Below are 72089 nucleotides of genomic sequence, written 5' to 3' on the forward strand. Positions count from 1 at the left end.
CCCTTGTTTATTTGTAAAAACCCTCTCTGACAGTGAAAAACCTGATTCTCATAATCTTTGTTTTTGAAAGGTATTTTTTACCAGGTATAGAATTCTAAGCTAACAATAGAGGCATACCTTAGAGATATTGCAGGCTCCATTCCAGACCAAGACAATAAAGCAAGTCACATGGTATTTTTGTTTCCCAGTGTGTATAAAAGTTATGTGAACCTTATACTGTAGTCTACTGAGTGTAAAATAGCATTCTGTCTTAAAAAAACAATGTACATACCTTCATTAAGAAATAATTTATTAAAGCTACAGGTATATCTCAGTGATACAGTCCTTGCCTCACTTGTGTAAGACCCTGGATTTGATTGCTAGCATTGGGAAAAGAAAGGAAGGGAGGGAAAGGAAAGAAATATTTTATTACTAAAATATGCTTATGATCATCTGAGCCTTAATGACAATTCTCAATGTTGATTCCTACTGACTGATCAGCACAGTGGTTGCTGGAGGTTGGAGTGGCTATAGCTATTTCTTAAAATAAGGTCACATTGAATTTTGCCATCTCAATCGACTTTCACAAAAATTTTCTATAGCATAGGACACTCTTAGCATTTTACTTACAATAGACCTTCTATCAAAACTGAAGTGAGTCTTCTCAAACCCTGCCATTGCTTTATCAACCAAATTTGTGAATATTCTAAATCCTTTGTGTCATTTCAACAGTGTACATAGCATCTACCAGTAGTTTCCATTTCAAGAAACTACTGTCTTTGCTCATCATACAAAACAACTATTCATCCATTAAAGTTTTAAATAAATTACAGCAATTCTGCCATACCTTCAGGCTCCACTTATAATTCTAGTTATCTTGCTGTTTTCATCACATCTGCAATCACTTACATCACTGAAGTCTTAAGCCCTCAGAGTCATCCATGAGGATTGAACTACACTTTTTTCAAATGCCTTTTAAACTTGATATTTTGACCTCTTTCCATGTATCGTGAATGTTCTTAGAAGCACCTAGAATGGCAAATCCTTTTGAGAAGTTTTCAGTTTACCCAGATCCATCACTATTGATGGCAACTTTAGTCTTACAAAATTTATTTCTTAAATAATAAAGACTTACCAGGGCACAATGGTACATACACATCTTTAATTCCAGAAACTCAGCTGGCTGAAGCAAGAGGTAGATCACAAGTTCGAGGCCAGTTTGAGCAACTTAGTGAGATCCTGCCTCAAAACAAAACAGAAATTTAAAAGCAAGGGCTGGGGATATCACTAAGAGAACTTCCCTGGGTTCAATCCCTAGTACCACTCAATACATACATATATTTGTACTTAACAGTCAGAATTATTCCTTGATCCATGGGCTACAGAATGAACGCTTTTTTAAACAGGCATGCAAATATTAATCTCATTGTACTTCTGTGTCAGAACTCTGATATGACCAGGTGCATTGTCAATGAGCAGTAATATTTTGAAAAGAAACTTTTTTTTTCCTGAGCAGTAGGTCTCAAGAGTGGGTTTAAAAATATTCAGTAAACCATGTTGTAAACAGATGTGCTATCATCCAGGCTTTGCTGTTCTACTTATAGAATACAGTCAAAGTAGATATAGTGTAATTCCTAGGGTTCCTAGGATTCTCAGAATGGTGAGTACTGACTTCGACATAAATTCACCAGTTGCATAAGCCCTAACAAGTGTCAGCTTGCCTCTGAAGCCATGCATTGACTTCTCTGTAGCTATGAAAAACTCCTAGATGGCACTGTAAGACTGTTTCATCTACATGTAAAATCTGTTTAATGTAGCCACCTTCATCTTCATCAATAATCTTAGATCTTCATACTGCAGCTGCCACCTTGGAATCTGCTTTGATTTTTATATTAGGATATCTTCTTTCCTTAAACCTCATGAGCCCACCTGTGCTAACTTCAACCTTTTCTTACTTCCCTTAGCTTTCATAGAATTGAAAATAGTTAGGGTCTTGCTCTGGACTAGGCTTTTGCTGAAGGGAATATTGTGGCTCATTTAATCTTCTATTCAGACCATTAAATCTTTTTCCATATTCAGCATTAAGGCTATTTTCCTCCTTTATTTACATATTCATGGGAACAACACTAATAATTTCCTTCAAGAACTTTTTCTTTGTGTTCTCATTCTGATAAGAGAAGCCAAAATACTTACAGTGGCCTAGAAGGTCTGTATGATCTAATTACCTGTTTACTTTCTTTTTCCTTTCCCTCACCTTATCCCAACCCAGCTATACTAAGATGCTTGTTATTTCTGAAACCAGCACATACTTAAATACTAGTTGTATTGTCCTGTTTTCTTCGCATAGTCAGTGCTTTCCCTAGATGGCCATAATAGAGATGTGACCAATTACCTTACTTCTCTCACACCCTTTAGCTTCTCAATTACCATCCTGTTTAAAATTTCTGCCACCACATTAACATCTTTCCTCTCCTCCGTTGTCCTTAAAATGCTTATTTCCCTTTTTTTTCTCAATATATGTCCCCTCCTTTACTTATTTATTTGTGAAGTTCATTGTTTAATATGCTCTTTCCTCTCTAGAACTCCAGCACTGCAAGGGTGGAATAATTTTCTATTTTGTTCCCTATAGGTGCTCAGTCTTTAATGTTTTATTATTTTATTGGCTATTTAATAAATCAGTCATTATAACTATTAGTATTTCCTATCTTCTCAAAAATATTCCTTAAGTATTAAAAAATATACTTAACTAAATTTCCTGCTGCCTTCAGTTTTTTTGCCTATCATTAATTGGGATATATCATATTTAGAAGCTTTATATTCATAACAGACTACAGTGTAGTCAAAACTTTCACATTCTAACAATTGTAACAAAAGTTCAAAGTCTTCCTTAAACTGACCAAAACTCTTCAACAGTAAAGTTTTAACTATAATGGGGTTTTGTTGTTGTTGCCTTTAATGAGAAGTACTTGTAATAAAAGTCTCAGGTATAGTTTAATAGAAATAGTATGACTTGGGAAAGAATGGGAATATCTTGGGTGTCAGGATTCCAACAAAGATTTTAATAACTAAATCATGATGAGTAGGGATAGAAGTTCATGTGAAGGTTCATGTACTCACTCAGAAGAACCAATGTGTACTTCCCTTCTGATTCTACATTCAATGATGTGGCTTCAATAGCTTTAGATTACCCATGGTGGAATTGTTCTTATCAAGAAGTCAACAAGTACTACAAGTTAGTGTTTCCCACCACCCCAGCCAGTTGGTACATCTTTGTTAGCATACCACTGTATTTCAGCAGATATCAATATGGGGCTCACATGCCTTCAGAATTGTGAAAAGTTCAAACTCTGCCTCTTTTGAGTTTGACTTCTTTCACTGAAGACTTGTTTTCTTTGTAGAGTAGGATAGTTGTCCCAGTATACCTCCCAAGTTTTATATACAATCTCATACTCTTGACACCATAGAGAAACTCACTTTCTCTGCTGCAGTTTGAAAAATACTGAACAACATCTTCACTCAGATGCCCACCTCTGCACAAGTCAATTTAGGGGTGAGGGTAGGGTGCTGTGAGGGATTGAGGAGATCAATATAAATAAGGATGTCAGAATTTTCACATCTTAAAGTAACTATGTGAATAGGAATCAGTTTACAGGGAAAGAAACAGGACATTGTGAAGCAGATGGTTCCACAATGTTTACTATATTTGGTAAAACAAAATGCAGCTAAATCAGAATCTTAGTTTTTATAATTCTTTAAATAAAACAGTATTTTTAACATAATTTTTTAAAATATGTTTTTTATTTAGGGTTTGAACTACAGTTCCGATTAGGCCCAACTTTGCAGGGTAAAGCAGTTACTGTGTATACAAACTACCCATTTCCTGGAGAAACATTTAATAGAGAAAAATTCCGTTCCTTGGATTGGGAAAATCTGACAGAAAGAGAAGATGATTCTGATAAATATTGTAAACTTAATCTGCAACAATCGTAAGGGTAAGTGAAGTTAGGTGTTCTGTAAACGGGGAAAAAAAGTTAATTCATTGTAAAACTTGAAGTTATGTAATTTATAAAAAGTTATCAACCATGGCAGTATAATTTTTATGTTGCTTTTTGAGATACAAATAGAATATGGCTCCTCAATTTCTATGAGATTATCCAGTCTTTTCCTACAACCTGATTATAGGATGATATTTATTTAAGTGTGCTGGCTATTTCTGATAAATTCTAGTACATTTGTTTTTCATTAAAACAACATTATTAGATATTATGTATATTGTATGTGGAATAATTATATAGTAATTGTGCAATGTAGTATTAACTGTGTAATAATGCAGAATGGGTAAAAAATTGCTTTCCATTAAGTTTTGTTGCAACTTTGTAAATTATTGTATGTGTTAGAAATAATATAATTTTAAATAGGATAGCTCCTTCCAGTTATTCAGATACTAGAAAAATCTCACTTTTTCCTTCTCATTAAATGGAAAGTTTTAATTTTGCTTTTTTTCCTTAGAAATGAGAAAAGTGGTGGAGGTTACATAGTTGTGGACCCTGTTTTACGTGTTGGCAGTGATGATCACGTGTTACCCTTGGACTGTGTTACTCTCCAGACATTCTTAGCCAAGTGTTTAGGACCTTTGGATGAATGGGAAGACAGACTGAGGTTTGCAAAAGAGTCAGGTGATGTCAGCTTGGTTTCTTTTCCTTTTCTTTTTTAAAATAAATGTAATTATCCTCTGAAATACAGATTTCAGAGGTTTTGCTCCTACTTCTAATTTCACCTCTTAATATATTTAGTAATTATATGAACCACATGAAAATAGAACCATATGAAAATTTTTAAAGTTGACCCTTTTTAATCCATAAAAATGTCAAGTTATGTGGTTCAACTTAAGGACATCTATGATAAAATGTGATTATTGTTATTTCTGAGATTTTTTGCTTTGACATATAAAACCAGTAGCAAACTATTAAAATGTAGAGGAAATATATTATTATATAATTTTAATTAATAAATATTGACTTTTCACATGGAAGGCATGAGCTGCCAACAATACTTACAATAAGATAAAACTTATTTTACTCTTACATAAAATAGGAGTAACATTAATTTTCTATTTTCAAGTTAAATGTAGGATGAAGAAAGGAATGAAAAGTTCACTGGCATAACTATGTACTATAATTACTGTGAAACATTAAAATTAGGAGATGAGTATATACTGATATTTTTGTGTATAAATATATCTATTCAACAAATAGAAATTGAATCCCTAATAATAACTAAGCATTGTTTTGTGATTTTTTTAGTACACTATTTTATTACCCTGGTCCTGTATATGAGGACACTAATATTCTGAAAGATATAAGTGGACTTGCTTAAAGTCTCTTTCGGTACAGCTAGAATTTGAACCTAAGTCGTTGACTCCTTTTCCAATAGCATGGTAGCCTTTTTATTTTACTTAAGAAAGTTTACATTGATATTTTTCTTAATTTTAGGTTGGTTTTGTTTGTTTTTTCTTACAGTGGTCTTTGTTGTCTTGCTTTTCAGGTTACAACATGATTCATTTCACCCCACTGCAGACACTCAGACTATCTAGGTCTTGCTACTCCCTGGCTGATCAGTTAGAATTAAATCCTGATTTCTCAAGACCTAATAAAAAGTATACATGGCATGATGTTGGACAGGTCGTGGAAAAACTGAAAAAAGAATGGAATATTCTTTGTATTACAGATGTTGTCTACAATCATACTGGTATGAACTTCATTAATTTTGATGAGAATATTAAATTCTGATTATTTCATTCCTCGATATTTTAAATAACAGTTTGTTTCAGTGATGGGAACTGAACTCAGGGCTTCAAAACTGTTAGGCAAGCATTTCAGCATCAAGCCACATCCTCATTCCTTATATAATGTAAATTTTATAGACATACATGATGATAATGTCATTCAACTTCAAATATCACTGTATATAGTATCACTTTTTTTGTTCTAAGAAAACAGTGCTAGTTGAGGATATAGTCAATATATAATTTGTATGTGATGTTTATAAAAAGAGTCATGATAGAAAGGACCTAATAATCATATTTCAACATAGAGTATTAATACTTTCCAGACTAACAAACATATTCTGTATAGCAAAATATCTGGTACTATAGCATGTATGAAAAGAACTACATGATTTCTACTTAATTATCAGTAAACTCTCAGAAGTTATATCCTTCACGTATTAAAAGAGCTTTAGATCATCTCCAGCACCAAAAAAGATGATTTTTGTTCCCAAGATACCTTAGCTATGTAGAGTTCTATAAAATGTACCAAATTTTCTCAACTGATGATCTTCAAGGAGATAGTTATTCCTCTTACCTGTCGTAGCAACTGAGTCTGGACTGATGATGCCTCTGGGCATGTATTCAGTTTAACCCATTATACCTTACAAAATATTCTGTGGGCCACAATGTTGAAGAGTGTGGAGAGCACTAATTTGCATATATATAGAACAGGAATTCTGGATGGTTCAAAAATTCAAGAAATTTCATGAGGTATTTTCCAAGTAAACATAGAAATTATGAAGATACTTAAAAAATTTATTGATCTATTTCATCAATATAGATGATAATCTCCAACAATAGCAGCAAAATTAGGTTGAAAAAATAGATATATTCTAACATTGGGTGTTTCTTTGTGTTCCTGGAAACCAGGTTTCAAAATCTACAGTGAAGCCATTGTAATCTAAACAACTAAGTATTCATTACTTATAAAATTGACAGTATTGGTAATTACTTAGGCATCTATAATATTATTTATGTCAAATTCATCAAATCATGTGATGGCATTGTATTAGTTACAAATGGTAAAAGTTAGAATATGGCTTAGGTAGCTGTAACACAGAGACAGAAAAAGTGACTTAACATTGAGATTGTATGTAGATTTTACAAAAGATTAGGTAGGCATTTCAGGACTACAGTACTAGCTCAATGTGCAGGGAAAGGAGGCTGTTTCTCTTGTAGCTCTGCTGTCTCCATTGCTTTGCTTACAGCTCTTAATCAAACATGGCTGCTCCAATTTCTGTGTCATATCCCACCCAGAGAAGATGGTAAAGGGAAGCTATGCCTTCTAAGTGCATGGTCTAGTATATGTGTTACTATTGATCATATTGCGAGACAATTACTGTTCTTACATTAGATAAATGCTCTCTATATGCTAAATGTTCACAGGATAATTTTCAGAGACTTTAGATGATTGTATTTTATAATTCTCACTAATTGTTTTGCTGGGGATAGTACTTGCTGAGTTCTATACTACTGCACTCCAGAAGTCTATAGAATGGATTTCTCTTTCATGTAAAATTAGAAAAATACTCACACTACCTAATGTTTAGAATTCTTTCACTTACCACTTGATTTTGTATCAAAATATTGAGAAAATAAATAGAGTTTTAAGATTTTACCCTTCAAAACAATTGGGTAGAATCAGACATGAAGAGGGCCAGCCTCTTAGGAATCTGAGGCAGAAAGATTGTTTGAGCCTACTAATTCAAGACCAGTTAGGGCAACATATCAAAAGAAAAAAAAAATCAGAATATCCTTGTCATTTGTCCTTAACATACATATCTGTGTGTGTGTGTGTGTGTGTGTGTGTGTGTTTGTGTGTGTGTGCGCGCCTCAGAATCAAACCTAGGGCCTTGCTCATGAGACTCTACCACTAGGTTACATCACCAGTAAATGAAAATCCTAATGGGATACAGATATGACTACATTTTGTCTTTTTAACTTGAATTTTAGTGAATGTGATGATAAATCTAGGGGGAAGTATTTTGGTACCAATTTGGAGAACTATCAGTTTAACTATTTATTTATTATTATTTTTTTTGGCAGTACTTGGGCCTTGTGCATTTTTTTAAAATTAATTTTTATTGTTGGTTGTTCAAAACATTACATAGTTCTTGATATATCATATTTCACACTTTGATTCAAGTGGGATATGAACTCCCATTTTTACCCCGTATACAGATTGCAGAATCACATCAGTTACACATCCATTGATTTACATATTGCCATACTAGTATCTGTTGTATTCTGCTGCCTTTCCTATCTTCTACCATTCCCCCTCCCCCCTCCCCTCCCTTCTACTCTCTCTACCCCCTCTACTGTAATTCATTTCTCCCCCTTATATTTTTTTCCCTTTCCCCTCACTTCCTCTTGTATTTAATTTTGTTTACTTCTGAGGGTCTCCTTCCATTTCCATGCAATTTCCCTTCTCTCCCCCTTTCCCTCCCACCTCTCATCCCTGTTTAATGTTAATCTTCTTCTCATGCTCTTCGTCCCTACTCTGTTCTTAGTTACTCTCCTTATATCAAAGAAGACATTTGGCATTTGTTTTTAAGGGATTGGCTAGCTTCACTTAGCATAATCTGCTCTAATGTCATCCATTTCCCTGCAAATTCTATGATTTTGTCATTTTTTAATGCAGAGTAATACTCCATTGTGTATAAATGCCACATTTTCTTTATCCATTCGTCTATTGAAGGGCATCTAGGTTGGTTCCACAGTCTTGCTATTGTGAATTGTGCTGCTATGAACATGGATGTAGCAGTGTCCCTGTAGTATGCTCTTTTTAGGTATTTAGGGAATAGACCGAGAAGGGGAATAGCTGGGTCAAATGGTGGTTCCATTCCCAACTTTCCAAGAAATCTCCATACTGCTTTCGAAATTGGCCGCACCAATTTGCAGTCCCACCAGCAATGTACAAGTGAACACTTTTCCCCACATCCTCGCCAGCACTTGTTGTTGTTTGACTTCTTAATGGTTGCCAATCTTACTGGAGTGAGATGGTATCTTAGCGTTGTTTTGATTTGCATTTCTCTGACTGCTAGAGATGGTGAGCATTTTTTCATGTACTTGTTGATTGATTGTATGTCCTCCTCTGAGAAATGTCTGTTCAGGTCCTTGGCCCATTTGTTTCTTTTACTGAGAAAAAACTTTTTAGTTTGAGTAAGTCCCATTTGTTGATTCTAGTTATTAACTCTTGTGCTATGGGTGTCCTATTAAGGAATTTGGAGCCCGACCCCACAGTATGTAGATCATAGCCAACTTTTTCTTCTATCAGACACCGTGTCTCTGGTTTGATATCAAGTTCCTTGATCCACTTTGAGTTAACTTTTGTGCATGGGGAGAGAAAGGGATTCAGTTTCATTTTGTTGCATATGGATTTCCAGTTTTCCCAGCACCATTTGTTGAAGATGCTATCCTTCCTCCATTGCATGCTTTTAGCCCCTTTATCAAATATAAGATAGTTGTAGTTTTGTGGATTGGTTTCTGTGTCCTCTATTCTGTAACATTGGTCCACCCACCTGTTTTGGTACCAGTACCATGCTGTTTTTGTTACTATTGCTCTGTAGTATAGTTTGAAGTCTGGTATAGCTATACCGCCTGATTCACACTTCCTGCTTAGCATTGTTTTTGCTATTCTGGGTCTTTTATTTTTCCATATGAATTTCATGATTGCTTTCTCTATTTCTACAAGAAATGCCATTGGGATTTTGATTGGCATTGCATTAAACCTATAGAGAACTTTTGGTAATATCGCCATTTTGATGATGTTAGTTCTACCTATCCATGAACAGGGTATATTTTTCCATCTTCTAAGATCTTCTTCTATTTCTTTCTTTAGGGTTCTGTAGTTTTCATTGTATAAGTCTTTCACCTCTTTTGTTAGGTTGATTCCCAAGTATTTTATTTTTTTTGAGGATATTGTGAATGGGGTGGTTGTTCTCATTTCCATTTCAGAGGATTTGTCGCTGATATACAGGAATGCCTTTGATTTATGCATGTTGATTTTATATCCTGCCACTTTGCTGAATTCATTTATTAGCTCTAATAGTTTCTTTGTAGACCCTTTTGGGTCTGCTAGGTATAGAATCATGTCATCTGCAAATAGTGATAATTTAAGTTCTTCTTTTCCTATTTTTATGCCTTTAATTTCTTTCATCTGTCTAATTGTTCTGGCCAGTGACTCGAGAACTATGTTGAACAGAAGTGGTGAGAGAGGGCATCCCTGTGTTGTTCCAGATTTTAGAGGGAATGCCTTCAGTTTTTCTCCATTCAGAATGATGCTAGCCTGAGGCTTAGCATAGATTGCTTTTACAATATTGAGGTATGTTCCTGTTATCCCTAGTTTTTCTAGAGTTTTGAACATAAAGGGATGCTGTACTTTGTCGAATGCTTTTTCTGCATCTATTGAGATGATCATATGGTTCTTAATTTTAAGCCTATTGATGTGGTGAATAACATTTATTGATTTCCGTATATTGAACCAGCCTTGCATCCCAGGGATAAATCCTACCTGATCATGGTGCACAATTTTTTTGATATGTTTTTGTATCCGATTCGCCAGAATTTTATTGAGGATTCTTGCATCTAGGTTCATTAGAGATATTGGTCTGTAGTTTTCCTTCTTTGAAGTGTCTTTGTCTGGTTTAGGAATCAGGGTGACGTTGGCCTCGTAGAATGAATTTGGAAGTTCTCCCTCTTTTTCTATTTCCTGAAATAGCTTCAAAAGTATTGGTATTATTTCCTCTTTAAAGGTTTTGTAAAACTCTACTGTATACCCATCGGTCCTGGGCTTTTCTTAGTTGGTAGTCTTTTGATAGTTTCTTCTATTTCCTCAATTGATATTGGTCTGTTTAGGTTGTCAATATCCTCCTGACTCAATCTGGGCAGATCATATGACTTAAGAAATTTATCGATGCCTTCACTATCTTCTATTTTATTGGAGTATAAGGATTCAAAATAATTTCTGATTATCTTCTGTATTTCTGAAGTGTCTGTTGTGATGTTGCCTTTTTTATCCCATATGCTAGTAATTTGAGTTCTCTCTCTTCTTCTCTTCATTAGCATGGCTAAGGGTCTGTCAATTTTATTTATTTTTTCAAAGAACCAACTTTTAGTTTTGTCAATTTTTTCAATTGTTTCTTTTGTTTCAATTTCATTAATTTCAGCTCTGATTTTAATTATTTCTTGCCTTCTACTTCTTTTGCTGTTGTTTTGCTCTTCTTTTTCTAGGATTTTGAGATGAAGTATTAGATCATTTATTTGTTGGTTTTTTCTTTTTTTAAGGAATGAAGTCCAAGCAATGAATTTTCCTCTTAGAACTGCTTTCAATTTGTCCCATAGATTCCGATATGTTGTGTCTGTGTTTTTATTTATCTCTAAGAATTTTTTAATTTCCTCCTTGATGTCTTCTATAACCCATTGATCATTCAGTAACCTATTGTTCATTCTCCAAGTGATGCATGATTTTTCCTTACTTCTTTTATCGTTGATTTTCAGTTTCATTTCATTATGATCAGATAAGATGCATGGTATAATCTCTACTCCTTTATATTGTCTAAGAGTTGCCCTGTGACATAATATATGATCTATTTTTGAGAAGGATCCATGTGCTGCTGAGAAAAAAGTGTAACTGCTTGATGTTGGGTAGTATATTCTATATATGTCAATTAAGTCTAGGTTATTAATTATGTTATTGAGTTCTATAGTTTCCTTATTCAACTTTTGTTTGGAAGATCTGTCCAGTGGTGAGAGAGGTGTGCTGAAGTCTCCCATGATTATTGTATGGTGGTCTATTAGACTCTTGAACTTGAGAAAAGTTTGTTTGATGAACATAGCTGCACCATTGTTTGGGGCATATATATTTATGATTGTTATGTCTTGTTGGTGTATGGTTCCCTTGAGCAGTATGTAGTGTCCCTCTTTATCCCTTTTGATAAACTTTGGCTTGAAATCTATTTTATTTGATATGAGTATGGACACTCCTGCTTGTTTCCGAAGTCCATATGAGTGATATGATTTTTTCCAACCTTTCACCTTCAGTCTATGTATGTCTTTTCCTATCAAATGCGTCTCCTGAAGGCAGCATATTGTTGGGTCTTGTTTTGTGATCCATTCTACTAGCCTGTGTCTCTTAATTGGTGAGTTTAAGCCATTAACATTTAGGGTTATTATTGAGATATGGGTTGTTCTTCCAGCCATATTTGATTATTTATGTTACTAAACTTGGTTTGTTTTCCTCTTTGATTATCTCCCCCCCCCGCTTTACTGTACTACCTCCTGTTGTTGGTTTTCATTGATATTTTCCATTTCCTCTTCCTGTAATATTTTGCCGAGGATGTTTTGAAGAGATGGTTTTCTAGCTGCAAATTCTTTTAACTTTTGTTTATCGTGAAAGGTTTTAATTTCATCTTCCATCCTGAAGCTTAATTTCGCTGAATACACAATTCTTGGTTGGAACCCATTTTCTTTCAGTGTTTGAAATATGTTATTCCAGGATCTTCTAGCTTTCAGAGTCTGTGTTGAAAGATCAGCTGTTATCCTGATTGGGTTACCCCTAAATGTAATCTGCTTCTTTTCTCTTGTAGCTTTTAAAATTCTCTCCTTGTTCTGTATGTTGGGCATCTTCATTATAATGTGTCTAGGTGTGGATCTCTTATGATTTTGCACATTCGGCTTCCCGTAGGCTTCTAGGATTTGGGATTCTGTCTCATTCTTCAAGTCTGGGAAGTTTTCTCATATTATTTCATTGAATAGATTGCTCATTCCTTTGGTTTGGACCTCTATACCTTCCTGTATCCCAATGACTCTTAAGTTTGGTCTCTTTATGTTATCCCATATTTCTTGGATTTTCTGCTCATGGTTTCTTAACAGTCTTGCTGAGCTGTCTATGTTCTTTTCAAGTTGAAATACTTTGTCTTTATTGTCTGATGTTCTATCTTCTAAGTGTTCTACTCTGCTGGTAGTATTCTCAGTTGAGTTTTTAAGTTGGTTTACTGCTTCCTGCATTTCTAGGATTTCTGTTTGTTTGTTTTTTATAACCTCTATCTCCCTGTATAATTGATCCTTTGCTTCTTGGATTTGTTTATGTAATTCATTGTCGAAGTGGTCGCAGTGGTCTTTCATTGTCTGATTTTGCTGTCTAATGTCTTCCTTGAGACTCCAGATCATCTGAAGCATGTACATCCTGAATTCTTTATCTGACATTCCATCTGCTGCAGCTATTACCTCTTCTAAAGTTGAGTTGACCTGCATTGCTTGTGGTCCTTTCTTTCCTTGTCTTTTCATACTGTTCGCATTTTTTTCTGCTTGGTGAAACTGTTGTGTTATTGATTTTTCCCCCTATATATTTATATTGCTCTTGTATAGTTGCAAAGTCTCCCTCACAGGCGCTGGTAGTGGCTCCGCCCCTCCTCCATTTGGGGCAATGTGTCTACCAAGCCGGCAGGCCGCTGGGCCTGTTCTTTTGGTGGTCGCAGGTCCGCCTACCTTGCAGGCGCGGGCGGCGGCTCTGACCCTCTGCAGGCCGCTGGACCTGTTCTGCCAGTGGGTCGCAGGTCCGCCTACCTTGAAGGCCCGGGCAGCGGCTCTGTCCCTCCACGGGCCGCTAGGCCTGTTCTGTCTGTCGGTTGCAAGTCTGTCTACCTAGCAGGAGCTGGTGGTGACTCTGCCCCTCTCCCAACCGAGGCGATGGCGGGCCACTGGGTCTGTTCTGCCTGTGGGTCGCAGGTCCGCCTACCTTGCAGGTGCGGGGAGCGGCTCTGCCCCTCCGCGGGTTGTTGGGCCAGTTCTGCCCGTGGGTCGCAGGTCAGCGTACCTTGCAGGCGCGGGCGGTGGCTCTGACCCTCTGTAGGCCGCTGGGTCTGTTCTGTCTGTCGGTTGCAGGCCTGTCTACCTTGTATGTGCTAGTGGCGGCTCTGCCTCTCCCCCAACCGGGGCGAAGGCAGGCCGCTGGGCCTGTTCTTTCGGTGGTTGCAGGTCCGCCTTCCTTGCAGGCGTGGGCGGCGGCTCTGACTCTCTGCAGGCCGCTGGGCCTGTTCTGCTGGTGGGTCGCAAGTCCGCCTACCTTGCAGGTGCGGGGGGGGCGGCGCGGGGGGCGGCTCAACCCCTCCGCGGGCCGCTGGGTCTGTTCTGTCTGTCGGTTGCAGGTGTGTCTCGGCTTGTGCATTCTAAGTAAGTTATTCTACCACTGAGCTATATCCCCAGCCCTTTTTATTTTATTTTGAGACAGGGTCTAACTAAGTTGCCCATGCTGGCTTATAACCTCTTGATCCTCCTGTTTCAGCCTCTTACATAGCTAAGATTACAGATGTGCACACCAAGCTGGGCTTTAATTTCACTTTTATTATATTATCTCTGCTCCTTATATATCCTGAATTCACCTAAGTGTTTATTTATTGTGGGTATAAATAAATAATAACTAAATTGCTTACTAACTAAATGACAGAAACTAAAAATGATACTGATTCTAAAATTCTGTAAGAGTGCTCACTGAGTAAATAAGACACAAACATGGTCATCTCATCAGCACAGCAAAGTGGTCACAATTGCAGATTCTGAAGAGAGACTTACATTAATTCCTCTGGCCAAATTACTCAACCCTTGAGCCTTAGTTCCTCCTCTATGAGAGGAACATAACAGTATGTTCTGTATTGTGTGAGAGGAAATGAAGAATAACAAAGTATATTTAACTGCATAGAACAATTATGGATGTGCAGTAGGTATTATTTTGCATTTTTCTAACCACTTGTATTCCTCAGTATGAATTCAGGGGGCATTAGTCCATTGTAAACATAAAACAAATTGGGTCTAACTTTTGTCTATTTAAAAAATTAAATTAGCAATTTCTCAATCTCATAAAAACAACATATTTTACCCTTTAGGATTAGCTGTGCAAAGATGTTACTTGTGAAAGAACTAATTTTTCTTCCTTCGTATTTCCCTAAGCGATATTTAAGTTAAAAAACAAGTGTATAAGAGTGTATAAGAAGATACCAAAACCAAAGTTTTTTTTTTCATAAAACAGAATCAGTATAAAATATCGATATCTAAATATAGAAGGAAGTGGGTGGTAGATGTTGATATTTCATCTTTAAATTTAACATAGATACCATTTTCTATTTAATTATAAGATATGAGTTTTCTTTTGTTCAAATTTATTTTTTTTTATTTATTTATTTTTTTAAGCTGCTAATAGTAAATGGATCCAGGAACATCCAGAATCTGCATATAATCTTGTGAATTCTCCACACTTAAAAACCTGCCTGGGTCTTAGACAGAGCACTCTGGCATTTTTCCTGTGATGTTGCAGAAGGGAAATACAAAGAAAAAGGAATACCTGCTTTGATTGAAAATGATCAACACATGAATGTAAGTATTTATACAGTAATACCACACTAAATCAAAATAACAAAATTTCTTAAGTACAAATTAAATATATAGCTGAAAATTATTTATAATCAGTATTTTAATATGTTAAACAATATTTGGTGAAATATTTAAAAATATGTTTTAACTGTTAAAATTTTTCAGTGTATTCGAAAAATAATTTGGGAGGATATTTTTCCAAAGATCCAACTCTGGGAATTTTTCCAAGTAGATGTTCACAAAGCAGTTGAACAATTTAGAAGACTTCTAACACAAGGTAAATAGATGCAGTAGATTGTTTCTATCAATTTTAAGAAATTTAATATTACTTTTAAAAGGATAACTCCTTTTTTTCTTAGTTAATATTCATTAAATCTGTTGTTTTGATACAATATTTTTGTTATTTTTGGTATTTGAAAACTGATTCTGGAAGCTGAAACATCTAAAGGGCATGCTCTAATAATAAAACCAATTTTTTATTTTATTGTTGGCAGAATGCTCAGAATATAGTCAAACTCAGCATATATTTGTTAAAAGCATAAATGGGAATTAGGTAGAGCAGGTTACTTCAGCTGAGAAAGGCTTGAACAAGGCTTTGAAATTGAGAAATGTGAATCTTCTGCTGTCTAAGATAAGAATCTTAACTATGCAAGAGGGACTTCCAACCCATGGTGTTCACCACAAACACCCTCCTTACAATTAGTGAGACTGAAGCTAGATATTAGCTAATAATAAAAGGTAAAGAAGTAAATATTCAGTTAAGGATGTAACTAATCTAGTTAATCAGTGTCCCCTTAACAAAATAAGAGGAAAAAACATACTCAAAGAGAACTTGAGGTTTTTAGAAGACAAATTAGAAAGGATTATGAAGAAAGTATCTGCAAGTAGTATGGGACAGCCCAGCAGGGAGGATGTTTGGGGACCCGGGAGGGGTTCTTTTAAAATAGGAAATTTTCTTCCTTGTCCAGAGACCAAAACTAGAATAGGACCCAAATATACTGCCTTTGAAGTAGAAATGAGTTTGCCTTTACATTTAAGAACTCGGTTAGATTCAGGCATCAACTTTTACAAGTATGTATCATCATAATACAGGAACTTTTAGTCCTGATTTTGCTTCATATTTTATTCACCAAAAATTTCTCTCTCCTTTAATATTTATAAGTAGTATCATTTATATGTAATATGTGTGCTCATTATAAAGGGAAAAAGCCCCCAATAGTTCAAAATATAATAAAATACAATGTGCAACTTCCCCTTCTACAAAACATACTTTGAGGGAACTACCAAGTAATAGTTTCTGTGTTTCCTTTCAGATTATTTTTGAAAGAAATTCAGATTTTACATGTGGTTTTACATAATTCTCTCTGTAAACTATATATATATATATATATATATATATATATATATATATATATATACACTCATTTTATATTTGTATATATGTTATATACATTAAACTAAAGCATGGACTATTTAATTTGTTCATTAGTTGACAATATGAATTTATTATAGTTATTTCTCTTAACTCCCAAGTAGCAATACACTGTTTTAACATACTTTAACTGGTTGGGATTGTGACTCAGTGGTAGAGTGCTTGCCTAGCATGTGTGAGGAACTGGGTTCCATTCTCAGCACCACATAAAAAATAGATAGATAAATAAACAAACAAACAAACAGACAAACAAATGTTTAAAAATATAAAGAGTACTTTAACTAGCTTTTTTCCCCCAATTTTTTTGTAATTCTTTCATTCAATGCATTTTTATTGATCCACCTACTGTGTGCTGGACACTCAGGCATGAGAATTCAGTGGCAAACATAGCAAGAACCTTGCCCTAGTGGAATTTATATTCTTATAAGCAGTACTATCTAAAACATACCCTGTATATGTATGTTTATTTGCTATATAAGTAGATCTACAAGATAAATTGTTATACGTAAAACAAGTAGGTCAAAGGATATGCAAATTTCAAATACAATAGATATCATCAAATTGCTTTTTTAAAATTATACCTACTTACATGTTTTGAAAAACTCTCACCAACATGTGATACCAATAATCTTTAAAATCTTTTTTCAATCAGGCAAATCATCTTGGTATGTATGGTTAAATATCTTGTCTTAGTTGATATTTCTTTTTATGTTAATGAAGTATCTTTTCACATGTTAATTAGCCACTTACATTTCTTGCATTAATTGTGTGTTAGTATTTTTTTCCATTTTTTATTGGACTGTTTGTCCTTTTCAAATTGATTCATTATTATTGATGGTTCCTTATTATATAGGTGTTAAATATATTCTCTTAGTATGCTGTTGATCTTTTAACTATTGCTTATGGTGCTGTTTATTTTCAATGTAGTCAGTCTTTTCTTTTATGGCTTTTCACATCATGTTTAGAAAAGGCTTTTCATAAACATACTATTTTTTTCTAATAATATTATTCATATTTTCCAATAAAATATTTTATGAAGCTACAATTTATGTGTATCATATGAAAAAGGTATTTAGCTTTATTTTTAAAATGTTGTTAAATTGATAATCCATAATTTTACACTGATTTGAAATACAACCATAATACTTCTTAGTGTATAGCCATATCCTAAATATACTTTAGGCTTTTATCTGTGTTTTCCATTTATCTGCCTTCAATTCTATTAATACTAAAAACTATTTATTGATACTACTGGTATAGATTTGTTTTTTTCTTTCTCAAGCATTTTTTAGCAGTTTTACTCTTCCAGATGAACCTTAGAAACTGGGTTTTAAGAATCTGTTTTATTTTATTGCTTGTGTTTTTGAAAACCATTTCAAGGTCTCTTTAGAATAAAACAAGGACAAATTAATTAATTATTGGAAAATTAAGCCTAGTATATAACAAAGGAAAAAGCCCACAAATGCTTTATTTATAAAGAAACAGGCCAAAGGAATTTATTGTGAGGAAGGGTTCTTCAAAGGAAAACAAGAAGCAGGAGGCTGTGGGGGAAGTTAGCCTAATTGGTGACTTACCATTTGCCCAGTAATTCTTCCTCCTGGAGGCAGCTGGCACCTCAAGACTAGTTGGGACACTGGTATCTCTCTCCATCTCCCGGGGGTTGTGTTTGAACCTGGGGCTGTTTCACCCAATAAATTCCTCAGTATAACAGAATTCTCTCTGAATCAGACATCTGCAAAAGCAATGGAGTGGTCTCAGATCAGTGAAATTGCACCAAGTGTTCTCCAAAGGGCCTACCTCCATTTAGAGTTGGCTCAGATATGCCCACCGTTCATTCCCGCCTTCCATCACAAGTACTTCTTTCAGAGAAAGCAAAGAAAGTCAAGTTTTTAATAAGATTTACTTTAGAATTGGAAGCAATCTTTGAGGAAACACAACTCCTGAGGTTAGACTATTTGGTAGCACTTGAGAAGAAAATGCTACTACCAAAGTCCAGATGTCATAAAGTTTAATAAGTAGGGCTGAAGGAGTTGAGTATTTCCTGGCACTCATAAAGCCTTGAATTTGATTCCCAGCAGTGTTAAAAAAGAAGAAGCAATAGTAGTAGTGGACATTGACTGAGAGCAAAAAAGTGGGGCTTGAATTGAACTGATAACAATCCCTATGTTTGTTTGTTTTTTGTTTCATAATGATATTTTTGTCTCTGTATGTTACCCCCACCCACTGTGTGTATGTGTATGATATGTGGTATGGAGATGATAAGCTGGAGGATGGAGGGGTAGGAAGATGGTTATGAAATTAATATTTGTTTTATTTTCTATGAAATAATTGTATATTTAAAATTTGAAATCAGGGGCTGGGGTTGTGGCTCAGCGGTAGAGCATTCACTTAGCACATGTGAGGCCCTGGGTTTGATCCTCAGCACCACATAAAAATAGATAAAATACAGGTATTGTGTACAACTACATCTAAAAAATAAATATTTAAAAAAAAATTTAAAATCAGTGACAGTTATAATCTCCCTGTGAATATTTGCATTTAAGCACTCATCTTTTCTTCTTTCAGGAAATAGGAGAGTAACCAAGTCTGATCCGAAGCAGCATCTGAAGATTATTCAGGATCCTGAATACAGAAGGCTTGGCTGCACTGTGGATATGAACATTGCACTAGCGACTTTTATACCACATGAGTATGTTATTTGTTTTCTTTGTGAAATAATTACTGCTACTACTTATAAACCATTATGGCTAGTATAATTTTCAAAGAGCTTATTGAAATCCTTCATATGAAATGAAATAGGCACCATAATTCTACTTCAGCACATGGCATATTCATGTTTTTTATTTGTGCCAGGTCATATTCCTGTGCATGTATGTAACAGTCTTTACTGTTGGAAAGTTTTTCAGTCATAATAAGATTCTGATGATTAAGATTTCTATGCCTCTTGTTAGAAAAAATTTATATGTAAGTTTTGTAAAAAACGTTAAATAGGTTTGTATTGCTTTATCTGCTCTAGCGATGGGCAGCTGCGATTGAAGAATGCTGTAATTGGTTCCGTAACAGAATTGATGAATTGAATTCAGAGAAGCATCAACTCATGAATTATCATCAATAACAGGTTTTACCTATATTTATTGCTTTTCTTTGAGTCTTTAAACTATTTTTTTTTATCGTTGATGGTGATACAATATAATTTAATGTTTTCCAGGCAGTTAATTGCCTTTAGGGAAATGTGTTTTATGAATGACTGGCTGGCCATGGTCCTAAACTAGGACCTGTCACTAAAAGATATCCTTTAGTTACCAGGTATTCCATTTTCTTTTCTTTTCATGAAAGATTAAAAACTAAAATTTGTTTTTAACTGTGAATTAACCTAAATGTTTCCTTTAAAGCACAACTGCAGTACATTTATTAAACTACGAGAGTTTTGATTTGGAATTAGGCTTAAGTGTGTTAGGCAAATCTTTAGTTAGAAAAATGATCATCCATATGAACAAATTTATAGTTGTTATTTACATTAATGTTTCTGGAGGTCTGCATACTTAGTGTCTTAGTCTGTTTTCTGTTGTGGTAACAAAATACTTGACGTTGGGTAATTCATAAGAAACAAGGTTTAGGGGCTGGGGATGTGGCTCAGTAGTAGAGTCTAGCACGTGTGAGGCCCTGGATTCAATCCTTAACACCACATAAAAATAAATAATTAAAATAGTTGTGTCCAACTACAACTAAAAAATAAATATTAAAAAAAGAAGCAAGATTTAGTTTTGTTCAAGGTTTTGGAGACTTGAGAAGTCTAAGAGTGTTACACTAGCATTTACTCAGCTTCTGGTAAGGGCCTCCAGCTGCCTCAACTCATGATAGGAAGGGGAAGGGCAAGTGAACACATATGAAAGAGACAAAGCAGGAGGGGCAATCTTACTTTCTAACAACCCACTCTCTTGATAACTAATACAGTCCCTTGTGTGAGTTCCTCCCACAAGAAAGGCATTAATTCATTCATGAGGGCTCCACTCATATGACCCAAGTACTAAAAATAATGCCCATCTTCTAACACTCTCACATTAAGAAATTAAGATTCCAGCACATGAACTTTTGGGAGACACACTCAAACCATAGCAGTTAGTGATAAATACAGTGTTAATCAAATTGAGCAAGCATTTATATCCTTATTTTCTCCTCCTCCTCTTTTTTTTTTTTTTTAACTTTGGACAATGCTGGGCATTGGGCCCAGGGGCTCCACAAGCCATCTACCATTGAGCTATACCCCAACCCCATAGTTCTTTACTTTATAGGTAAAATGTAACATAAATTGGGCAACTAGAAGATAGTAAAAGCCTTTGAGAAGTAGCATCAATATCTCAATTGTTTTCTTGTGATTTTAAGAGGTTTTAAAAATTCCTTAAAACGTTAGCATTATATATGCTACAATGTTAACTCCATTTGTCAGATCCTATTAGATTTACTGCCATTTGGGGAGGTAAATAATGTTTATTGATTTTTCACCTATATTGAAGTTTTTTCCCTGTAAATGGTGTCACACTAATTTTATTTATTATACTCATAAGGAAAGTTTAATTTTTAATGTTGCTAATTCAGATTCTCTCCAAGCAGTTTCTCTGTGTGGATTTAATATTTAATTTTATCTCTATAGGTATTTTACTTTCCCATTTGAAGAAATGGCCTTATCTGCAGAAGAATCTATGATTCACCTTCCAAATAAAGCTTGTTTTTTCATGGCACATAATGGATGGGTGATGGGAGATGATCCTCTTCGAAACTTTGCTGAACCAGGTACATCACTTTTGACTTCTCAATGGACAGGGAAAAAATTTCATAGAAAGTTCAATATGATCTGTTTTTTTGATTTGTTTCCCCACTAGGCTAGAGGTTTTTAAACTGTTTCACCAGTTTGAGAGAGAAGAAAAGGAGGTAGAACTTTGAAACTAATGCTGTTATAATTACGTCTACATAAGAGAGATTTTCAACCACTGGCCAGAGAGGTATTAAGGTATTTGAAAGGCAGTTATACCAGAAACTAATTTTTTTTTAAGGTTCCCTTCACTTACTCTAGCATCTTGTTTTCAACAATCATGTTATTGTCAGGAAGTGTTTTATAGGAAACACCTTGATATGTATTTTTTTCAACAGTTTAGAATTAGTAGTTTATTATTGTGACCTTAGAATTGATTCAGAAATCTTATATGCTGTTATTTAAGAATATGACCTTGGGCTTAAGTATTTCTGCCCTTTCTTTTCTAACCATTCTAAACGAAAAAAAGAAATTCTTCTATATGCCATGAATTTAATATAACCTTTTGCCAAAATTGAGTAGCAAGTTGGAGACGGAGCCTTAAAATGTTTTGGTAGAACTATAGTTATAAGAGTCTATGATAATACTATCACTATTTTTCCTCAGGAAATAACTTGGAATTTTGAAATTGAGCTCAAATTTTTAGAAGAGACTATAAGGTGTAATTTTTGCCACATATATCTAAGATAGAAAACTTTGTCCTATATCATTTTAGGTATAATTTTAGCCAATAAATCATTTATGGTAGAAATAATGCAGTTTTAAAATGGTATAGTTCCTTGAAGTAAATGTTTTTATTCTATTTCTTAAGCCATTGAAAACAAACTTCTTTTTTAACAAGTTCAGATGTTTATTTAAGAAGAGAACTGTTTTGTTGGGGAGACAGTTTTAAATTACGCTATGGAAATAAACCAGAGGACTGCCCTTATCTCTGGGCACATATGAAAAAATATACCGAAATAACTGCAACTTATTTCCAGGGAGTGCGTCTTGATAACTGCCACTCAACACCTCTTCATGTAGCTGAGGTATAGAAAAAAAATTCGTCCACATTAAGCAAAGATATTCAAGATTTCTTCCCAGCTTTCCTCAAGTAGACTATACAGATAGCTAGTTGAACACAAGCATTGATTTGGCATTGAATTATATTTTTGTATAATTTGAATAATTCTAACAATCTTTAAATGCAATTGTTAAGGAATACTGGGTTATAAAATGTTTAGCAAGTTAACTTTTAAATTTTAATTCAGGAAGAATTCAGGAAGAGCGATCATATTTGTCAATAATTCCATTTTTATCAATTATTTATGAAAACAAAAGTGTAAATATAACTATTGTCTATTCCTCTTTTGGGCTTTTTAAAGCAACTTTTGAATAATAACAATATGCATAATATTATCTTCTACCTAATACAACTTTGTAAATAAATACTTATAATGTTAATCTTGCTAATAAGATCCTTGATAGCTTCCTAGCAACAATTTTTTGGAAATACGTGCTTATCTGAAAAATACCTATTTCAATAATTTTCTATAATATATATGTCTCAAGTCCTGTGATGAAAAATTGATTTGATTTTTGAGGGATTTAGTAAACATTAATTAAGTAAACATGAAATAAGAACATTGGCTGATAGAACATTATTTACCTCCCCAAATGGCAGCTCTTTGTCTTCATATTGTGCTTTAACAATAGCAAAACAATATATACATGTATGTACACACACACAAATATATACTTATAACATTATGGCACAACTAAATGTTAAAGCTAACTTAATTCACTTAATTTTAAGTTATAAAATCCTCTAGGATTGTGCTTGTTAGGATTCCAGGTATTTTGTTATCTTTTATGTAAGGATATGTTAAAACATTTTTGGAACCAATCTAATTTTTTTATTATAAGCTACTATTTTCTGATTCTGTGTAGCATCAATGTAGATCATAAGTCTCAGAGGTAGAAATTGTTATGAGTTTAATCCATTTTGTCCTATAATCCCATATATGGAATGCATATAAAAACTTAAATAGAGTATACAACATAGAATACATATTATATAATATGATTAATTATATAATAATATAAATTTGATTAATATATGTAAGCTCTAGATTATGATTTTTTTACCTGTTTTAATGTACCTATGTCAATTTCATTGGAATATTTACAGAATTGAAAATGGGACTCAGTGGCTTACGAGTTTGTTATCTGCAGGCTTCAGTTTGGTCAGTCAGATCTAAATTTTGTAATAGCTAAATAATTCACCAGGAAGGAATTTATCATTAATTACTTAGGAAACCACCTGGAAATTAACAGTCTTACTAGATATTAAAAACAAAGAAACAAGGGCTGGGGTTATGACTCAGCCTTAGAGCACTCACCTAGCACATGCAAGGCCCTGGGTTCGATCCTCAGCACCACATAAAAGTAAATAAAACAAAGGTATTGTGTCCAACTACAAATTATATATATATACATACAAGAAGCAGGGAGAAATACTGGCAGAATTGCAGTGATACAGGTTACATTTTTAAAAAGCACTAACATTTTTCTTCTTCTTTTCTCCCTTGTGTCCCTATCTCTGCAAAATCTAAACTTCTTTTTAACTGCTTTACTCTACATATTCTCATATTCCCTATGTTTGTTGATTCTGTTTGTTGTTTTGTCACATTTGTACATCAAACTTCATTTGGAATTCTTTCTGAATTTTCATTTTGTCTTACCATATGTATCTTCTTGTGTTAAACCCATGCCTAGTCTTGTCTCCTCCCTTCCTACCTGTCTCACTTTTCTCTCTTTTACATGTGTGACTGTGCTTTTTTCAGTACATGTTGGATGCTGCTAGGAAATTACAACCCAATTTATATGTAGTAGCTGAACTGTGCACGGGAAACGAAGAACTGGACAATATCTTTGTTACTAGACTGGGCATTAGTTCCTTAATAAGAGGTAGGCTTGTTGAAGTGTCTTTCCCATTTAAAACTTCAGCTTTTGTTTAAGTGTACTAAAAGACATTTAGTAGTTTTTTAATGTAATTCTTAATAATTTTCAATACAATTAATATTCTTTTGGATAGTCTATGTGAGAGTTTCCAATCTAACTCAATCTATTTTTATCAGTAAATGTTTCTACTTTGGGGTACAAGATCTCATTTCAAATCACAAGGTTGGCAGGATGATCTAATGGCTCACAATCAAAACCATTTTTTGTTGTTAAAAATATACAAATCTGTTCTTCATTTTCTACCTGGGTATATGATATAATCTTTAGATTTTTTTCCTATAGATTTTTGTATAGCTATTATCTCAATAAACACCTGAGGTTTACTTTTTTCTATCTGAGCCATCTCTCCCCCTAAGTTATAAAAGACTGCTTTGGTCACTTAAACTAGTAGACATTTAGTAATTATCATTAATTACTTAGGAAATTGCTTAAAGAAGTTTTACTTTTGATTATACTGATGTGTTCTTTATTTTAAAAAATCAATTATGAAATTTAACCTTTTCTTGGACATAAGTAATAGAGATTGTTAAAATGTTCTGTAATGCTCCGCAGAGGCAATGAGTGCATATAATAGTCATGAAGAGGGCAGGTTAGTTTACCGATATGGAGGAGAACCTGTCGGATCTTTTGTTCAGCCTTGCTTGAGACCCTTAATGCCGGCTATTGCACATGCTCTGTTTATGGATATTACTCATGATAACGAGTGTCCTATTGTGGTAAGCATCATTCCATTTCTTGTATCTACTTATTTGGCTAGATATTTGGATATTTACTTATCTGCTATTTTGTGGCATGAATATCCACACACTTCAAAATAGTATCTTAGATTTAAAAGCAATTATAGCTTATGGTTTTAAAGATGTTCTTTTGTTATAGAACAAATTAATGTATCTTATAGAATGTATTTGTGTAATTATTTTTTATTTCATTGTGATACAGAATTTTACTTATTTATTTTATTATGATACAGTGCTTTTCCTTTGAAAGAAAGTATATTTTGCTGTTTAATTGTTTCCTAGCATAGATCAGCCTATGATGCCCTCCCAAGTACCACAATTGTTTCTATAGCATGCTGTGCTAGTGGAAGTACACGAGGCTATGATGAACTAGTACCTCATCAGGTTTGTTTCTGTGTTGTTTTTTAAAATTCATATGATTAGCATTTTTATCAAAAAACTCTCATTGTAATTAAAATGTATACATGGCCAAGTTTTACCGTTCTCCAGATATCAGTGGTTTCTGAAGAATGGTTTTATACTAAGTGGAATCCTGGAGCATCCCCATCAAATACCGGTGATGTCAATTTCCAAAGTGGAATTATTGCAGCCAGGTGTGCTATCAATAAACTTCATCAAGAGCTTGGAGCCAAGGGCTTTATTCAGGCAAGAGACCAAGTTTCCTAAATGTCTTTCTGAAAGTTTCCAGGGAAAGACTTCTCAGTTTGAGCACTCATTTCCAATTTGAGTGCTAATTAAGTGCTTTTTTTTCACTTCTCAGGTGTATGTGGATCAGGTTGATGAAGATATAGTGGCCGTAACCAGACATTCACCCAGTATCCATCAGTCTGTTGTGGCTGTATCTAGAACTGCTTTCAGGAATCCCAAAACTTTATTTTACAGCAAGGAAGTGCCTCAAATGTGTATCCCTGGTAATGTAATCTAAAAATTGTTATTGTAATTATATCATTATATTAAATTATACTATAATTCCATATACATTATCATTATATGTTCTATATAATAAATGCAAGTGTGAATGTAGTTAAAAAGAGGAATTACAAATTTGGGATAACTTACATTTTTATTGCATGGAACAAAATCTGGACAGAAATACACTCAAATATTAACCTTTTTTTGAATTTTAAAATGTTTTGTTTACATCTTAATACTTTCTGTTTTTCCTTAATATGTATATAATGAACATGTATTTGTCTTATACTCTGACATAGATAAATATTTCTTTTTATATGTGTGACATACATTTATATATGTGTGTATAAGTATGTATTGCATTGGCACACATACACATATATAAACAAAAATGGAAAATAGTCTAACATGATACTTAAGATTCCTTGCAATCCATCCTCATCTACTATCCTAGCCCTGCTTTACTCTACTGTTTCAGCCAAATAGATGTTTTCACTGTTTCCCAAGAAGTCTTATTTCTATCTGTATATGATTTATATCCTTCAAGGACTAAAGTTCCACCTCTTTGAAAAACCTGTACATACTCAGTGATTTTTCTTTCTAAACATATAACAATCATATTCTATGTCTCTCTTTTGATACTTAATTATAAACTATATCCCTGAGATATGTTATTATTTCTAGACTTTTTCCTAGATAATTATATTTTATTTTCTTGTTATTACAGATAGTATATGATAGCATAGCATGATTGTGTATAAGCAGCAACAGTACGACTTTGGAGACTCTCATAAAAATAATCACATTCTATAGGTGTTCATTGCTGGTTGCTAAATATGTATAATTCCAATCTTTAAATATTATCAACCTGAATAGTTTTAGTGTTAAATATTCCTTACTTTCCTTAACTGTTAAATTTATATTCAGTAATCTCATTGAATCTTTACTAATATTCATAGATTTTTGTGTTTATTTTCTATTTTTTTAGTTGTCAATGGATACAATGATTTTATTTTATTTATTTATTTTTATGTGGTGCTGAGGATTGAACCCAGTGCCTCACATGTGCTAGATGAGCACTCTACCTTTGAGCCACAACCTCAGCCCTATTTTCTATTTTTGATGCTGGGGATTGAACCCAGGCCTCCTGCATGCTTAGCACATGCTCTACTACTGACCCGTGCTCCCAGCCCCATCCCTTCATAGTTACTTTTACAGAACTCCATCACTGTACAGTATTATCTCAGGTTTTGTTTTGATCAGTGATGATTCTTAAAACATTTCCATCTGTTAAGTCTACAAATTGTGATTTTAAGTGTATTTCGTATTTTGTCATTCAGTTTTTAATAAAATTTACTATGGTTGGTAATATTCTTATTTAAATTTTGAATGTACACTAGGAACAATTTTTTGTTAACTTTTTAATATATTTGTAGGCAAAATTGAAGAAGTGGTTCTTGAAGCTAGAACTATTGAGAGAAATAAAAAACCTTATAAGAAGGATGAGAATTCAATCAATGGGTTACCAAATATCACAGTAGAAATTAGAGAACATATTCATGTATTTGGGATTCACCTCTTTCTATTATGTTGAATATTTTAAGGTCATGAGAATTATTTGTTGAATGGATTTTCATAATTGTTTTCAAGTTTAATGAAAGTAAAATTGTTAAACAAGCTGGAGTTGCCACAAAAGGGCCCAATGAATATATTCAAGAAATAGAATTTGAAAACTTGTCTCCAGGAAGTGTTATAATATTCAGGTATGTTAATTAGAGTTCAAATTATTGACTTTACTTATATTTAAAACAAGTTTAACTGTAAACTTTGAATAAATCACTCCTAAAAATCAACCATTTTTTATTAACATCATTCAGAGTTAGTCTTGATCCACATGCACAAGTTGCTGTTGGAATTCTTCGAAATCATCTGACACAGTTCAGTCCTCACTTTAAATCTGGGAACCTTGTTGTTGACAACACAGATCCTATATTAAAAATCCCCTTTGCTTCATAAGTATGTCTTATTTTATAGAGATTTAACATTTTAATAACTGGTGAGTTGTTGCTGTCTTAATTTAAACACGTTAAGGGTCCTCTCTGTCCATAATACTTAAAGTGTGGTGCAGGGACCAGCAGCGTCAGCATCAGCTGTTGTTATCCTATTATATTATCATTCATGTGGGTATTCACAGGGGTGCTTTCTCATTCTTGTGCAGTCTTTCTTCAGATATAGATACATACATGTCTACATAAACAGAGACACACAGACAATTTTATTGAACTGAGATTAGGTTCTATACATCACATTCCTTACTACATCATTTTTTAAAATTTCATCATATTATTCTATTATATGGCTATACCATGATTTATTCAATCATTTTCCATTTTGGACATCTAGAATGCTTCTAAATATTCCCTATTATTTATGTCTTTGTACATTCTTCTTGGAATAAATCTTTAATTATTCACTTTCTATGTGTTCCACTAATACTGAATAATATGGGTTTTGAAGCTTAGATGTAGGTTCAATTATAGTTTCATCACCATCAATGATTTTAGACAAGTTATTAATAACTTTCTTCAGCTCAATCCTCATCTGGGAAAAAAGGGCTTATAATAAATAGTATCTATCTCTTAGGTTTTGTAAGGATTAAATAGGGCAAATACAAACCACTTATAATAGAATGACTAGCACATAGAGGGCTTGATGTGTTTACTCTCATTCTTACTAGGATAAATTTCCAGAAATTAAATTTTGGGGTTAGATTGTATTATAAGATTGTGTCTTTCAGTGTATACTGCCACGTCTTCTCCAGGAAGATTGTACTAATGAGAATATTCAGGTCAGTGTTAGAGTGTCCATCCTTACCAATACTGAATATATATTATTGTAATGCAGTATGTTAAAGCTGAGTATAGACCCAGACTAGGTAAGAATTATTATTTTTTGATTCTTATTAGCTAAAAGAAATAATACTGAGTGCCTGTTAATGGAGAGTTGTGAGAATTATTCATATAAAACACATTGTGTTTAACACACAGTAAATGATCATAAATGTTAGTTATTACTAATTAACTTGGTAGATATGAAGTATAAAATACTTTAAAATAATATCTCAACATATTAATTAAGTTTTTTGTCCATTTGTATTTATCTGGTGGAATGTCATTTTATATATTAGCCCATTTCTCTTTGGTGTTAAATTTTTTGTTGTTTTATGAGCATATTTATTATTGAAGAAATTAAGAAAGAATTAAGAAATTAAGAATTAAAGAATTAAGAAATTCAAACCATTATTAGCAAAGTTGCTGCTAAAAAAACAATTTGCAATAGATGTATGTTTCTGTAGAATGTTTATAAAAGCACATTCCCCCCTTGAACCTACTCTGATTATTTCAAGGCAAGGGCAAGAAATCTGCCTTCTAAACAGCTTTCAAGATTATTCTCGTGGAAGGAGTCCACTGGCTACATGTTGGAAAATAATGCCCTAAAGTGAAGTTGGTATTAAGTTTGCAAATGGTCAGTCTTGATTCATGAAATATAGCTGTGAGGTGAGAGGCTGAGATAGAGACAAAGCACAGCTCTAAGCTAAGACAGAACAAAAAGACAAAGAAGGATGTATGTTCAAGAGGACATATGTTCACATAAAATTGCAATTATGTAAAATGAAGTCACCTGAGCAACCAGAAATACAGGAAAATACAACTCAGTTATATTCATCTGCAGTCAGTTTTACAGTCTCAGTGCTAATTGAATGAAGGGAAATTAAAGCCACGACACTTAGACTTTCCTCTGACCATTATCAAGAAGCATCCTTTTTTTTTCTGAGAAGATGCTGGTTTCTTGAATGATGGAACTGAGGGGCAGTGCCACCTGATACGAAACATGGTTCCAGGAGAGAAATACAAAGGCAGAGACTGTTGTTTCTTAGGTGGTTAACGTTGACTTTTGATTATCCCTTTATTGATCCTTTGATAGGTATTCCAAGTTTTTAAGATAAACAGCATAAAAAGTTCTTTATGTCACACTTATCAGGGAAAAAACTAAGTCTAACTGAAAGGATTAAAAAATAGACTTATAATATAAAGTATATAAAAAACCAAAAGATCTTTGTATTCTCCCCACCCCACCCCCAGTACTAGAGATTGAATACAGGGATGCTTTACCACTGAATCATATCCCCAGGCCTGTTTATTTTTTTATTTTGAGACAGGGTCTCACTAAGTTGCTTAGGGCCTTGCTAAATTTCTGAGTCTGGCCTTGAATTTGAGATCCTCTTGTATTGGCTTCCTCAGCCACTGGGATTGCAGGTGTGCGCCACCACAGCTGGCTCCATCATGCCTTTTTTTAAAAAAAATTATTTATTTTACAGAAGAATATACATTTTGACGTATAGTACACAAATGGAGCACAGCGTCTCATTCCTTTGGCTGTACATGGTTCAGAGTCACTCCAGTACTGTAATCATACATATATATAGGATAATAATGTCTGTCTCTTTTTACTGTCCTTCCCTTCCCCACAACCACACCTTTCCCCTGACTTCTTTGACTTCCCTGCACACAAACCAGTGTCCCTTCATTTTTCCCTATCCCCCACCACACTATGGGTCAGCATTTACTTATCAGAAAAAACATTCAGCTTTTGGTTTTTTGGGATTGGCTTATTTCACTTAGCATGATATTCTCTAGTTCCATCCATTTACCTGCCTATGTCATAATTTCAGTTTTCTTTAAGGCTGAGTAATATTCCATTGTGTGTATGTATCACATTTTCTTCATTTTTCCTCTGTTGAAGGGCATCTAGGTTTGTTTCATAGTTTAGCTATTGTGAATTGAGCTGCTATAAACATTGATATGGTTGCGTCACTGTAGCATGCTGATTTTAAGTCCTCCATCATGCTTTAATCAATAAAATTTGGTACTTTAATCATGTACTTGGTTTTGGAGTAATATTAGTTGTAATTTAATTTCTAGCATTTTGTGCTTCTTGGTTACTATTAATAACATATATATGATGTTTATTTTAATACTGAGTTCCTAAAATGTACATTACCAAGATACTTTATAATGCAGGTTTTATTCTTTTGCTTTTATTGAAAGCAAGTAAAAGTCAGTATATTTAACCTTTTATCTTTGTTTTTAAATTCTTAGTATTGCCTCTAAATTAACTTTGACTGAGCTAAAATAGATACTTTACCAATGTGAATCAGAAGAACAGGAAGATGGTGGAGGTTGCTATGACATACCAAACTGGTCTTCCCTTAAATAGTCAGGTCTTCAAGGTAAGCAAGTATAAGAACAGACAACCTTTTTATTTTTCTTTTACAGACATACAATGTCTTCCTTAAAGAAATAGAAGTATGGGCTGAGAGTGCAACTGCCTAGGTTCAAGCTGTGACTCTGCTCCATACTCATTGACCTTTGGCAAGTAACAATCTCTCTGTACCCCAGTTGCTGTCTCAGTAAGATGTGAATAATATTGACTAATTCAGAAGGCTTCATGAGGAGTAAATAAAATCATTCAAGTAAAACACTATAACCAGGGTGTAGCACAAAGTATTCACTCAGTAAATGCTACCTAGAATTACTGGTTCTGTGTCATTTGTTCAAATCATTTAGAATTCTTAAATATACTTTAACCTTAATTAATATTTTTTGACTTGGTTTATTATGTTCCAAAAGCAGAATATGTTTGTTTAGGCTCCAAAAGAAACTGAGTTATAAATATAATACATTCTTCTTTCTTCTTCATATAATTGGACTAATTGGATTTTTGTTCTTGTTGCATATTTGTTTCCTCCTATAAAAGGAACTTATAAGGCTAGGGACATGGCTAGTGGTGGAGTTCTTGCCTAGCATGCTGAAGGCCCTGGGTTTGATTCCCAGCCTCTAAGGAGAGGGGGTGGGGAACAAACTTATATTAGTATATTATGTAGTTAGAGTATTTATAAGATAGATTATAGAAACAAAATATTTAACTATGAGTTTATTATTAATCTATCTGGTTGGTAATATTTTCCCAGATTTTTGTTTAAGAAATTTGGTTTATCAAGTCCATATTTCTGGTTCATATAGTTTCACATTTGTCATGTCTCTTTTTTTGACCTTTATTTCTTTGTCACTTAACCCTTCTTTAAGGACCGGTTTCATTTTTACACCTTCCATAAAGCCTTTCCTTTTTTATTTTTTTATTTTTTTTAATGTTTTATTTTCATTGCAGTACCAGGAAATAAACCCAAGGGTGCTCTTCCACTGAGCTGCATCCCCTGCCATTTTTTATTGTTTAATCTTGAGACAGAGTTGCATAAGTTGCCCAGGCTGACCTTGAACTTGCAAAGCTCCAAAGGCAGCCTTCCAAGTTGCTGGGATTACAGGTGTGTACCATCATGCCCAGCTGAACCTTTACAAACTACGGCTTTCTGCAGTAATTTCTTTGTTCTACAGATAGATACCCATTCCCTTTATTTACTTTCTGGAATATATTACCAGATATATTTTGCTTTTATTAAAAGCAAGTAAAAATCAGTATATTTAACCTTTTATCATTGTTTTTCAATTTTTTAGTATTGCCTCTAAATTAACTTTGACTGAGCTAAATCAGATACTTAACCAATGTGAATCAGAAGAACAGGAAGATGGTGGAGGTTGCTATGACATACCAAACTGGTCTTCCCTTAAATATTCAGGTCTTCAAGGTAAGCAAGTATAAGAATAGACAAACTTTCTGAAATTTATTACCTTATTTTGGTAATTATAATTTTTTTTGAATGTTTATCATTGTATTTAAGAAGCAGGCTCTAAAACTAGACCTAGGTTCCACAGAGTAGCTGCATAACCTTGGAGTAGTTAAACTCTCTTTGGTTCAGTTTTTTCATTGCAAATTGTTGCTAATAATAGTATCTACCACAAGGGATTGTTGATAGAATGAAGGGAGTTAATGCATTTAATACACTTAGACAATAGTGAGTTCATACTAAGCACTTAGGAAGTGTTTACTCTAAAATTCTACTAAGATTATAACTTGAGAAAGAAGAATGTAGCTTTTAATCTTTTTTTGTGGTTCTTGTCTTCAGCTTTTATACCTCCTACTAAAGCAAGCACATAAGTTCTAGTAAATTTTTCTGAGACCTGTTGTATTTATTGGCAAAACAAAGTATTTTGTTCTATTAGTAGTATGTAAATATACCTGTTAGTTGTTTTAAGCAGTTACCCTACTCCATTTTCACTCTAGCTGTTGTTCCTTTCTCCACACTTAATTCCATCCCTTTGGTCACTGTCAGATCTGTTTTCTGAAACACTGTTCCCATCATATTTCATTGTTCAAGAGTGGTACCAATATTTACTGAGCAACATTCACCTTTCACAAAAGTTTTAGGACATATGTAGAATATTATTTTATACTGTCTTGCTTTCCATATTTTTTTGTATTTAAGGTTTATTTCCCAAATTTTCCTTCCCTTGAAGGAAAAACTTTATCTTAAATTTATTTATTTCTCAGAATATACCATATACACAGTTCATGGATTCATTAAATTCTAACTAGATTTAGTTGATATCACTGAAACCAAAATAACATTTTTAATAAGGTGGGAATGATTAATTTTTAATTTTTATTTTTATTGGTTCTTTTTAGTTATACATGACAACAGAGTGTACTTTGATGTAACTATATAAGCAGGGAAATTATGTAAGATTAATTCCACATCCTTTTCTTTTTCTATTCCCCCTCCCTTCCCTCCATTCCCCTTTGTCTAATCTGAACTTCTGTTTTCTCACCACCCCACCTTATTGTAGGTTAACTTCCACATATCAGTGAACACTCTTGTTTCTGAGGATTGGCTTATTTCCCTTAGCATGATAGTCTCCAGGTCCATCATTTACCGGCAAATGTCATAAAGGCTGAGTAAATACTCCATTGCGTATATATACTACATTTTTTTTATCCATTCATCTTTTGATGTGCACTGAGATTTCATTTCACTCCAGTGAGAATGGCAATTATCAAGAATCCAAGTAACAATAATAAATGTTGGGAAGGATATTGGGAAAAAGGTATACTTATACATTGTTGGTGGGACTACAAATTGGTGCAATCACACTGGAATACAGTATGAAGGAAGATTCCTTAGAAAACTAGGAATGGAACCACCATTTGACCCAGCTGTCCCACTGCTTAGCATATATACAAACAATTTAAGATCACATAGTACAGTCATGCAGGCACATTATAGCAGCATAATTCACAGTAGCTAAGCTATGATTATCTTGTTGAATGATAAAAGAAATGCAATTGTTCTTTCATTGAATTACAGACTCTGCTATGTACACAGACATTCTAATGCATCAATTTGAGAATTTTGCCTAGTAATTAATAATTTTGCCTAATAATTAATAATTTTGCCTAATTGAGAATTTGACTAATATCTCACTTTGATAATTTCTTACTTTGAAGTGCCTCCTCAGAGTCCCTCTAAAGCAAGCTTTATTCTTCTTATCACCATAGGTATTCTTGCTTTCTCTGAGACCAGTTCTGTGATTTTTTTAAACTCTTGCCTGAATAATAACAAATCTACCACTTTTTAACATGGAAAGATACAGGATTATCAATTTTTTTCTCCTTTATGCCTTAAGGCAAAAATAAAAATGCCAGTTGACTTTGAATATTATAACATTAAAAAAAGTAGGCCAGTGCCACAAGTTATAATTTTTGGGAAGCTTTGTATGAATTGTGGCAGTAGTCTCCCTCAACACGCCTTTGCATCCTGTTTCCAGACCATACCGCCACACTTTCCTCCTACTATGCTAAGTACCATTGTGGACTAAGTGGCCATTTTGTCTCCTTCTCTGTTCAAGTTAAATCATCAGGGACTAGCCATAACTCATTTATGGGACATTTTGACTCTATCAGTAATGCAGCATGGTATATCTGAACTTTCAGGGCTAATGTCCGTATTGGCAGAAATAAGACCAAAGAATGACCTGGGGCATCCTTTTTGTGAAAATTTGAGATCTGGAGATTGGATGATTGATTATGTCAGTGACCGGCTTATTTCACGATCAGGAAATATTTCTGAAGTAAGTATTAAATAAGTAAGCTGTGTTCTAGTCCAAAATAAACAAAGACACAGTAAGAATTATATATATTTTATATATTATATATATTTACCTGTTTTCCTCCCTTCTTTGTGTTTCTAGTTTTAATAAATGGAAATTTGATTCATGAATTATTGGATAGCACAGTTTCATGTTATGATTTATCTCTTAAAATATGCGTAGCCTGTGAACACACCAAATTAACTTTTAAAATTGTTTTTATAACAGGTTGCAGGCTATGTTCTTCTACTTGAAGCAGATCCCACGATACCTTATCCCATGTTACTTTGATGCTATATTAATTGGTGCATACACCACTCTTCTGGATGCAGCATGGAAGCAGATGTCAAGGTATAGCCAACAAAGCTTACGTAAATAGGTGTGTTTGCATAGAAACTATACACAGAGTCACTTTACACATGCTCTTAAAAGACCAAAGCATGAATTTTGGAGACTCAGAGCTGGAAAAGTTTTTAAGTGGAGAGTAAATTTATTAACATCCTTTAGTCTGAAACATACAAAAACAAACCCATGTAAAATTTGTTCTATATAAAATATGTTTGGGGAAAATTAACTTGTTTTATGTTATTTGTTTCTATTTATTTATTCATTGATTTGTTAAATTTAATTGATACAATGTCTGGAATATGTACATAGAGTTCTTTCTCTAATTTTCATTGATTAAAAGAAAAAATATTCTGGTATTATTATGAATAAAATCTGCCTTTTACAATGAAATTTTCTAAAATGAAACTTCAAATGGAAATGAACTATGAGAGCCAGCAAGTTGATTTGGGCATGTTTTCAGATTTTTCAGAAAGAAAAAGCACTTCAATTCTGCCATTTGTGTTACAACAAGGCCTGGACTAAAACTGGCTAAAATAATGGATGCCATGAAAGCAGTTCTGAAATCTAATCATATTGAACATTTTTTCCTACTATATTACTATCTTTATACATTTGTGTGGAGAAATCATTTGAAGGGGAAAAATAGAATAAAACTGCTAAAAAGTTTTGTATTTTTACAGATCATATTTTAAACCCTATCACTTTCATTACAGCTTTGTTCAGAATGGTTCAATCTTTGTGAAACATCTTTTATTGGGTTCAGTCCAAATGTGTGGAGTAGGAAAATTCCCTTCTCTGCCACTTCTTTCACCTTCCCTTCTGGATGTACCATATAGGTTGAATGAGATCACAAAGGAAAAGCAGCAGTGTTGTGCTTCTTTTGCTGTAGGTAAGGAATTTTGTAGAAGGTTAAAATGTATAAATCAATAGTATTCAGAAGGAAAACTTACAAGAAAAAGACTTTTTAAAAAAATTAATGAAGTTATCCAAGACTGTATGTTATTGCTTAGTAAAATTTCATAGACACTCCTAAAATACTAACCATGTTATTATTTAGTTATAACAGTACATGAGGCATTTATGTGGCATTTATGTGTGTTTTTATTGTGTCTGGTTAATCCTTTTTTTCCAACTCATGTTATTATTTTAAATTATATTTAAAATATATGTTTTAAATCATTATTTTACTTCCCATTTTCCTATATCTCTTCCCTGTTTTTAAAATAAACTTATCTAAAGATCATTTAAAGGTGTCCTATAAGTTACAAAACACAAAACTGATTTTAAATAATTATTATTTGGGGATTGGGGTTGTGGTTCAGTGGTGGAATGCTTGCCTAGCATCTGTGAGGCACTGGATTCAATTATCAGCACTGCATATAAATATATTTATTTATAAATAAATAAAATTAAGGTCCATAAACATCTAATAAAAGTTTTTTTAATATTTTTTCAGTTGTTGATAGACCTTTATTTCATTTATTTATACGTGGTGCTGAGAATCTAACCCAGTGCCTCACACATGCCAGGCAAGTGCACTAACCCTGAGCCAGAGCCCCAGCCACAAGTAATAAAAGTTTTAAGAAATTACTATTATTATGCATCCAGATGCTGTCAATTGGACATAAAATACTTCCAGCCATGCTTATTGTCATCTGTTCCTGAAAGTAGATTAAAAAATTCAATCAAATAACAAATATAAGTAAGCAAAATAGGATAAAGAACAGGCTTTCCTTTTAAATAAATTTCTATCATATTTCTGGAAAATATTTAATACTTGAGGTCACTGAAGTTGAGAATTCTCAAAACTAACCTGAAATATGTGAAATTGTAGAAAGTATTATATATTCATGGCTCCCTCTGTTAAATTTAAATTTCTTTAAGTTTGTATCTGCTCAGATCAAATGAAAAGGCTTCATGGCACCCAACAACTACAATAAAAATTACCTTTTCATTTAGAATGATCATAAAAAAATCATAAAACTCTTTTTTGGGAGTGGAGATATGAGCTCAGGGGTAGAGTACTTGCCAAGTATGTGTGAGGCCCTAGTATCAATCCCTATCACCACAAAAATAAAAAAAAAAAAACAATTTTATTAAAGAATGAAATTAAAACTCTGGTTTAGTTCTATCATTATTTCATATTTTCACTTGACTGTTTGATCTTCTAGTACCTGTCATTTCCCAATGAATCCATGCAAATACTCATGAAACTGAACTGAGTCATTGTGGGGAAGAAACATGCTGATATGAAGAATTTTAGGTTTTAGCCTATTTCATAGAAGCCAATTACATCAAATAGTAATTTCAGTCTTTTGATTGTATGCTGTTGCTGTTAAATACCCCTAATACATGCATTTATTTATAAATTGTATGCCAATATATGTTAATGGTACCTGATACACTTACATACCAAGTATAGAATAGTAAGTAAATAGAAATTCTGGTATTTTCTTCTTGCATGGAATGTTTTGCCTAGTGCTTACTGGCAAAAATAGAATAAACTAAGATTTGCAGGTAGGTTTTTTGGAGGTTCATTTCAAAATGGCTGGGAATTTATTTCTTTGGTGATGGTATTACAAAACATGTTATAATTCTAAACTTTTATAATAATTGACAAAGCAGAAATTATTCCAAAGATATATGATCTATAAGTTATATACTCTCAGAGATGAAAAGGTTAATATGGGTGTGTGGGAAGGGAAGAATAGAAGTTTGTTCCTTGGATTAGACAAAGGGGAGTGAACAGAAGCAGGGATGGGAATAGGAAGCCCATAGAATGAATTGGGCTGTAACTTTCCTGAGTACATCATGTACAACCACAAAAATGGGAAGTATATTCCATGTATATATAATATGTCCAAATATACTCTACTCTCATGTATATCTAAAAAGAACAAATTTAAAAAGTTAATATAAATATTTCCACATATCAGTGATACAGATTTTATAGCCTTTCCTTTTTAATAAAGACATACTGTATATATTTTAGGATATACAAATTTAAAGTCACCTTTGAATCTCTCTATCTAGGTTTTATACAAAATATTGAATTGGTTAAACTATAAGAATGCTGTCTGACACAGACTGCTACATATATGTTAGCTGCTGTCATTGTCATCATCATCAAAGTTAGTAGCCATCAATCATGTATATCAATCATTATTTAAAAATACACAGTGTGTGCTGGGATTGTGCCTAGTAAGAGTGAGGAACTGGGTTCAATTCTCAGTTCTGCATATAAATAAACAAAGTCCATTGACAACTAAAAACATATTTAAAAAAAAACACAGTGTGTTTAGGGAAACTCTGTACTATCATTTTGGAGATAGCATAGAAAAAATGTCTAATGTTGCCCTTTGTTCCAATATTTCTTTTTTTCTTCTTCCTCTCTCTTTTTTTTTTTTTGGTGGTGGGGGGGGTCCCCTTTGGCACTGGGGATTGAACCTAGGGTGCTTAACCACTGAGCCACATCTCCACCCTTTTTTAATTTTTACTTTGAGACCGGGTCTCACTAAATTACTTAGGGCCTCACTAAGTTGTGGAGGCTGTCTTTGAACTTGTGATCCTTCTGCTTCTATCTCCTGAATTTCTGGGATTATAGGCCTGAGCCACTGTACCTGGCTGCTTCACCATTTTTGACTATTATTTTTTTTAGTACAAATAACAGATAACAATCATATTTCTTCAAATGTTTTATAAAAAAACAACTGGACTGGGAATGTAAATCAGTGGTAGAGCACTTGCCTAACATGTACAAGGAACTTTCTTCAATCCCCTGAATCACAGGGGAAAAAAAATGAAGAAACTCAAATCAGTCTAAAAGTAAAATTTTAGAATTTTTCCTATTACATATCCTATTTTTATCTTATACATAAAAGTTGTAATTACCACAAATGTTCATTAATTAGCATAAAAAATCCCGTTTTCATCTGCAAAAAATTTTTATGAAAGTATAACACTTTTTAAAAATTCATTTATTTTTACTTTTCCTTTTTTGAGGGGGCAGGTACTGAAGGTTGAAACTAGGGGTGCTCCCATCCAAGTACTAACCAGGCCCGACCCTACAATAGTCACTAGTATGGCAATATGTAAATCAATGGATGTGTAACTGATGTGATTCTGCAATATGTATACAGGATAAAAATGGGAGTTCATATCCCACTTGAATCAAAGTGTGAAATATGATATATCAAGAACTATGTAATGTTTTGAACAACCAACAATAAAAATTAAAAAAAAAATAAACTAGGGGTGCTTTATAACTGAGCTACATCCTAGCCCTTTTTTATTTTTTATTTTTTATTTTGAGCCAGGATCTCATTAAGTTGCTTAGGGCTTTGCTAAATTGTTGAGACTGGACTCAAACTCTCGAACTTCATGCTTCAGCATTCCAGATTGTTGGGATTACAGGCTTGTGCCACCACACCCAGACAAAATATATTTCTTTTCAGTTGACAAACATTATATATATTTATTGCATACAAAGTGTAACAGTATTAATTTATTTTAAATTAATAGGAAATTTAGTAATATGTTTGACTCCAGAATAGTAGAGTAATATGCGTATTTAGTTGGTTATCATTCAGGTAATCATTTCATATTTAGATTTATTTATTATCCTTAAAGGCAGGGTAGAATCTTTAAAGCATGTACTTAGTATCATATTATATTACTTTATACATTAAATATTTGATTTCTTGCTTTTAATTTATTAAAATAAAGGTTTTTGTCTTTTTAAAGATATCTTGAAATCAGTTGTCTAGCAATCTTGAAATCAATTGTCTAGCACTTGTTCTTGGGGCAGAGGATGTAACTCAGTGTGAAAGTGCTGGCATAGCATACAGGAGTCCCTGGGTGCTATCCCCAGAATCTCAAAAAAAAAAAAAAAAAAAAAATCTAGCACTGTTTTCTAATCTCCTTTGGGTCTTTTAAAAATCTGGTAAATCAGATGTGGTATTCCCAGCATCGGAAGCTGAAACTGGAGAATGCCTGCGCAACCTAGAAAGAGCCTATCTCCAACAAACAAGCAAAAAATAACCTGATAAGAATATAGAATTGGGGCTGGGGTTGTGGCTCAGCAGTAGAGCACTTCCCTGGCATGTGCGGATTTGATCTTCAGCAACACACATAAATCAATAAAATAAAGGTATGTGTCCAACTATAACTAAAAACTAAATATTTTTTAAAAAGAAGAAGAGTTACTCTGGGGGTGTTGGCACATGCGTATAATCCTATTGACTCAGGAGTTGGAGGCAGGAGGATCATGAGTTTAAAGCTAGCCTCAGGAATTAAGGCATGCTGACCCTAAGGAATGTAGTGAGACCCTGTCTCAAAATTAATAAAAAAGCCTGGAAATTTGGCTCAGTGGTTATATATATATATATAAATTTCATTCCATAAAAGTTGACATACCAGGCATACATTTTGCAGATAATTTTAGTGTTTGCAGACACATTGTAACTTACTCTTCTACCCCATGTTTAGAGTAACAATTATTGTGTGATAATACAGTTTATTATATTTATATTTACATATATTTATCTTTTCTGCTAGGCTTACCTCATTTTTCTTCTGGTCTTTTCCGCTGCTGGGGAAGGGATACTTTTATTGCACTTAAAGGTTTACTGCTGGTTACTGGATGATATTTAGAAGCCAGGTAAGAGATCATCTAAAAAGTTGCAATGTAAGTTTATGTCTTAGTGTTTTCTATATGTTCTTCAAACCTTTCTTCTGATCCATCTAATCTCAACATTTGAGAGGTATGTTTTCCATAAATGTTTCAATGGTATTTTTATAAATCTTCATTGAAAAATATAGGAAAAATTTAAAGGAGGGAAAACTCTTTGAATTTACCAACTTCTACTCATTCATACTATAGGTTAGGTTATTTTCAGAATTTGTAAGTTTATTTTTATAAGATAAAATTTTTGATCATTTTATGTCTTTTATAATGAAGTTACTGCTGGCTTGTTGAGTCTCACAGAAAAAAAAAAAAAGATAGCAGGTTTCCTTCTGTTTGTTGCAAGCTTGTAAGCTCCAGTTTCCAGATTCAAAATGATCTTTTCTTATGTCACACAATAATATAAATAAATTTACTGGAGGCTGAAAAGAAAGTTCTGCAGCAGTGTGATTCAGATTGTTCCACAAACCAGTACTAACACCATCATCTGAGAACTTGTTAGAAATGCCTATTCTTTGGGCCTATGGCAGACCCCCTGAATCTTATCCTGGGGATGAAGAGGGCAAGGTTAGTAGGAGAAACTGTATTCACATCATCTAGGTAGCAGTCACCAACTGGAAGTCTGGATAGGAAATGCGAAATGGAACAACTATTTTGACTAGCTATACCCCAGGGGTGGTTTTCCTTCCTCCCTTTGTAGAGGTATTCATGGATCAGAAATCTTTTATTCAGTTTTCATATGTATGATATTTTTCTGGATGGTCAAGATTGCTAGTACTCTCACCTTTTATTAATTGGGGAATGTCATGTGCATACGAACCCTTTTGTATTTTAGAAAACAAAACTTTCCTATTGTACTATTGCTGGACAAACATTAAACTGAAACATAGAATTAATAAAATTTCTGAATGTTTTAGTTAGAAAGCATTAGAGTCTAGATGTTTTTAAATAACTTTTTCGAAGATCATACAGGTGGCAAAGCTAGGATTTAGACCTCAGCCATCTTATTTCTTAATTTTATGATCTTTCCAGAACACAACTCCATCTTACAAATGAGATACACCAAATCTTACATCTCATTTGGTATATGATAGTAGAATACTACTTTTAAATTTTAAATACCAATTTTTAAAATTGAGTGGTTTTTTAAATGTCAGCTTTTAGCCATCGGTTTCTTATATATTTGCTTTGCTTTTGGTATGTTATAAAATAAAAGTTTATGCCTAGTAATTACTTGGATTTTGAAATACTATGGATTTCAAAAGTAGAATCTAGAGTTGTAAGGAGCTTTAAAAATCACCCACCCCAATCCCCGACTGCACAGATGAAAAAACTGTTCCAAAGAGGGAAAGTCACAAATTGTCAGAGAAAAAGCCAGGGCTGCAACCAAAATCTCTTACTTTCAATTCATTGCTTGTTTATCATATTATGACCGCTTTCTAAAAATAGATACAAAAAGAAATAAGGACAAGTGAGAAAATATTTCATGACACAGTAACCAAAAGTGAACATGTGTGTCTTCAGTTTTTAACAGTATGTTTTCATTTCAAATGATGCATTCAATTCTGTTGTTTAGGAATATTATTTTAGCATTTGCTGGTACCCTGAGGCATGGTCTCATTCCTAATCTCCTCGGTGAAGGAACTTATGCCAGATACAATTGCCGGGATGCTGTGTGGTGGTGGCTCCAGTGTATTCAAGATTACTGTAAAATGATTCCAAATGGTATAGACATTCTCAAGTGCCCAGTTTCCAGAATGTATCCAACAGATGATTCTGCTCCTTTGCCTGCTGGCACACTGGTAAAGAGAATTTATTAAAACATTTTTTCTTGAAATATGACTTATTTCCTAATATACAGTAAACATAAAACTGCTTCTTGCCTAAAGAGCTTGTAACATGGTAGAAGAGATGATGTGTCCACATAAACATGGTCATTGCAAAGATGGACAAGGAGTACTATGCAGTGTCATACAAGAGAGAGAGGAGTAGTAGGTGGGACTCAGGGAGGAGGACTTATAAAGTAGCTAAAATTTCACCTAAATGGACTCTTAAAATGTGAGTAGGATTTTAGGAGAGTTTGTGGGGGGGGGGGGTATGGGAAGACTTGAAAGATGAAAGGAACAGTGAAGCATATTGAGTTGAAGCACAGTTTAGGACATACTGCTCAGCCTAGTTTCAATTTCTGTGTAGAACACCTGAGGGTAGTGAGAGAATATGGAAAGGGTGAACCAGGTGTAGAGGGCTTTTTCAACCAATCCAGGTAGTTCAGAGTCTATCTTATGAACAATGTTGAACTGATAAACATTTTTGAGTGTTTTTCCCCAATAGGGAATGTGCAATAATACTACGTTTTTGTCACTTCTGATCTGCTTTTGTTATCATGTGTTCAGTATAAGACTTCAGGGGTGGTGAAAACTGCTTCAGGGCTAGCATGTTTGTGTCCCCATGATGTTTATATTTACCATGAAGTACTCAAAAAACATTTGTCAAAAAATAATCTTTATCTATGTTCCATTGTGCTACATGGGTTAATGTTATCAAGTAGGTATTTATTTTAGATCTATTTATTTTCTCACAATTTGGTAAAAGTTGCACGGTATTTTTATGTGCTTCATACATTTTATAACTATATCAAGAATTTTTATATGATAGATTCAGATTTATTTACAGGTTTTTTTTTTAAAAAAATAAAGTATAAAGTATAATCAAATATGCAAGGACTCTAAATTTCATTTTTAGTTATATGCTTCACCTTATTTTTTAAAAATACAATTATATATCTCCCTATATGTCATCCTAAGTATTACTTTATTATTAATATGGACAAAGAAAATTATCTGTGGACTCTTTACATTCACTGGGATATTTTCTGAAGTCATCATAGATTCCCATGTTTGAGAGTACCACTTTTGCACATAATTTAATTACTATTACGTATATGTGCAGAGGAGTAAGAATATTTAGGTGCTAATTGACAAGCTAAACTCATTATTGTTTATTGTTCTGATAAAAACTATTCAAGCTCATCATTTCACCTATCTGCAAAATTACAAATTATTTTGTCACAGGCCTGAATAGTTAAAACTACTGATGTTAAATATTCATATGACAGATTGTATTATTTTGTGTTGTGGGAGCTGCTGCTTTTCCCTGGGCCTCCTCCAATCCTTATTTCTCCCTCCAAAGAAAAGTTTGTATTTTCACATTACTTAAGTTGTGGGATTTAGGAGAAGATCAGTATGTAGTTTCTAATAGAGGTCACATCCATTCTGTCTCAAACAGGATCAACCATTGTTTGAAGTAATACAGGAAGTCATGCAAAGACACATGCAGGGCATACAGTTCCAAGAAAGGAATGCTGGACCACAGATATATCGAAATATGAAGGACGAAGGTATGGAAATTTAACTCCATAGTGAATATTCACTGATGCAGAGAAATTAAACCTTGTAATCATTCTCTCACTTTGCAGTAATGGGTGCAAAACCTTAGGATGTAACAATGAGAAAGATAACACTGTTTCTGATCTCACCTAGTTTTTAGTTTCTAGAGGAAATATGAAATTTCATATCATTCTAATCACCAATATTAATGATAATATTGATGGTTACAATTTATAATGATAACATCAATATTTTTTTAAAGAGAGAGAATTTTTTAATATTTATTTTTTAGCTTTTGGTGGACATAACATCTTTATTTTTATTTTTATATGGTGCTGAGGCTCAAACCCAGCACCCTGTGCATGCCAGGCGAGCGCGCCTCTGCTTGAGCCACATCCCCAGCCCCAATAATATCAATATTAATTGCAATGAATTGAGTCATTATCTGGTAGGCATTGTGCTAACTACTTAACCTATGTTGTTCCAATTTAATTCTCCCAAGAACATTTGGAACAAGTTATTTTGTTTTCATTTTTACTAAATGAGAAAACTGAAGAGTAGCCTACCCAAAACCACAGAGCTACTAAGTGGTAAACTATGATTTTTTCCCTGGTCTCTCTCTGTGGCTTAGGCTCCTATTAAACAGTTTTTACAAAAGGGGTATGTTTATCAAGTTAAAATTGATAAACTTTTAACTTCTTCCTTATTTTATGGCACACAATCATTACTAGCCAATGCAAGACTGATTGTTTCATTTTTCCCCTATTTCTCTTAGAGAATCATTCCAATGCATTTATTGTATATTTATTTTTATAAAACATGTATTATTTTATTTATATGTCATTTTAATATTTTGTTAGTGCATTATAGTTATATATAATTTGGGGTTCATTTTGAGATAATCACACAAGCATTTGCTCCACTTCAGTCCCTAGTACTTCTTCTTTTCTTCCCCTGTTCCCTCCACCCATGTTCACCCAGCCATATTCCCTTTCCTCTACTCTACTGGTTATTTATTTATTTATATAGTTTTAATTGGTGATTTATAGATGCACATAAAGGTGAAAATCATAATTTGGTCAATTGCATTCTACTGTTCCTCTCTTTTCCCATCCTGTCTCCCTCCCCCTCTGCTCCACTGATCTCCCTTCAATTTTCATGGGATCTGTACCCCTTTCTTTTTCCCTTGGTATTCTGGCTTCTGCATATGAAAGAAAACAGTATACCCTTGACTTTCTGGATCTGTCTTATTTCACTTAGATGCTATTCTCCAGTTCTATCCATCTAATAGCATATGTCATGCATATCAATTTTTTAACTTTATAGTTTAGAGAGAATTTGAGATTCATAAAAGTTTGCAAAAAAGTGATGCATGGAGAACCATGAACCATTCACCCAGTTTCCCTCAGCTTCTCCCAATGGGGATGTCTTATATAACTGAAGTATCTTTAGGAAATTGACATTAGTGTGATACTAACTAGGCTATTAACTGTTAACTAAACCTGATTTGGTTTCTAGTTTTTACATTTTCTCATCTGTGTGTCTGTGTTTGTGCATATATGCTCACACTTGCATATATGTGTGCATGTAGCTCTGTGAAATGTGACTCCATGTATAACTTCATGTAACCAATACCACAATCAAGATACAGAACTAATCCATCACCACAAAGGTCTTTGTGTCTGCCTTTATAGTTAACACCTACCCACTCTACTGCCATACTTGAACTCTAACAACTGCTAATCAGTTCTCTCTATATATGATTTTATTATGTTGAGAATGTTATGTAAATTGAATATACTTCATATAACCTTTTGAGTGGTTTTATTCATTAATCATAATGCCCTTGAGATCCATCCAAGTGGTTGCATGCATTGGTAGTTTATTTCTTTTTGTTGCTGAATAGTATTCCCTCTTAGTGATGTCAGAATTTATTTAACCTTTCATCCACTGAAGGACATTTAGGTACTTCCATTTTTTTTACTAATACAACTAATATGAATATTTCATATGTAGATTTTTACATGACACATATGTTTCATTTCTCAGGGAATGCCCAAGGATATGAATCAGTCATATAATGAGTGTATGTTTTATTTTATAAGAAATTGCCAAACAATGTTCCAGAATGGTTGTACCATTCTGGTTGATTTTCCTCTACACTGAATCACCATTTGTTCTTATGGAGTTTTGTTTTGTTTTGTTTTCAAAGAAGTGCTAATGGTTGTGTAGACTGCTATACAATATTTGCATTTCTCTAATGTTAAACATCTTTTCATGTACTTATTTGCCATTCATCGTCCCTAATTGTGTCATTTGCTTATTTTCTAATTGGATTGCTGGTTTTTTGACTGTTAAGCACTTTTAAAATATTGTTTTAAAATTTTTATTAGGGCTGCGGATGTGGCTCAAGCGGTAGCGTGCTCGCCTGGCATGCATACGACCCAGGTTCGATCCTCAGCACCACATACAAAAACAAAAGATGTTGTGTCCGCCGAAAACTAAAAAATAAATATTAAAATTCTCTCTCTCTCTAAAAAAATAAAATAAAATAAAATTTTTATTATAAAATGTCCCAGTTTAGCCATTTGTAAGTGTGCAGTTCAGTGGCTTTAACTACATTCACATTGTTGTATAGCCATCATTACTATCCATCTCCAGAACTTTTTTGTCATCCCAAACAGAAACTACCCAGTAAACAATAAGTACTCATTCCCCAGCTCCTAAAAATTGCTATTCTACTTTCTGTGTCTATGTATTTAACTATTTGAATGTATTTGTCCAGTGTCTGTTGCTATAACAAAATACTTGAGGCAGGCTGCTTTATAAAGAAAAAGATTTGTTTAGCTCAAAGGTTTGGAGGCTGAAAGTATAAGCTGAAGCATTTCTGTTGAGTTTGGCCTCTGGTGAGGACCCTCTTGGTTATATCATATCATGCCAGATAACCTCATAGTGGGAGAGATTATGTGTGGATGACAAGAAAGAAAGGCAGAGATTTAGGGGTCAGGATCATTCTTATTCTTTGGAACTTAACCCACTCTGAAAGGCATCATTGATCTTTTCCAATGGTAATGTCTCCAGTGACTCAATCACCTTCATCAGGCCACACCTCTTAAAGCTTCCAGCACATCTAAATCAGAGCATCTGTGTATCTCATATAATTGAAATAATAATATATTTGCCCTTTGTTTCTGGCTTATTTCATTGAGCATAATTTTTTTACGGTTCAACCATGTTGTATGTGTATCAGAATTCCATTCCTCCTTTTTGTTGTTGTTTTTTGAGGGTTTTTTTGTGTGTGATAGAAATTTCTAAAATTAAATTTTCCATCTAACATTTTTAAAAACTAGAAATTACAACCAAAATAAGCTGGAAGAAAAAAAATCCTCTTAAAACTTACAGAGATTCTCTTCCAGACTGTTTCCATGATTTTCATTAGAGAATCTCAATGGGATAGAGGGTCTTTATATGCCAAACAGAAATAAAGGACTTCCCCTGGCTGTTCCTCTGTGGTAAGTATTCTCCCCACATCCCTGGCTTCTTAATGAAGCAGGCCAACATTCTCAAACCTGAAAGGATGCCAGTCTTTCTGTAGGCATTTGTCTTCTGGCACCACACCACTATGTGCAAAGTCTATAGCTGGATTCCAAGAAGGCTGTACATTTTTAAATTGCAAATCTGTGCTAAGTATATAAGACAAAGACTGACAGGAAAAAAAAATGTTTTTTGATTACAAACTCAATCCATGTGGTTTATTTATCAGTGGGAGAAGTTAGAAATTAATTCCCCTCTCCCCTCCCCCCCCAAAAGCCCCAACAAATAACAAACAAATTTCCTTGGAAATCACAGTCACATGTAGAGTCCACCCTAGAAAAGAGAAGGGGCAAAACAGTTGCCACCCACTTTCATCAAATATTGGATCTATTCAAGGGTGGAGAGAAAAGGCAACTTTCCAAAAGACTGTGAGGGAAAATCTGTTCCAAGTCTCTCTCTTTATTTAGTAAGGGATCTTCATGTACACATGGCATTCTTCCTATAATTCACATCAACTTCCCTTTGGGTATGTCTGTGCCCAAATCTCCTCTTTTAAAAATACCAGTCAGATTGGATTAGGGTCCACCCTAATGATCATTGTAACTTGATTACCTTTGTGAAGTTCAGTTTCTAAATAAAGTCACATTCAGTTACACTGGAGGCCAGGATTACAATTTTTAAATTTGTGGGGAGGGATCCATTGAAACAAAATCAAAAATGTTTAGTTTTGAGAAGTGTTTATATACTAATGATGGCATTCCTTTTTTATTTTATTTTTTATTTTTTTATTTATATGTGACAGCGGAATGCATTACAATTCTTATTATACATATAGAGCACAACTTTTCATTTCTCTGGTTGTATACTAAGTATATTCACACCAATTTGTGATGGCATTCCTTTTTAAAAATAATTTACAGTCAGGCATGGTGTTGCATGTCTGTAATCCCATGGCTTGAGAGACTAAAGAAGGAGGATTGCCAGTTGAAAGCCAGCCTCAGCAAATTAGTGAGGCCCTGAGCAACTTAGTGAGACCCTTTCTCAAAAAAAAAAAAAAAAAAAGAAAGAAAGAAAAAAAGAAAATTTACAAATGTATTTATTGTGATATAAAATATTCCTCCCATATTCCCGCTCCCTGTTCCACTCTAGATAGGGCAGAGGGGTTCGAAGGGAAGGGAGGGGGCATAGGTTAGTAATGATGGTGGAATGTGATGATCATTATTATACAAAGTACATGTATGAAGATATGAATTGGTGTGAATATACTGTGTATACAACCAGAGATATGAAAAATTGTGCTGTATATATGTAATAAGAATTGTAATGCATTCCACTGTCATATATAAATAAAAAAGAGATATAAAATATTTGTTTTTATTAATTTAATCTGCTCCTAGGTATCTAGCCTATGAAATAATCCAAAACACACAAAAAGTCATATGATGATATTGATCATACCATCATTTATAATTATATAAAAGGAAGAAACAGCCTTTACAATTAACAGAAAATATTTACATTGACCAGAATGAAAAAATTACAAAATTATACTTATGACACACAAATGTGAAATCTAGTAAATAAAAAATATTTGGATATAAGTCATTTATAAAAATATTACTTTATAAAATATTAGAATGAAATATATGTCTTTTGATTTTAAAATATATTATGGTTTTATAATTTATGATTTTAAAATATAATATTGCATTTAAAATATATTAATATATTAATATTAATATAATGGCACCATTTTTAACATAACGTAATGAACCTTTGAGTTTCTAGGTAACTCACTACACTCATTGGCAAATATTGTATGTTCAAAGTTACATTTTATATATTAATTTAAAATCATTAATTTATTATTTCTAGCAGTGACATCCAAATACTAACTCTGCTAACCCAAGTTAGCGGCTAACAATCACTTATAGTTCTTTTATCCTTCAGTAAATCAATAGAAATAGATTTTATATTTAAAGAACATATTTTGTGATATCTTTGAATTAATTTTGTTTTTCATTTCAACTTACAGATAGTGGTATAAATTCTACCTCAAACTTAGTACTCAAATTAAGCAGATATTAACATTTGGTTATATTTTCTTCAGATCTTTCTGTTTTTGTTTGAAAAGAAATAAACCATATCAGGTATATCCAAAGCTTCATCTCTCCTTTTCTTCCTTTCCTCTCTAGAATTAATGACTATCTTATAATCAGGGTTCACTATTTCCATGTATATTTTTAATGCTTTAGACTTTTGTGTGTATTCGAGTATATACAAATTACATGTGATCTATGTTGTGTTGTATATATTCAGTGTACTATAACATATACACTGTATAAATATTTGATGTATTTTAAAATTATACACAAACACGTGTATAATTTCATGAGTTTCATATAGACCAGATAGACATGCATAGCTGTATACATTATTATTATTATCTATGTTTTAAGCTTTTACAGAAAAAGTTTTTATTATACATCTCCTTTTATAACTTGTTTACTCAATCATTTTGCCTTGGGTATTTTTGTTCACATAAATCTACTTTTTTAATTTTATATGATATAGGTGTTTCCCCATATATGAACAGCATTTAATTATTCCTCTACTGAGTGGTTTATTTTTTTACTGATAAAAGCAAAGTAATGATGAATATTCTTATAAGCATCTCCATGTACACAGAAGTAAGAATTTCCCTAGAGTATATTTAGAAAGAAATGTAAGTACTGTTCAATTTTATGTCTCTAATTTTTAAGATATTACCAAGTTGATCTTCAGAATAGTTGTCCTGGTTTATTATATTCCTATAAATTGTATAAATATTTTAAATAAAATATTAATTTTCATTTGCTATGTATAATATGTACCGGTTATAGATCATTTGTTTTATACATGTTTTGAGTTTTTTAGGATTTAATATAACTGCAGGGGTTGATGACAAAACAGGATTTATTTATGGAGGAAATCGCTTAAATTGTGGCACATGGATGGATAAAATGGGAGAAAGTGACAGAGCTAGAAACAGAGGAATACCAGCCACTCCAAGGTAGTGTTTATTTTGAAGTGCTTTTGTAATTATGCCCTTTTTTAAAAAAAAATTTTTTTAAATATATATATATATATATATATATATATATATATATATATATATATATATATATTAGTTGTAGGTGGACACAATACCTTTTTTTAATTTTTATGTCATGCAGAGGATTGAACCCAGTGCCTCAGGCATGCTAGGTGAGCACTCTACCACTTGAGTCACAACCCCAGCCCCTAATTATGCCCTTTTAATTTACCATTTTAGTTTTTAAAAACACATACTAGTAGAATCTTTTACTCTATTAATGATGTATTCTACATAGTAAATCAATAAAAATCTGCCTCTCTTCCTCTCTTCTATTTTCTGACTCATCCTTTCTTTCTCCTTGTCATGCAGATATGTTCCTTTTGATATATGTTATATAGCAAAGCTGTCTGTTCTTTTTTTTAGAAATTATCATGGTTTCAGCCTCTGCAAGTACTTCAAAATCAAGTCTTATGATCTATTATCCCAATGGTTAATATTTCATTGTGCATATCTTTTTTAAATATGAGCAACCATCAGTTGTTCTGTCTTTTATGAAGCCTTTTCACTTCATAAAAGGAAATCTTTTTTCTTCATAATTCTTTAAACTTTTGTCCCAGAATTTTTCATTTTTCTTTTTCTTATTTCAGAAGCTATCAACAAATAGCTTCTTGTACTATATTAAACTGAGAAGCTCTTTTCTTCAAATTTTATCTTCAGTCAGAATTATCTAAAAAATAATTTTTAAATAGTTGCTACTAGACTGAGGGGTGTAGCTCCCTGGTAGAACACTTCTCTAACTTGGGTGAGGCCTGGTTTCAGTTCCCAGCAAAATTATATATTCCTAATAAAGTTAGGATTTCTTAGTAGATAGTTGCTTTTATAATGAAATGGTTATACTATTTATCAGAATTGTTTATTGAATACCTTCTTAAAATAGAGCCTAAATGAATCCTTCTTAGAGAATGAAATTTATTTTTAATTTTAGAGATGGGTCTGCTGTGGAAATTGTGGGCTTGTGTAAATCTGCCGTTCGTTGGTTGCTGGAATTATCCAAAAAAAATATTTTTCCTTATCATGAAGTTAGAGTAAAAAGACATGGTAAGCTGTTCCTTTTATTTACAAAGAAACTTCTAATACTGTCTGTATTTTCAACTATGTACTCATCATTTGATGCAGTTAGCTAATATTAGAAAACCATAAATTTCAAGAAGAAAGAAAAATCATTAATCTACTCTATGGAAATTGTAGCAAATCTAGTTACTAACCATATTTTTGATAGCAGTTTAAACTGAGGTAAAAAAAAAACACAACATATTACTGCCTTATTGTGCTTTTTTTTGATCTTAGTGTGACTGTGAACAGGTTCTATTTTCATGAACAATTTTGAAATCTTTACATCTTTTTTGAGAAAACTCTGTCCAATTGAAATATTATTTGAGCCACATAAATAATTTAAAATTTTCTAATTCATTTGTTAAAAGTAAAAAGAAACGGATGAAGTTAATTATGTTTCATTTAAGATAACGTGTGTGAAATATGATTCAATATGTAGTCAATATAAAATTATTCCTGACCTATTTTATATTTTGGGAAGTACTGAGTTTTTGAAATACAGTAAATGTTTTATATCACATCTCAATTTTGGCTAGCTACATTTTCAAAAAGTGGCCAATTTATTTTACCCTAGTAGATAAAAAGTAATAAGTGTACTAAATATGACTTTTTGGCTCTTATTAGAGGTTTGAATTGCTTTAAATGTCTGAAACTGCCATGTCTTTTCATCATTTTCCAGGGAAAGTTGTAACAGTCTCATATGAAGAATGGAACAGAAAAATACAAGACAACTTTGAAAAACTGTTTCATGTTTCAGAAGATCCTTCTGATTCTAATGAGAAGCATCCAAATCTAGTTCACAAACGTGGCATATACAAAGACAGTTATGGAGCTTCAAGTCCTTGGTGTGACTACCAGCTCAGGCCTAATTTTACCATAGCAATGGTCGTGGTAAGTGAAGTGTTTGTAACTGTCCAAATTGTAATAGAATTTACTTAATTTTTTATTTTTTACTGTTTTCATTGAACTGCAGAAAAGGATATTGCTTACTAGCTAGTTTTATATAGTCTTTTATAATTAAAAAGGTCTGCTTATCACCTTTAACATTTACCAGTCAGTATCAAAAAATAGAAAACAATGGAAGATGATCAATGAAGTGTTTTCCTGATGTATTTTTCACATCCTGAATACACTTAGAAAATGATATTTGTGCAAGACACTGTGCTTGGATTTTGCTGTTTATGCCAAATCCAGCTGCTTCCATGAGCCCCTGACCCACCCAATTGTCCTGAAAGCTAAAGATGTCTGTATTTCCAATCATCTGTGCCACAACCAGTGCCTCAGCATGCTAGATGGGAAGTTCTGGAGTAGTGAATTACCAGGAATAGCTTAAATTCACACGCTCTTTTATTGATAATTAATAAATTATGTATAGCCAAGGATTCTAGAGTCTCTCCTTTTTAAATTCTGCCTTAACTATGAGGGCAATAAAATAGAGGTTTGTGTTTGTCCATGCCTGCCTAGATGTTTCCATTTTATCAAAAACATAACTAAACATGGTATTATAAATTACAGTAGAATGAAAAACACACAGGCATACAGGACAGCTTTGGCTCAATGTGCATTTGATTTTATTAATCATTAACTGTAGGCCAACCACCAAAATTAATGCAGATCCTCTTCTCCTTCTTCTCTGTATTACAAGTAACTTTACACTGTTCTACATTTTATTATGATCCTAGAAGCAGAAATTGGGTTCAGATATACCTTAAAGGAAACTCTTGTAAATATTATAAAGAATAAATTACATGAGTTGAAGTGAGTTCTATATTCTTAATAACTATGACAACTTCCTGTTTTTGAAGAATATCCACACATTTTCCTAACTTCTAAGGCCTAGAACAGTGCTTCCAAGTTAGCCTCATGGAATTAAATCTGGTTAGGCATCTACTCTTAAATTCTGCCCACACTGTATTTTAAATATATTCATTCTTTTTCAAGATGATGATTTGTATATGTAGGTGGAAAGTAATTCTTCTGTGATGTGAAAAAGTTGTATATTTGTTTTTGACATTCATTAGGCCCCTGAGCTGTTTACTACAGAAAAAGCATGGAGAGGATTGGAGATCGCAGAAAAAAAATTACTTGGTCCCCTTGGCATGAAAACTTTAGATCCAGAGTAAGTTGGAATCTAAGTATTAAGAATGTTGTTAGGATTATATTTAATCCAAATATATTAACACCAGCTATTAATTTTTCTTATCGATAACATTTCCAAAATTTCATTCAGATTGAGTTTTTAAAAGTGTCATCTGTAATTTCATTAAGCATCAGTACTCAGAATGCCTCTGTCTTATTCTGTATTCAATAATCAATTAGAGTTTTAGCTTATAAAACTAATGTCATGAATATTTTCGGATGTGCATTTTTCTGATCATAAAGGTGGTAAATGATTATTATAAACATTAGAAGTTACAGATATATATAAAGAAAAACATAAAATTAATTTAAACCCCTTTATCTAGAAGGAAGCATCATTATCATCTGATCTATCTGTGCCTTTTTGTAGAATTTGGACCATATGGGCATATACCTAAGAGAATTTATGGAAAACATTACATGGGGTCAATCCCCAGCACCACAAAAAGAAAAAAAATTCATTCCCTTGCTTTCTTTCTTCACCTCAATTCTACTCCTCAAAGGTGGTCATTATTTTCTATATTGTTTCTACTAATAGCTGTTTCTACATTTCTAAAAGAAAGTATATGCTGCTGTTTTGTGATATTTTAAGTATTAGGTATTATTCACATATAGTGATGACAGGTGAGGATTTAATTCTGTTCTCAATATTAGTCTTATCCATCCTTTCTTTGTAATTATACTACTCTTTTTACTTATATCCATAAATTATTTCATTTTTATTTTACACTTGTGGGTTTGTGCCATCATGTATTTCCTGTCCTTTCCAACTTTGTTTTTTTTCTTGAGTTTCAAATAACCCTTCTGTTTTTCCTTTATGATTTTTCTTTAAAACTTGATACTTGTTATCAACTTGCTTTCTGTATGAATTGATGACAGAATCTTACCTTTGTAGAATTTTCCTACTTTACTATGTATTCATTTCCATCATGAGATGCAAAATTTTGTATGTTTTAACTACATTCTGAGATACTCATATTTTCAGAGTCGTTAAGAAGCACTGATCAAAACTGAAACACAAAGTTTATTTTTGTGGCCACATCTATCTTACTTAAAAAACTTTGTATTTAAATTAAATCAAGTATACATTGCCCTTGTATTATCTGTTACAATAATTTTTGTAATATTGTTTGCTGCATAAATATGTTATAAATTCTACATACTATCAGAATGTATGTTGAATTGCTATTTGTAGTCTGATGATATGCCACATATAATTTTAAAATAACTTCATGGAGAAGTTTCAAAAACAACCTTTATAATCTATAACCTGTAAAACCTTATCTATAATATTTAATAATTCAATTTATTATATGACCATTTCAATTATTATTCATATATTAGAGACCTTTTGAAATACTTGACTTTAAACCAATGGTTAGTGTCAAGCTAACTCCTGGAAGGCAAGATACCTGAATATTTAATAATTTTTATATTAGTCAGTATTTGTTAATTATTCCTGAACACATTGCTAAAGTCCTCTGGACTCATTATATTCTTATTTAAGGTTAAATTATGTTTTAATGCTGAGCTTATTCTATGAATTGGAAGATAACATGATTATTTCTCTTAACATTGCTATTGAAATGTTTTAATGCTTTCTATGATATCTGAGCTTCTTTTATTTAACTTAAGTTCCAATCATTTTGCAGTGATATGGTTTACTGTGGAATATATGACAATTCGTTAGACAATGACAACTACAATCTTGCTAGAGGTTTCAATTATCACCAAGGACCTGTAAGAATTTCATTTTTTCTCTGAGTTTTCAGTTATTTTTCAAATAGTTTTAGATATTCACAGTTCTTTTTCTTTACTTTAAATTATCTTTTTTTCAGGAATGGCTATGGCCTGTTGGATATTTTCTTCGTGCAAAGTTATATTTTTCCAAATTGATGGGTCCAGAGTGTAGTGCAAAGACAATGTTTTTGGTTAAAAACGTTCTTTCTTGACATTATGTTCATCTTGAGAGGTAAGTTGTCATGGGCATGTAGTGTCTATAACTGGTGTGTCCTCAGTTCATTAGATATTAGGTAAGTTGGGTTAGGATTCATTTCCTAGGATTCATTTCTCTGTGCTCTTCGTAGCCCAATGAAGCTTGAAACCTTTCTTCTTTAACATGGAAATTTTACCTTCCCTTCATTGATTTAGGTAGTAAGTTACTTAAAGCTAAGGATTTGATATTGTATGATTTGAACATATGGAATAGTCTTTGATTTTCAGAATTTAGCTCGTATTTTTAGAATGTGGTTAGCAAAGAATAAATACAAAAACCAAAAATATTTGGATCAGGCCTTTTGAACTAGTTGAGATATATATATACACACACAACATATATATATATATATATATATATATATATATATATATATATATATATATAACAATTTTCAAAAATGTTCCATTATAGTTAAAATATTTGAATTGGCCTTTTGACTGTTATTTCAAAAACAGTTTCTCACCTCCTCTCTCCTAATTATTAGCAGATTATCAGGGTCAGAATTACATATTTTTCTAAAATGGTTCAAATTTCATCAAGTCTATCTTAATTTCTCAAATTCTAGATTATGCCTTCGTCTTACTGCTCAGACTAATTAAGCATAATTGGCATAAATTGTATCACCTCTCTTTCAAGAACATAAGGGACTTCAAACTATCATGGCAAATATTGCATGAAAATTGGTTTTCATTAGCTTAAATATACTCACAGAACACCCAACTCTGTCGTTGCCCTGTACTGTTTCAGGGGGTTTTGCATTTATTTTCTCTTTGTTACCTTTTATCTGTTAAAAGTAAGACTATCTGGCATGCCTGGGGTCATTCTACTTTTACCTGTCATCTCATCACTTCAGACCTGTTATGAGACCTTGTTCCAGTAATTAATTATCTTCTCTTGGTATTCCACTTTATCTTTCCTACTTAAGCTACAGAGATATCTGTCAGCCCATTCTAAAACAAAATCCCTTCATATAGTTATTAACTCAAACCTGGTCCTGTCTCTCTTACCAGCCCATGTCCCCTTTAGGAGTAACCTCTTTTTTCTCTCTCCATTTTGACCCACTTAGTCATTACCACCTTCATCTGACTTTTGCCCTTACCACTCTGGGCAACGCCACTCAACAAGATCTCTCCTAGTTTCCAGACCCCATGACTTCCCTTAAGTTCTCTACTTTGAGCTGGCTATTGCTTTCCTTTTTTCATGAAAAACCTTCTGGTACCATTAGTATTAGGTTTCCCTTGTTTACATGGTAGAACTAATGGTAATAACAACAAATGATATTCATTGATCAATTAAGCCTGTTCTAGGCATTATTCTAAATGTATGTATGTAAAATGACTCATTTAATCCAAACAACTATATAAAATTGCTCCTATTACCATCATCATCATCTCCACCACCACCACATATTATTGTTGTTATCCACTTGTCCACTTACTCACTTTGTGACCATGAGGAAGTTATTTAACTTCTCTAAAGCTTGGTTTTCTCATCTGCATAGAGTGAGTTGGAATCTTTGAAGGTTGGATTGTTTCAAGGAATGTTATATTTTTTTCCCTTTTTTTTATTGGTTGTTCAAAACATTACATAGCTCTTGACATATCATATTTCATCCTTTAGATTCAAGTGGGTTATGAACTCCCATTTTTACCCCGTATACAGATTGCAGAATCACATCGGTTACACATCCACTTTTTTACATAATGCCATATTAGTAACTGTTGTATTCTGCTACCTTTCCTATCCTCTACTATCCCCCTCCCCTCCCCTCCCATCTTCTCTCTCTATTCCATCTGCTGTAATTTAATTCTCTCCCTTGTTTTTTTTCCCTTTTCCTTCACAACCTCTTATATGTAATTTTGTATAACAGTGAGGGTCTATTTCCATTTCCATGCAATTTCCTTTTTCTCTCCCTTTCCCTCCCACCTCATGTCTCTGTTCAATGTTAATCTTTTCCTCCTGCTCTTCCTCCCTGCTCTGTTCTTAGTTGCTCTCATTATATCAAAGAAGACATTTGGCATTTGTTCTTTAGGGATTGGCTAGCTTCACTTAGCATAATCTGCTCTAATGCCATCCATTTCCCTGCAAATTCCATGATTTTGTCATTTTTGAGTGCTAGGTAATATCCATTGTGTATAAATGCCACATTTTTTTATCCATTCATCTATTGAAGGGCATCTGGGTTGGTTCCACAGTCTAGCTATTGTGAATTGTGCTGCTATAAACATGGATGTGGCAGTATCCCTGTAGTACGCTCTTTTAAGGTCTTCAGGGAATAGTCCAAGAAGGGCAATAGCTGGGTCAAATGGTGGTTCCATTCCCAGCTTTTCCAGGAATCTCCATACTGCTTTCCAAATTGGCCTCACCAATTTGCAGTCCCACCAGCAATGTACAAGAGTACCCTTTTCCCCACATCCTCGCCAGCACTTGTTGTTGTTTGACTTCTTAATGGCTGCTAATCTTACTGGAGTGAGATGGTATCTTAGGGTGACTTTGATTTGCATTTCTCTGACTGCTAGAGATGGTGAGCATTTTTTCATGTACTTGTTGATTGATTGTATGTCCTCCTCTGAGAAGTGTCTGTTCAGGTCTTTGGTCCATTTGTTGATTGGGTTATTTGTTATCTTATTGTTTAGTTTTTTGAGTTCTTTGTATACTCTGGATATTAGGGCTCTATCTGAAGTGTGAGGAGTAAAAATTTGTTCCTAGGATGTAGGCTCCCTATTTACCTCTCTTATTGTTTCTCTTGCTGAGAAAAAACTTTTTAGTTTGAGTAAGTCCCATTTGTTGATTCTAGTTATTAACTCTTGTGCTATGGGCAAAGGACTGATATATTAACATATGTTACATAGACAAGATAATAAGACAGATATGAGCTATCATTAATTATCTTTATTTTATAAACAAAGTTAAGAAGGTGAAGTAACTTAGATAAAGTCAAACAGCAAGTAATCTACTTTAGCTTTTACTAAGATCCAGGCAGTCAGGTCCTCCAGGCTGTGCTCTTAACTGTACTATTAACTCTGTTTACTCTTTCTCTGGCTTTTATTTCCAGCACCTAAATATGCTCATTCTCTAAAAATCCAAGGGATTTTGTTTGTTTGCTTATTTCTTATTAACGTTTTTGCTTTGCAATACTGATTTCTGAACTCAGGGCCACACACATGTCTAGCAAACACTCTACCAGTGAACTACATCCCCTGCCCAGGCAGGCTTTGAACTTGTGATTTTCCTACCATAGCATCCTAAGTATCTTGGGAAACAGATGTGTACCCTGGTTGCCTCTTGACCTTTCTAATACAGGTGTTTAGTGCTATACATTTCCCCGTACGTATCAGTTTATCATATTCCACAAATTCTGATAAGTTGTATACTTATTTAGTTGAAGTACTTTCTTTTCTTAAAATTTTTTACTGGTGTTTTTAGTTTTACTTAGCAGTAGAATGTATTTTGACATATTATACGTACATGGATTATAACTTCCCATTCTTGTAGTTGTGTATGATGTGGAGTTACACTGGTTGTGTATTCATATATGAACATAGAAAAGGAATGTCTTCTGTCTTTCCTATTTCCACCCTCCTTGCCTTGCCTTGATTCCCCTTTGTCTAATCCAATGACTTTCTATTCCCCCACCCCTTATTGTGTGTTAGCTTATCAGAGAGAACATTTGGCCTTTGATTTTGGGGGATTCATTTATTTCACTTAGCATGATAAGTCTCTAGCTCAATTTATTTACCTGGCAAATGCCATAATTTTATTCTTCTTTATGGTGAGTAATATTCCATGTGTATATATACCACATTTTCTTTATCTGTTCATCTGTTGAAGGGCATCTGGGTTAGTTCCATAGCTTCACTATTGTGAATTGAGCTGCTGTAAACATTGGGGTGGCTATATAACTGTAGTATGCTGTTTTTCAGATCCTTTGGGTATATACAGAGGAGTGGAATAACTGGGTCCAATGGTGGTTCTATTCCAAGTTTGGTTGAAGTACTTTGTTTTCTCCTTTGATTTTATCTTTCACTCATAGGTTATTCAGAAATTCATTATTTAGTTTTCAAATGTTCATGAATTTTCCAGAGCTATTTCTATTATTGTTTTTAAAATTGTGACCATTGTAGTCAAGGAATATACTCTGTGTGACTCAAATCCTTATAAACTTATTAGTAGTTATGATTCAGAATTTTCTGTCTAGGTAATTCATCTGTTTTCAGTTGCAAAGAATATATATTCTGGGGCTGGGGATGTGGCTCAAGCGGTAGCATGCTTGCCTGGCATTCGTGCGGCCCGGGTTCGATCCTCAGCACCACATACAAACAAAGATGTTATGTCCGCTGAAAACTAAAAAATAAATATTAAAAAAATTCCCTCTCTTTCTCTCTCTTAAAAAAAAGAATATATATTATGCGATCCTTAGGTGGCATGTTCTATAAATGTCAGTTGGTTCAAGTTGGTTGATGTTCAAATTCCTTAAGGGATTTCCATCTCCTTGTTACTGATTTACTGACAAAGGAATATTGCAATCTCCTGCTGTTCTTGTTTCTGTGTGCTGTTGTATATGTTTTTGCTCCAGGTGTTTTGAAACACTATTATTAAGTATATAAACATTTATGAAATCCCTTCCTTATCACTGATACTTCTCTGCTCCAAGGTCTACTTTCTTTAATATTAATATAGCACTCCAGATTTCTTTTATTTGTTACCAACATATATTTTTCCATATTTATATTTTCAAACCATCTGTGCCTTCTCTGGCTCTGACATCCCCTGAACAGATGTTCTGAGACATAAATTCCTTATACCTCTTGAGTGCTGACATCTTGCTTTGAAGTACTTGTAATCTTAGTCAGCTTTCTCACTGCTGTGACCAAAAAGACCTGACAAGAACAGCAGAGAGAAGGAAAAGTTTATTTGCAGGCTCACTGTTTCAGAGGTCTTAGTCCATAGACAGCTGGCTCTATTCCTTGAGGCTCAGCTCCATTTCTTAGGGCTTGAGGTGAGACTGAATATCAGGGCAAAAGGGTGTGGTGGAGAAAAACAGTTCAAGACATCACAGCAGGAAGCAGAGAAAGAGATCTTCTCCTCAAGGACAAAATATATATCCCAAAGTCACATTCCCAGTGAACCACCTCCCCCAGGTGCTCCCTCCCTGCCTACAGTGAACAGTTAGCCCTGTCAGGAGATTAATTCACTGATTGGGTTAAGACTGTCATAACCCAACCATTTCACCTGTAAATCTTACATTTTCTCACATGAGCTTTTGGAGAACACCTAATCTAAACCATAACACTATCCTTTCCTTCTTTTCTCCTCCTCTCTCTTATTATACATACCCCTTTTGTTCGCCTGCCTAATGAATTTAGGGATGAATTTTTCAGGAAAGGAGACTTCTTTATACTAGTGTGTGTATGTTTCATGTACTAGTGTCCACATTTAATTGTGAGCAGCATAGATTTATAATCTTATAATTTTAGTAATTTTATAACCTCATTTTGTTCCATAATATCAGTAGGACTTTGTTATGGCCAGTGCTGCCATAACAAAGCACCACAAACTGAGTGACTTCACAGAAGCTGTTAAACAACAGGATATTGTCTCAATTTCTCCAGTCAATAATCTGAAATCAAGGCATGGGCAGGGCCATTCTCTCTCTGAAGGTATTAGGGCTGTGACAGCAAACCTTCAGTCATCACTGAAAATTCCTTCTGTGTGCATGTTGGTGTCCAAATTTCTCCTGTATAAGGATGCCAGTAATATTGGATTAGGGTCCACCTTACCCGAGTATAACCTCATCTTAATTAATCATATCTGCTAATAACTAATCATGAACGTGGATAATATAGTTCAACACTTACAGATTACCCAAGTATCCAACTTCAGAGATTTGGCATTTTGCTCTGAAATAACTTTAATATTTGGAGACATTTAAATAATTTTTCTATATTTTACATTTCTATTTGATAGATTTTTTTAAGGAATATAATACCAGGCTAGGGTCATAGCTCAGTGGTAGAGTGCTTGTCTAGCACTTGTGAGGCACTGGGTTCATTCCTAACTACGACATAAAAATAAAAATAAATAAAGGTATATGTTCATGTACATATACCTTTATTAAAAAATAAATATAATACCTAGCTTCTTTGATAATACCTATCAAAAATATCTCATATTCATCTAATTAAATTATTTTCCTATTTAGAATATTTCATATGTACAGAAGAATATGTGTAACACAGCTGAGTTCCAATGAAAAATAATGGCCACCAAATATGGCCAGTGAATGTCTTAGGAGAGGCAGTGATTCATTCTTTTTAGTTGCAGGGAAGTGATTTTTCTGTCCTCTGCACCGTCACCCATTTGTTGGATTTGTCCATTCAGGAAATAATTAATCAACATTCATGTGTGTTTTGTGGAGCTTGCATTTGGACTGCACTTTTTAGTTTCCAGGATGATCTTTTTTTTTTCAGGGAAATTATTATAATTATTTATTTTATTTTATTTTATTATTATTAATCTCCTTTTTAGCTTCTCATTTTTTAAAATTTATTTTTATTGACTTTTTAAAAAATAAATGACAGTGGAATGCATTACAATTCTTATTATACATATACAGCATAATTTTTCATATCTCTGGTTGTATATAAAGCATGTTGACACCAATTCATGTCTTCATACATGTACTTTGGGTAATGATGTCCATCACATTCCTCATCCTTGTTAATCCCTTGCCCCTTCCCTTTCCCTCCCACCCCTCTGCCCTATCTAGAATTCATCTCTTTCCAGTAAAAACTGATCTTACTGCATTTTTCCAACAGATCCTAAGTTAGGTAGGGCAGGAATTGTGAGTTTTTCTGTCATTTCCATTCTAGGAGGTGTCAGAACCAGCTTGGTATTCCTTAACCCTATCAGGAGCTGCAGGTATCTAAGGAGAGGCCTGGGCACTCTGCTTCCCTAGGAAGGCCTCACACTTCTCCGCTTCTCATTGTGGTCCACCCCTCTGTACTATAAACCCTCACCAAAGACCCTCAGATCACCTCTTGTTTTGCATTCTCCATGCCAGCCCCAGGACAACCAGAACTTTGGAAGGTCCCATTCCAGCTCATGGGCAGATCTCTTCCTGAGAAGTTGTCTCCATCAACCTCTCTCACTCTGATATGTGTCCTCTCTGCCTCAAAGAAACAGAATATAACAGCAAATGATGCACACACTCACCCCTGACAGGCAGAGTTGGGGCTAGAGGCTGGGTCGATTGAGAGTCCTTGGGGGCGTTTCCAGGAAGGTCTCCTGGAGCAAGGTCCCTGAGCTGTGCCAATGGCAGATGTTACTTTACCATGCAAGACATGGCTTGCAGCCTTCTTGCTTAGGTAGCTGGATTATTCTTCCATTTTTATTTTTAGAGCCAGAGTAGAGATGATCAATGTAATTTCAATGCTCTGATCATAAACCTCCATGTTAATATTTCCCCTTTAAATTGAGTATTTATGAGTCCTTTAAGAACCACCTGGATATTCTACCTTGAGGTCCCAAAGTCATTTAGCTATAAATTATTGAACATTCTCTTAGACCTTTTTCCTTGGTCTGGACTTGATTATTTCTAATGATCATAAATGCCGCTCTAACATTCCAGACATGCACTGTTAAAGTCATGCCATCAGCCAGAATTGAAGCAGGGTACCCAGTCACCCATGTGTCCCCAGCCCAGTGCTGAGAGGTGTAATGACCTTCACACCTTTTATTATACAGGAGAGAGGGTGAGGAGGATGCTGTGTGAGGGGTCGGACCTCATTGGGTATCTCTGTCTTACCTTCTGGAAACATGTGCTGGCCTCTCACCGAACTCCGTGAGCAGTGCCTGGTGATAACTCTGAAGCCAGTTCCTTATAAACATATTTAAAAGTGGTATGTAGCATGGTCCCAAAAGCAATGTGGGCTCCTCCTTACCTTCAGAGGTCAGGACAGTTGAGTTTTGCCAGGCTGCCATGCAGCCGTCTCTACAACCTGGTGCGGCTCAGACTCACTCCTGTGCTGGAGCCAGGCCCAGGCTCTCATCCCTACTACTCCTGACACCTCCTGACAGGCCTGTCTTCACACAGCTCTTCTGGCAGACTGAGCAGCTGCAGATACTGGCGCTGAGTCCATCAGAAGGTGCAGGCTGCCAAAGCACAGTTACAGGGAGGCGAGAGGCAGGACAACCTCTGACTGGGCTCTGACCTTTTCTGTTCTGAGCTCTATTCCAGAGCCAGTGACCTGACAGAGCAGTGGCCCAGGCAACCATCTTCTCCTCATGTGATCTCACAAACCAGAGATGCTTTTACTCCCTTAAAAACTCCTGATGTATTTCTGAGCTTAATTTGCAAACATTTGTGTCTGGGGCTACGGGGGGCCCCCTGACCCAGCACTTGCAGCTCTTCACCTGGGTACCTGTCCAGTGCTGTCTAGTCAAGCTGCAGCTCTTGAAGGTTGTTTCCCACTCCCTGGATTATGCCTCCTCCATCCTAAGAAACTCAAATAAATCATCAGCCAGGAGGAGATGGGAAGTCCATAACAAGAAAGCAGAAAAGAGTGAAAGGAAGTCTTTAACCTCACCCTGCCTCCAGAAAAGGAGGAGGAATTGGAAGATTTGAGCTGCAAGTTAGATTTAGAAACTTTTGCCCTTCTGTTTCTTTCCAAATAAAGTGTGATAATCTCCAAAAGAACTTTTATTGAAGTCATAATAACTAGGCTTTCTATAACTATGTCATGAATTAATGAAAGATTAAATTTTCAATTTGCTTTTAAATCATCATTAGGTTTATTAATATTAACATTACTCTGCTCATGAATACCTTTTAGATGGTTTGCTGTGACACTGTGAACTAAGGGGAAAAATGTTATTTGCTAATTACTTTAGGTGAAATTCAATAGATCCTCACTTTTTGTTTAAAAACAGATAAAATAAAACCAAGAAGATGTTCATGGGACTATACCAGCATTTTGGAAACCTGAAGACAGAGGTGAGTGCAACTGGCCCCATGGAACAACTCATGAGAAGTCTGTGGGTTCCATAGTAACCATCAATCCTGCTCTCTAGAAAAGCTGTGCCACCAACAGACATGGCACAAGGAACCAGAGAATGAGAAGCAAAGTTTCCTGAACAGTCCTCTGGGAGAAAAGGCACAGATCACCCATTGCTTTTATTGTAAAAAAAAAAAAAATTGGAGTAAGGGTACCAGGGATTGAAATCAGGGTCACTCAACCACTGAGCCACATTCCTGTCCTTTTTTGTATTTTATTTAGAGACAGGATCTCACTGAGTTGCTTAGCATCTCACTTTTGCTGAGGTTGGCTTTGAACTCAGGATCCTTCTGCCTCAACCTCCTGAGCTGATGGGATTACAGGAATATGTCACCTTTTAACCTTCTCTCAAGCCATCCAATGATTAACAAAGATTTTTCTGCAGCAAAGGGTTCCCAGGCTCTGCAAAGCTGGCACATCAAAGGACCAGGGGTTCCAGTCTGCTCACCATCACTACTTATCACAACCTACCTAATCACCAGCTTGAAATCCTGGGTCCCACCATACACCACTGAGCATCTTCCACTCTTGGTCTCCACACATCACAGTCAGCACATTTGCTTCCAAATGCCTCACCTTTCTCCAAAGCCACCAAGAAGGGCATCAAACTGCCTTGCGACTGCCAGTCTGTCCTCTTGCTCATCTGTCCTCTACCCTCTGCCCTGTACTCTTTGTACAAAGCAGATCTGGTTGTGCTCTTCACCTGCTTGAAACTAACTTTAAATCAGAGCTCAGACACCTGCAGCCTGAGAGCATCCTGTCCCGCACGGAGTCCCAGACCTGCACTGAGAACCCCTGGGTGAGCCTTCAGATATGTCCTTTCCTAAACTCATTCTAAAGCCAATAAATGTGGATGTCTGGGGGTGAGATCCAGGCACTAAGAACTTCCCAGGTGACTCCAGGGACAGCCAAGATTCCACAGTTCTGTTTGCTGGTCAGATGACTGAAAAATGAGCACAGGTGTGGGAAAGTGCCTCCCCTCAGCATGTGGCCTCTTCCACCCCCATCCACTGCCACCAGAAATCCATGCACATCATTGAAACATTGATTACTAATTTTCTCATGTTTCAAAAGATCTCAGATGGCAAAGATTCAATTGCCCATAACTCACATTGATAACACACTTACATTGTCCATACTGGCCTGCTTTTATTAAGTTTTTAGTTATTTCTCATAAACCTACCTTGAAAATTCAAGTGTAACAACTTTCATGAAAGTATACGCTTTCCCCTGCCTCCTTCCACCTTTAGGAGTCCTTATTCTCTCACATTCTTTGAAGTTTTATGGAAGCGGCTAGTATTCCTAACATTATATGTGTATGTGTATGTGTTTGTTTGTGTGTACAAATGCATATAAATGTATAGCATATAAGTGATCCTTTAATTTAACAAAAATATTCTGTTGAATGTATCTACATTCTGTGTAGTCTGGGAAGAGATAAGGAGAGAGAGAATGGGAGAGAGATTAGTTTTGATGTGTTGTTTCATATTATGGGAGCAGACAATCAGAAATCCATGGCACTTGTCAGCAGGCCGGAAATTTAGGAAAAAGTAGATGTTGCAATCTCGAGTCAATTCCATAAGTTAGCAGGTTGAAAACTCAGATGAGTCTTCTATTTTGCTACCTTGGGAAGAATCCTTTCTGCTTCAGGAACCTCAGTTCTTGCACTTAAGGCCGTCAACTGATTAGATGAGGCCCACCTACACTATAAAGGGTGGCCTATGTTACTCAAAGTCAATGTCAATCACAGCTAAGAAGTATTTTTCCACATCTGGACTGAATCTTAACCAAACAACTGGGGACCATAACCTTGCCAGCTGGACACATAAAAATAGGCATCAAAGAGTGGTGGTCCTTAAACTCACCCACTGTGCTCACTGGTTTTGACTGGAGTCAGCCTGTGGATGTACCTGGTTGCATTGATCACTCTCCTGCTTATGCACTTTTGAGAGATCTCCAGGTTTTTGCTGCTCTGAACCTCATTGCTACGAGCTTTAGGCACAGAACTCCCTTGTGTGGGACTGTACCTGGTATATGTGCAGGGAATGTGGCTGCTGGTCACAGGGCATATGAGAGGTGAGCCCAGGGATCACACCCATCTCTCTTCCTAGAAGCAGCATCAGTTGCCACAAGTGTCGGTCACATGTGAGATGCCCTTGGTCTAGTCTCCTTGGAGGTGTCCAGGCACTTTCTCATGGTCTCTTAGCTGTTGGCAATAAAACCTTCAGAAGCTATTTCATTATGAGGTCTATATTTATTGTCATTGATAATGTTATATTCCTTTTCTGTGTTTGATAGTCATTTGTCTTCCTTTGTAAAATTTCTGGTCATATATTTTGGTCATTTTTAACTAGATTAATTATATTTTTCTTACCAATTTGTAGGTTATCTTTACATATTTTCAATTTTCAAGTGTGTTAGTTATATTGAAACCTCTATCAGTTATATTGAAAATATATTCTTAAATTTCAAAACATTTTTAGTTTAAGACATCTTTCTACCCCAGATAATCAAGCATTGATTACATTATTCTTGTATCCATTATTTATAAATGTAAATGACAGTGTGTCTCTTAGTTGCTTTTGGTATATAGGAAAAATTAATCCTTGTGAAAATATTATTAACAATCACACAAAATTGAGTACTACTTAAGTCAATGAATCATAAGTCAAACTTCAGCAATATGGTAAAAAACTACTGACCTTTACATTCAAAGAAAAATTCATGAACTTCCTATAACAATATGGGCATATAATTTAAAAAAAACTCATACTCACTTTACATTATTCTGTAGCTAGTAACATCATGAGATGCTTTTAAAAGTCAGAAATATTGTACTATTTAGAAATACTCTGAATAGGAAAGAAATTAGCTGTAAATTTTATTCTCAAAATTGATCAATAAAGAGGAAAATACTAGTTAAGCAGACAAAAATGTACCAAAAACAGGGTATTGCTCATATATACAGAAGATATGAACAGTATAGATTTATTTCTAGTTGATTCAATCCTATTTACACATTTAAAATACAAAATTACATTTCAATCTGTCAAGAAGCTGACCACATTTAGCATCAGAAAAGGAACTTGACTTTAGCTTCTGATCATGACCTCAATATCCTGGAATAGGAAAAGGAATTTCATGGAATCTAGATGCATTTATCAACACCAATTAATAAAAGTTAATTCTGAAAAGTAATTCCTGAATGTCATCCATTCACAAATGAGTCAAAGGCATTAGGACCTTAACACTTGGTACCACTTGAAGTTGTGAACTACTCTCCTACAGTGGTTGGTTTTCATCTCGTCCAAGGATTGTTACAGTTGCTGAACTAGATGAAGTAGGGTGGCTGAGGCTGTCTGCAGACTTAGGTGTAGTTTTATAGTCACTGCTGGCTTTATCTGTTGCCTGAGACTTCTGCTTGCAGGCTGTACATCTAGTCGCCACTCAAGGCTGTGATAACTGGGAAGGCTGGGTGCCAATTCACCCAGAATAGTCCTGATCTCTTTTCTGTTGTCCAGGTAAAGCTGAAGCAATAATTTGTTCAGTTCTTCAGAGAATCCCAGAACAAAAACAGAGTCTTGGAAACCCACTTCAGAAATCATGAGCTTGGAGCTCTCAGTGAGCAGGTAGGTCAACCCTTCCACACCATGCTGGACAGTGTTACTGCTCATGTTGAGCTTCCTGGCGGCACCCTCATAGACCTTGGGGATGGTCCCTTGCCTCAGGAACTCCACCCTGATCCACCCAAACTCCACCACCACTTTGGCAGGAAGGCCAGGTGCTCCTTATGCTCTTCCGACAAGTCCAGCAGCATCTTTGCTGGGCACCCTTTTCCACCCAGCAGCACCCTGGTCTTCCTGTTTAAGACATCTTTGGACATACAGATGTCTTTAATTTTTTAAAAAAATATTTTTAGTTATAGTTGGACACAATACTTTTATTTTATTTATTTATTTTTATATGGTACTGAGAATCAAACCCAGCACCTTGCACATGGTAGGCAAGCACTCCACCGCTGAGCTCCAGCCCTAGCCCCAGATGTTTTTAATTTTATGTGCTCAAATTATTAATCTTTTCTCATGTGATCATATGTTTTTATGTGTGCATTCTTAGGAAATATTTTATAAGATCAAGTTTTAAAAGCTACCCACAATATTTTCCACTAATCATTTTAAAATTTCCTTTTAAAATATTAACATGGTTAATATATCTAGAGTTGACAATACATATGGAATGATGTGGGAATGCAAGTGTGTATTTTATTTGTGGAATGTCAGTTCTCCAGTCCCTTTTGTTAAGTAATTCTCTTTTTTCCTACTTCTCTATGATGCCATCTCCATCATGAATCCAAGTTGTCCATGTGGACAGTTCTGTTTCTGGGATTCTTAAGAATGTGTTGATAAACTTGTGTTTTTATTGTATTGATACATGATTCTTGCTACATCGGTTGAGAATGTTTCCTTCCACTACAGAGTAAAAAGAAAAAATATAATCAATAGTAATCTGTGTGATATAGCTTTCCTTGGGAAGAATATATTTTGGACATAATTTTTTTTAATGAAAGAGTATCAGAACACTGCTTATAGAACCCACTCAACACTAAGTAGCCACGAAGCAGAGACCTGTCCCCTACCAATGGACAGCTCTCTTTCTTTCATGACATCTATTCTTACCATATGAAAAGTCTTCCATGTAAAATAATTGCCACTTACTCAGTATTGTAGAGAGAGTTGTGAGAGACTCTGTGTCTAATAGAAGAAAAAATAGGCCTTAATCTTATTATGTGGGATTAGGCCCCAATTTCCTTAATAAGACTCTTACTGTACAGGAATTAAAACCAAGAATCAGTAAAAGGGATGGAATCAAACTAAAAAGTTTCTTTTCAGTAAAAGAAACAATCTGTGAGGTGAACAGAGAGCCTACATCCTGGGAGCAAATCTTTACACCTCACATATCAGATAGTGCACAAATCTCTAGGGTACATAAAGAACTCAAAAAGCTAAACACCAAAAAAACAAATAACCCAATCAACAAATGGGCTAAGGACCTGAACAGACACTTCTCAGAAGAGGATATACAATCAATCAATAAATATAAGAAAAATGCTCATCATCTCTAGCAATCAGAGAAATGCAAATCAAAACCACTCTAAGTTATCATCTCACTCCAGTCAGAATGGCAGCTATTATGAAGACAAACAACAGTAAGTGTTTGTGAGGATGTGGGGGAAAAGGTACACTCATAACTTGCTGGTGGGACTGGAAATTGGTGCAGCCAATATAGAAAACAGTATGGAGGTATGGAACCACCATTTGACCCAGCTATTCCTGTCCTCGGACTATATAAAAAGGACTTAAAAACAGCATACTACAGGGACACAACTACATCAATGTTTATAGCAGCACAATTCACAATAGCTAAAGGAGGGAAATGCAGGGATGTGGGGATAAGAAATATAGTAGAATGAAATAGATGTGAGTCAACCTAGATGTCCTTCAGTGGATGAATGGATAAAAAAATGTGGCATATATACACAATGGAATTATACTCAGTATTAAAAAAGAACAAACCATGGCATTTGCATGTAAATGGATGGCACTGGAGAAGATAATACTAAGTGAAGTTAGTCAATCCCCAAAAAACAAATACTGAATGTTTCCTCTGATAAAATAAGGTTGACTCATGGTGGGGTTGGGAGGGAGAGCATGGGGGAAACAGGGTAAAGGGGTGAGAGAGAAAGGGAGGGGGCAGGGGATTAGCAAGGATGGTGAAATGTGGTGTATGAAGACTTGAATTGGGTGTCAACATACTTTTTATACAAAAAGAAATACAAAAATTGTGGTATATATGTGTATTAAGAATTGTAATTCTACAAAAAAAAAAAAAAGCATTACCTTAGGTAGAGGGAAGTGAAAGGAGGGAAAGGCAGGGAATATGGGGATAAGAAAGATAGTAGAATGAAACAGACATTATTACTTTATATATATGTGACTGTATGACCAATGTGAATCTACAATATGTACACTCAGAAAAAGAGAAATTGCATCCCATCTACGTATGATATATCAAAGTATAAAAGTGCATTCTACTGTCATGTATAACTGATTAAAACAAATTAAAAATTAAAAAAGAGAGAATTGTGGCTTTGACCAATAGCGTTGCCCCTGCATCTCCCAAAAGAGCAAGAGTGCATGGCTCTCAGAAAACTCCCTCTGCTGAGAAGCCTTGCTTCCCTTCAGTCTGGTCCTCACAACTAACCTCTTACACTGTTACCAAGAAAGCCTAATGTGTGCATGGGAGTGGGTATGTCATGAGGAATAGAACATTCCAACATTTAGATTGTATATTGCTTCCACTCTGCATTCTTCTTGCTCACTACCCTAGTGTGTAATTTTGCAATGAATTTCCTTTCATTTTACTGAACATTTTTAAATTCTTCAAAGACTCTGTGATTCTAGAATGCTGTGTTGTTTTGTGAGCCTCTGTGTTTTCATGCAAAATGGAATGTCTAATTGATAGGAGGTTGCTGTTACATCAAAGTAAAGTTTTGCACTTAATGTAATTTCTACATCTGCACCAGCATTT

General features: G+C 34.2%; 1 pseudogene across 1 annotated transcript; it reads left to right on the forward strand.

Annotated features, from left to right (window-relative positions):
- Positions 1–3669: 3669 nt before the first annotated feature.
- Positions 3670–57581, forward strand: LOC143404324 (glycogen debranching enzyme-like; annotated as a pseudogene). The gene is made up of 33 exons (XR_013091918.1): positions 3670–3685; positions 3785–3965; positions 4489–4655; positions 5524–5727; positions 14993–15175; positions 15338–15449; positions 19170–19304; positions 19631–19722; positions 19813–19910; positions 21256–21395; positions 22255–22442; positions 24240–24363; positions 24970–25133; positions 25437–25538; positions 25644–25799; positions 25915–26065; positions 27503–27627; positions 27717–27829; positions 27944–28075; positions 32636–32769; positions 35013–35162; positions 35395–35518; positions 36229–36404; positions 41072–41174; positions 42775–43000; positions 44484–44595; positions 51035–51170; positions 52180–52292; positions 52987–53198; positions 54329–54426; positions 56099–56186; positions 56285–56418; positions 57512–57581. The product of XR_013091918.1 is annotated as a glycogen debranching enzyme-like (transcript).
- The last annotated feature ends 14508 nt before the right edge of the window (positions 57582–72089 follow it).

Source organism: Callospermophilus lateralis, chromosome 7, assembly GCF_048772815.1.
Source record: "Callospermophilus lateralis isolate mCalLat2 chromosome 7, mCalLat2.hap1, whole genome shotgun sequence".
NCBI classification, from domain to species: domain Eukaryota; kingdom Metazoa; phylum Chordata; class Mammalia; order Rodentia; family Sciuridae; genus Callospermophilus; species Callospermophilus lateralis.